This window comes from Arachis ipaensis, chromosome B4 (genome assembly GCF_059453495.1).
Source record: "Arachis ipaensis isolate K30076 ecotype BB chromosome B4, ASM5945349v1, whole genome shotgun sequence".
NCBI classification, from domain to species: domain Eukaryota; kingdom Viridiplantae; phylum Streptophyta; class Magnoliopsida; order Fabales; family Fabaceae; genus Arachis; species Arachis ipaensis.
Genome location: NC_142439.1, coordinates 37,830,215 through 37,902,303, shown reverse-complemented (window position 1 = coordinate 37,902,303; position 72,089 = coordinate 37,830,215). Strand labels below are relative to the sequence as shown.

Genomic DNA, 72,089 nt, shown 5'->3' with positions numbered 1-72,089 from the left:
TTTCAAAAATAATTTTTCTGTTAAATCCTGTGCCAAACTTTAAGTTTGGTGTTTTCAAAAATAACCTTTCTTAAAATTTTCGAAAATTTTCATAACTCATTTGGCTAGAGCGTTAATCTGTGTTCTTGGTAATTGGGTTAGAGTCTTTTATATTCTTTTCAAAACCTTCTTTTTCATAAATAATATTTTTTCTATTAAATCTTGTGCCAAACTTTAAGTTTGGTGTTTTCTTGTTGATTTCCCTTTGGTTTTCGAAAATTTTGGTTTGGTTTTCTAAAAATTTTAAGTTTGGTGTTCTTTCTTCATGTTCTTGTGTTCTTGTGAGTCTTCAAAGTGTTCTTGAGTTTTCCTTGTGTCTTGATCTTAAAATTTTTAAGTTTGGTGTTCCTTGGTGTTTTCCCTCCAAAATTTTCAAAAACAAGGAGCATTAGATCTAAAAATTTTAAATCTTGTACTATCTTATTGTTTTTCTCTCTCCTCACTAAATTCAAAATTATCTTTTCAAAATATCTCTTCTAACTTCCTAACTTCTTATCTTTTCAAAATTTGTTTCAACTAACCAACTAACTTTTTGTTTGTTTCTTAACTTTTTCAAAACTACCTAACTCACTCTCTCTCTCTAATTTTCGAAAATATCTTCCCTCTTTTTCAAAAATTTCTTTTTTTTTAACTAATTAATTTTTATTTTCTTTTACGAAAAATTTTTTTTTTTTAATTTCAAAATTCAAATTCTTTTTAGTTATTTTATTTTATTTAAGTATTTACTTCTTATAAAATAAAATAAATAAAAAGATAAATCAGTCCAAGTTTTATTCATATATCCATCATGGACATAAGTGGAAATGAACAGTCTAGGAGGACTCTGGGGTCATATTCTAACCCCTCTACTGCTTCATATGGGAGTAGCATATGCATACCCTCCATTGGAGTTAGTAGCTTTGAGTTGAATCCTCAGCTCATTATCATGGTGCAGCAAAGTTGCCAGTATTCCGGTCTTCCACAGGAAGAACCTACAGAGTTTCTGGCACAGTTTTTACAAATTGCTGACACAGTACATGATAAAGAAATAGATCAGGATGTCTACAGACTATTACTGTTTCCATTTGCTGTAAAAGATCAAGCTAAGAGGTGGTTGAATAACCAACCTAAGGCCAGCATAAGGACATGGAAACAGCTGACAGAAAAATTCCTGAATCAATATTTCCCTCCAAAAAGGATGACACAGCTAAGGCTGGACATCCAAGGCTTCAAGCAAGGAGATAATGAATCTCTTTATGATGCCTGGGAGAGATACAGAGAGATGCTACGAAAATGCCCCTCTGAAATGTTTTCAGAGTGGGTTCAGTTAGACATCTTCTACTATGGACTTGCAAAAGGAGCTCAGATGTCTCTAGATTACTCAGCTGGTGGATCTATCCATATGAGAAAGACAATTGAAGAGGCTCAAGAGCTCATTGATACAGTTGCCAGGAATCAGCATCTGTATCTAAGCAGCAACCCTTCCATGAATGAAGAGGTTAAAACAGTAACTGCTGAATTCAGTACTGTAAAACAAGCTGCTGAATTCAATCAGCAATTGGATTTTCTAACAAAGCAGCTAGCTGAATTCAAGGACAGGCTACAGGAGACAAGGATAGCTAATATACATATGGACGAACAGTTTAAGCAAACAAAGCAGCAGCTATCAAGGCAAATAGCAGAAGAATGCCAAGCAGTTCAATTAAGAAGTGGGAAAACATTAAATACCCCACCTCAAGGCATCAAAAATTCAAGAAATGAGCAACCCACCAAAGATTCACCTGAGGACAGTAAGAGCCCAGGGAAAAATAATTCTGGCACTAAAACGCCAGAAAATGGGTGGAAGGCTGGCGCTGAACGCCCAGACCATGCCCAAAACTGGCGTTCAGCGCCAGAAGCAAGGCAGGATTGGCGTTCAACGCCAGAAATGGGCAAGAATCTGGCGTTGAACGCCCAAATGGGGGCAGAATCCAGCGTTGAACGCCCAAAATGGGTACAATGCTGGCGTTCAGGCGCCAGGAACAGACAGTGAGTTGGCGTCTAACGTCACTCCAGCTTCTGACTCTGGTACTCAATTGCCAGTGAGGGATCAGACACACACAAGTGCTGATAACAACCCCTCTAAAAAGGCTTCTTTAACCACTAAGGTTGAGGAATATAAAGCTAAGATACCTTATCCTCAAAAACTCCGGAAAGAGGAGCAGGATAAGCAATTTGCTCGCTTTGCAGATTATCTAAGGACTCTTGAAATAAAGATTCCATTTGCAGAGGCACTTGAGCAAATACCTTCTTATGCCAAGTTCATGAAAGAGATCTTGAGTCATAAAAAGGAGTGGAGAGAAACAGAAAGAGTTCTCCTCACTGAAGAATGCAGTGCAGTCATTCTGAAAAGCTTTCCTGAAAAGCTTAAAGACCCTGGGAGTTTTCTGATACCATGCATATTAGAAGGTGATTGCACCAAGACAGCTTTATGTGATCTTGGGGCAAGCATCAACCTGATACCTGCATCCACTATCAGGAAGCTTGGCTTAACTGAAGAAGTTAAACCAACCCGGATATGTCTCCAACTTGCTGATGGTTCCACTAAATACCCATCAGGCGTGATTGAGGACATGATTGTCAGAGTTGTGCCATTCGCCTTTCCTACTGACTTTGTTGTGCTGGAAATGGAGGAGCACAAGAGTGCTCCTCTCATTCTAGGAAGACCCTTCCTAGCAACTGGACGATCCCTCATTGATGTCCAACAGGGGGAAATAACCCTGAGAGTCAATGATGATGAGTTCAAGTTGAACGCTGTCAAAGCCATGCAGCATCCAGACACATCAACAGACTGCATGAAAGTTGATCTCATTGACTCTTTAGTAGAAGAGATCAACATGGCTGAGAGTCTCGAATCAGAGTTGGAAGACATCTTTAAAGATGTTCAACCTGATTTGGAGAGAGGACATGAAAGAGCCTCTGAACTTTCTTCTGAAAGAGGAAAAACCTCCTAAACCCGAGCTCAAGCCACTACCACCTTCCTTGAAATATGCATTTCTGGGAGAAGGTGACACTTTTCCAGTGATCATAAGCTCTGCTTTAAATTCACAGGAAGAGGAAGCACTTATTCAAGTGCTAAGGACACACAAGACAGCTCTTGGGTGGTCCATAGGTGACCTTAAGGGCATAAGCCCAGCTAGATGCATGCACAAAATCCTATTAGAGGACAATGCCAAACCAGTGGTTCAACCACAGAGGCGGCTAAATCCAGCCATGAAGGAAGTGGTGCAGAAAGAGGTCACCAAATTACTAGAGGCTGGGATTATTTATCCCATTTCTGATAGCCCCTGGGTGAGCCCTGTTCAAGTCGTCCCAAAAAAGGGAGGCATGACAATGATTCATAATGAAAAAAATGAACTGGTTCCTACAAGAACAGTTACAGGGTGGCGCATGTGTATTGACTACAGAAGGCTCAATACAGCCACCAGAAAGGATCATTTTCCTTTACCATTCATAGACCAGATGCTAGAGAGACTAGCAGGTCATGATTATTACTGCTTTTTGGATGGCTACTCAAGCTATAACCAGATTGCAGTAGATCCCCAGGATCAAGAGAAAACAGCATTCACATGTCCATCCGGAGTGTTTGCTTATAGAAGGATGCCCTTTGGGCTATGCAATGCACCTGCAACCTTCCAGAGATGCATGCTCTCTATTTTCTCTGATATGGTGGAAAAATTTCTGGAAGTCTTCATGGATGACTTCTCAGTATATGGAGACTCATTCAGCTCCTGTCTTGATCACCTAAAACTTGTTCTGAAAAGATGCCAAGAAACTAACCTAGTTTTAAACTGGGAAAAGTGTCACTTCATGGTGACTGAAGGAATTGTTCTTGGGCATAAAATCTCAAACAAGGGAATAGAGGTGGATCAAGCAAAAATAGAGGTAATTGAAAAATTACCACCACCTGCCAATGTTAAGGCAATCAGAAGCTTTCTGGGGCATGCAGGATTCTATAGGAGGTTTATAAAGGATTTTTCAAAAATCGCAAAACCTCTAAGCAATCTGCTAGTTGCTGACACGCCATTTGTGTTTGACACAGCATGCCTGCAGGCGTTTGAAACGCTGAAAGCTAAGCTGGTCACAGCACCAGTCATTTCTGCACTAGACTGGACATTGCCATTTGAGTTAATGTGTGATGCCAGTAATCATGCCATTGGTGCAGTATTGGGACAGAGGCATGACAAGCTTCTGCATGTCATTTATTATGCCAATCGCGTTCTAAATGATGCCCAGAAAAATTACACAACCACAGAAAAAGAACTACTTGCAGTGGTTTACGCCATTGACAAGTTCAGATCATACTTAGTAGGATCAAAAGTGATTGTGTATACTGACCATGCTGCTCTTAAATATCTACTCACAAAGCAGGATTCAAAACCCAGGCTCATCAGATGGGTATTGCTTCTGCAAGAGTTTGATATAGAAATAAGAGACAGAAAAGGGACAGAGAACCAAGTAGCTGATCATCTGTCCCGGATAGAGCCAGTGGAAGGGACGTCCCTCCCCTTTCTTGAGATCTCTGAGACGTTCCCTGATGAGCATCTATTTGCCATTCAGGAAGCACCATGGTTTGCCGATATTGCAAACCATAAAGCTGCAAGGTTCATACCCAAGGAGTACAATAGAATACAAAAGAAGAAACTAATTACTGATGCAAAGTACTACTTGTGGGATGAACCCTATCTCTTTAAGAGATGTGCAGACGGAATTATCCGTAGGTGTGTCCCCAGAGAGGAAGCACAGAGAATCCTATGGCATTGCCATGGATCTCAATATGGAGGCCATTTCGGAGGTGAGCGAACAGCCACCAAGGTCCTCCAATGTGGCTTCTATTGGCCCACACTCTATAAAGATTCCCGAGAGTTTGTACGTAATTGTGACAGTTGCCAAAGAGCTGGTAATCTGCCTCATGGTTACGCCATGCCTCAACAAGGAATCTTGGAAATAGAGTTGTTTGATGTATGGGGAATTGACTTCATGGGACCTTTCCCACCATCATACTCAAACACTTATATTCTGGTGGCAGTTGACTATGTATCAAAATGGGTTGAGGCTATTGCCACACCCACCAATGATACTAAAACAGTGCTGAAGTTCCTCCAGAAACATATCTTTAGCAGGTTTGGTGTCCCTAGAGTGTTAATCAGTGATGGGGGCACTCACTTCTGCAATAAATAGCTTTACTCTGCCATGGTTCGGTGTGGAATTCGCCACAAAGTGGCCACTCCATATCATCCACAAACCAACGGGCAAGCTGAAGTCTCTAACAGAGATTTAAAGAGAATCCTGGAATGGACAGTAAATACCCGTAGAAAGGATTGGGCAAGGAGCTTGGATGATGCTCTGTGGGCTTACAGAACAGCATTCAAGACCCCCATAGGGACCTCTCCATACCAACTCGTGTATGGTAAGGCATGCCACTTGCCCGTGGAACTGGAACATAAGGCCTACTGGGCAACCAGATTCCTAAACTTAGATGCCAAATTAGCAGGAGAAAAACGATTGCTCCAGCTAAATGAGCTAGAGGAATTCAGATTCACAGCTTTCGAAAATGCCAAGCTTTATAAAGAAAAATAAAAAAATGGCATGACAGAAAGCTGTCATCTAGAATCTTTGAACCAGGACAGAAGGTCCTGTTGTTTAACTCTAGACTCAGGCTATTCCCCGGGAAACTGAAATCCCGGTGGAGGGGACCATACGTGATTACAAGTGTGTCACCATATGGTTACGTGGAGCTTCAAGATATTGATTCTGATAAGAAGTTCATTGTCAATGGACAAAGAATCAAGCATTATCTTGAAGGCAACATTGAGCAAGACTGCTCAAGGCTGAAGCTAGATTAAAAGCTCAGCAAGGTCCAGCTAAAGACAATAAAGAAGCGCTTGCTGGGAGGCAACCCAGCCATGGGGCATTAATCCTCTAAGCATTTTGCCCTATTTTTCTTTTTTTATTTTTTTATATAAAGTTTACTGACACTAAGGTAAAGGATCAATTGCATAAGTTTACAGGGTTACAGAAGGAATTTGCACACAAAACAGAGATTGGAAGCTCAATGGCAAGAAAACGCCAGTAATGGCAGCAATTGGGCGTTCAACGCCAGAAATGGCCACCCACTGGGCGTTGAACGCCAGGAATGGAAGCAACTGGGCGCTGAACGCCCAGGAGATCAGCATTTGGGCGCTGAACGCCCAAAACAGGCAGTGTTTGGGCGTTCAAACGCCAGGAGGACAGGGAGGAGCCAAATCCAGTAATCCCACACGTATTTCCATTTTAATTTCAAATTTTATGCTTCAATGCATGATTTTTACATGAACATATCAAGAACCCTGATTTCTAAAATCCTTAATTTCTAAAAAATCCATCTTTCCAAATTCAATCCAACTCTTTTCAAAATCTTTTCTGAAAACAAATCTATCTTTTTCACTCAAAAATCTTTTCAACTAATCCATATCTTTTTCAAATATCCATATTATCTTTTTCAAAATTCAGAGTTATCTTTTTCAAAAATCTATCATATCTTTTCAAAATTAATCTTCTATCTTATCTTTTTCAACTCAATCCTTTTATCTTATCTCCTCCAATTTTTCGAAAAAAACACCCCCCACCCCTTTAAATTGGGTTCGGCCCCCCCTCCTTCATCCACAAGTGCTACTCAATCTCCGTCTATCCCTCTCCTTTCTTTTCTTTTGCTTGAGGACAAGCAAACCTCTAAGTTTGGTGTGTTTATCCGAGATCACTACTAAGATTATGGCTCTCAAAGGAAAACAATCCACTCCAAGAGGCAAGAAAGAGAGCGTTCCAAAACCACTTTGGAATCAAGGGAAGTTCTTATCTAAAGAACATTCAGACCATTATCTTAAAGTAATGGGTCTGAGATCAGTGACCCCGGAAGTTAGATTCGATCTGAAAGAAGATGAATATCCGGAGATCCAGGAGCAAATTCGAATCAGGAACTGGGAAGTCCTAGCTAATCTTGAAACGAAAGTAGGAAGGAACATGGTCCAGGAGTTCTATGCTAATATGTGGCAGACTGACAAGCAAAGACTATCTGGAACAGCCTGCTACGAATTTCGGACCATGGTCAGGGGAAAGATTGTTCATACCACCCCTGACAAGATCAGAGAGATATTAAAGCTACCTCAGCTAAAGGATGATCCAGACTCCTTCAACAGGAGGATGATGAGAGTAGACATTGGCCTGGATAAGATCTTAGAGGACATATGTATCCCTGGAGCCAGGTGGACCACCAACACAAAGGGCATCCCAAATCAACTCAAGAGGGAGGATCTCAAACCAGTTGCCAGAGGATGGCTGGACTTCATTGGGCGTTCTCTGTTGCCCACTAGCAACCGTTCTGAAGTCACAGTTAAAAGAGCAGTGATGATTCATTGCATCATGATGGGAAAGGAAGTGGAGGTTCATCAGCTGATTTCAACTGAGCTCTATAAGATTGCTAACAAAAATTCAAAAGAGGCCAGGTTGGCTTATCCAAGCGTGATTTCTCTGCTCTGCAAGGACGCTGGAGTCAAGATGGGAATAACTGAATATATCCTAATTGAAAAGTCAATCACCAAAGCATCAATGGAGAGACAACAAGCACAGGAGGATCTTATCAAGAAGAGAGCACAGAAATTCCTTCCAGAGATACCTCAAGCTGAATACTGGGAATATATTGAGACATCCATCACCAAGATGCAGGAAGCTATGGAGCAAATAATAAAACAACAGAAGGAACACAGTCAAATGCTGACCCATATGCTTAAAGAACAAGAGGAGCAGAGACGTGACTTAAGGGAACTGAAGCGCCAAAAGTCTTCTGTAATACCAAGCCTCCCAAGGATCAGAGGAACCCCCATACCCCCAGAATAAAGGTTGTTAATTTCCAATTTCTGCCTTAACTCTGTGACAGTGTCCTTATAAAAAGTTTACCTTAGAAGTCATATAATAGTAATTAGTATCTATTTGATTTTATCTCCAATTAAGCTATAGTTTATTTTTCTCATCATCAGCAAATATGAATAAAATAGTAGATCTTTTGAATAAGAAGCAATAAAATTTAGAGTTTAATAAAAGAAATTCTAATTGGTTAAATGTGGTGGCAATGCTTTCTGTCTTCTGAATGAATGCTTGAACAGTGCATATGTCTTTTGAATTTGTTGTTTAAGACTGTTAAATATGTTGGCTCTTGAAAGAATGATGAACATGAGACATGTTATTGATAATCTGAAAATCATAAAAATGATTCTTGAAGCAAGAAAAAGCAGCAAAGAACAAAGCTTGCAGAAAAAAAAAAGAAGCAAGCAGAAAAAGCCAAAAGCTCTTAAAACCAAAAGGCAAGGGCAAATAAAAAGGATCCCAAGGCTTTGAGCATCAGTGGATAGGAGGGCCTAAGGGACTAAAATCCTGGTCTAAGCGGCTAAACCAAGCTGTCCCTAACCATGTGCTTGTGGCGTGCAGGTGTCAAGTGAAAACTTGAGACTGAGCGGTTAAAGTCAAGGTCCAAAGCAAAAAGAAGAGTGTGCTTAAGAACTCTGGACACCTCTAATTGGGGACTTTAGCAAAGCTGAGTCACAATCTGAAAAGGTTCACCCAGTTATGTGTCTGTGGCATTTATGTATCCGGTAGTAATACTGGAAAACAAAGTGCTTAGGGCCACGGCCAAGACTCATAAAGAAGCTGTGTTCAAGAATCATCACACTAAACTAAGAGAATCAATAACATTATCTGAATTCTAAGTTCCTATAGATGCCAATCACTCTGAGCTTCAATGGATAAAGTGAGATGCCAATACTGTTCAGAGGCAAAAAGCTACTAGTCCCGCTCATCTAAGTAGAATCTGAGCTTCATTCAAAAACTCTGAGATATTATTGCCTCTCAACCTATTAGTCTTCTATTTTATTTGTCTAGTTGCTTGAGGACAAGCAACAGTTTAAGTTTGGTGTTGTGATGCGCGGATATTTTATACGCTTTTTGGGGATAATTTCATATAGTTTAGAGTATGTTTTAGTTAGTTTTTAGTCTATTTTTATTAGTTTTTAGGAAAAATTCATATTTCTGGACTTTACTATGAGTTGTGTGTTTTTCTGTAATTTCAGGTATTTTTCTGGCTGAAATTGAAGGAGCTGAGCAAAAATCTGATTCAGGCTGAAAAAGGACTGCTGATGCTGTTGGATTCTGACCTCCCTGCACTCAAAGTGGATTTTTTGGAGCTACAGAACTCGAAATGGCATGCTTCCAATTGCGTTGGAAAGTAGACATCCAGGGCTTTCCAGCAATATATAATAGTCCATACTTTGCACAAGGATAGATAACGTAAACTGGCGTTCAACGCCAGTTCTCTGCCCAATTCTGGCGTCCAGCGCCAGAAAAGGATCAAAAACTGGAGTTGAACGCCCAAACTGGCATAAAAACTGGCGTTCAACTCCACAAATGGCCTCTGCACGTGACTCACTTAAATCTCAGCCCCAGCACACACCAAGTGGGCCCCAGAAGTGGATCTCTGCATCATCCATCATAGTCCACTCATATTTTGTAACCCTAGGCTACTAGTTTAGTATTTAAACAACTTTTAGAGACTTATTTTGTATCTCATGACATTTTCAGATCTAAACTTTGTATTCTCTGACGGCATGAGTCTCTAAACCCCATTGTTGGGGGTGAGGAGCTCTGCTGTGTCTCGATGAATTAATGCAAGTATTTCTGTTTTCCATTCAAACACGCTTGTTCCTAGCTAAGATGTTCATTCGCGCTTAACTGTGATGAAGGTGATGACCCGTGACATTCATCACCTTCCTCAACCCACGAACGTGTGCCTGACAACCACCTCCGTTCTATATCCGATTGAATGAATATCTCTTAGATTCCTTAATCAGAATCTCCGTGGTATAAGCTAGAACTGATGGCGGCATTCATGAGAATCCGAAAAGTCTAAACCTTGTCTGTGGTATTCCGAGTAGGATTCAAGGATTGAATGACTGTGGCGAGCTTCAAACTCCTGAAGGCTGGGCGTTAGTGACAGATGCAAAAGGATAGTAAATCCTATTCCAACCGGATCGAGAACCAACCGGTGATTAGCCGTGCTTTGACAGAGCGCGTGAGCGTAGTTTTCGCTGGAAGGATGGAAGGTAGCCATTGACAACGGTGATCCACCAACACACAGCTTGCCATAGGAGGATGTGCGCGCGTGAATCAGAAGACAGAGGAAAGCAGAGATTCAGAAGACAAAGCATCTCCAAAACTCCAACATATTCTCCATTACTGCACAACAAGTAACCTTTAATTTATGATCTCTTGGTTATTCACAATTCAACTGATAAACATAATTGACTTCCTAACTAAGATTTACAAAATAACCATAGATTGCTTCAATCCAACAATCTCTGTGGGATTCGACCCTTACTCACGTAAGGTATTACTTGGACGACCCAGTGCACTTGCTGGTTAGTGGTACGAGTTGTGAAAAGTGTGATTCATAATTCGTGCACCACTAAGCTTATTCTAATGCAATATTGTGATTTAGAAAATTTTTTAAAATTTTCCCATAGTTTACCCCCTTTTCAATTAAAACACAATTCTTATACAAAAAGGGTCAACTAGGTTTTAACAATTCACAATGTTTTTCCAATCACAATCAAAATCCAAAATGCAATATATACATATATAATCAAGGTGCACAACAACCAAAATAAGGATATCCACAATAGCAAATACGTACAATAATCCCAAAATGATCTCAAAGATAAAGTGCAAAATAAAATAAAGTAGCAGAACTAGAAGATAAATGTCTGAAAGTTCACTACACAAATGCTATCCACCGGTTACAAACGGTGACCTCCCCACACTTTAGGATGAAGCATCGTCCTCGATGCTAGTGTTGAAGCTCGGGATGGGGTCAACAGTCGCACCGGACTGTGGCTCGGGCTCAGGCTGTGGCTGTGGCTTAGGCTCAGGCTGTGGTGCTGGCTGTGAGTTCTCAGGGGGCTGCTGAACCTCTGTGGTGGCCTGTTTCTCTGGTGGTGCCTCCTGCTGAGTCAGCTCCTCAACATGCTCCTCCTCCTAATCCTGCTCGTCGGAGGCGGGAGAGTCTGGGAGAGGAGATAGCTCAATACCTTGTGATACAAACACCTGGTCTATACGATCGAGACGTCGCATGATGCGACGCTCGCTGTGCTCCATGAAGTGAAACAGGCACTGTACAACCAGATACGTCGGCTCAGGTGCTGGCGGTGGTGGCAAGGATGCTGCTGCTGAAGTAGAGGAGGGTCCTGCTGCTGCTGCTGATGATGAAGGCTGAGCTGCCTCCACCACTACTCTGGCTCGAGAACGGCGTTTGGGTGGGGGCTTCTCGTGCACCCACCCACGCCATGGAATAGTAACCTCCTTATCGTCGTCATCTGGGGGTGGTGGTGTCACATCATTGTCCTCCCATGGAACATCGGCTAGCTCAATCATGCTGGTGACCAATGTAGGGAATGGCAAGAGGCCACGGATATGCGCGCGCCACATGCTCTGCCTGATCAATCGGGAGAAGTCTACCTCTTTTCCCTCCATGACACAGCCAATAAGATCTAGCATATCCATCGGAATCTCTGAAAAGTGAGTGGTGGGAAAGACATAATGGGCGAATATATGCTGCCAAGTCTTAGCCTCTCTCGACGGATAAGTGAATAGCATCCCCTTGGGCTTCTTGTTTCCAGAATCCATCACCCAAGGGGCGTCTGGTGTGGCAATCACGCGCTTCAGCGCCTCATAATCAAAAGTCATGCAATGGATAGCTACCTCTGCCTGCTGACAGGCGCATGGGTCACCAGTACGAGGTTGGCAAAGCAATGCCTCCCCAATAGCTGCCTCGTTGATCAAGATCTCCCTACCCCGCAGATGGACTGAATCAAGAGTGGCACGAAAGAAGTTGCAGTAGAACTCCCTCACCCACGAAGTGTTTATCCTCCCCAAATCTCTATTAACAAAGTCCAAGCCCAATTCCAGAATACGGCTATTGATGGCGCGTCTCACATCATTGGGAAGGACCAGTTTCTTCTCAATGTTCAGATTCGTCTTCCGGTATTTGGGGAAGCGAAGCTCACAGTAGAGATTGGGAAACTTGATTGGATTGGTGGATGAGAGTAGCTGATTCTCTTTATCCACTTCATTCAGCAGATTCTTAGTATAATTAGCATAAGGAGAAGGGGTAGAGGCTTTAGAGCACTTCCTTTTCTTTGAGGTGGTAGCTATGGCTTTTCCTTTTTCCGACATCCTGAAAATAGATGTGATATGATATAAGCAGCTAGCCAAGTAAATGTAAAGCACTCAAGGTAAGACATATTCATGAAGTGAGTGAAGAAAAGAGAATTCTTGGAATGCAAGTAATAAAATTCAGAATTCAAATCAAGTCACAAACCAAGGATTTAAACCACAATTGCACAATGCTTATTCATTGAGCCTAAGAAATGCCATATTCAAAAGAATGATTAAAGGAGTTATGTTCAAAACAAAAGGAAGAAATCAGTTGGTTAATCAAGTTAGAGTTAGAAATTAGTTCAAAAATCAGTGATATGACGGTTATCGGCTCAATTAAAAGAAGTGTACCATATAGAGGTGCAAGCATACTCACAAGCATGAAATGCACATAGTCATTGAAGATGAAATATGATATTGCCAAAAAGCAACCAATATGAAAATAAGTCATCAATCAATGTAAAGATCACCATGGTTGTATCAATTGGTGTTGGTAAAATCAAAACTTTGAAAAACAAGTCAATCAAGAAACATTCAACACCAAATTCAATGAGGCATAAAAGTCATAAGTTGAAGCAAGAATGGAAAACCTCATGGTCCATGTGACCTAATGCAAATTAGGCATGAATATAATGAATCAAATAAGCCACATAGATTAAAAACCTTCAAACTTGTGAGTTTATGCAAAAGAGGCACAAAATCTCAAAAGAGTTTCAAGTTATGGTCAATCTGAAAATTTATTCAACTACTCAATGCATAGAAGTAAAGCAGCAATATAAACAAGCAAAGAATATGATAAGCATGACCAAAACTTGTAAACATGTTCTTGAGGATTTTCCAAAACCATTTAGCAAACAAAAGTCTATTGACACAGAATTTCGTCGAATAGAAGCTTGTTGCACCAAATAAAACAGTGTTATTTCATGAAACATGGTTAGGAAAAATCCGGCAGCATTTCAGCAGTAAATTGGCTGTTTTCCAATTTCAATCAGACAATGCAGATTCCATATGAATTCATTAATAATTAAAAACACAAAAACCATATGTGAGTTCATATGAATGGAACAAATAAGCCAATCTTTCAGTAGCAAAACATCAAAAAGCAATTTAAACTAAACCATCCAGCAACAAATAACATTCTTTCTTCGAACAATGAACAAAAATACTGGCTTAAAATACAGCACCAAATCTATCAAATGAACAAGGGTAATGGATTCAGGCAGCATGCTATTCATTGAATTCAACTTGCAAATACCATTCCAAGACAATAATCATTCCACTTGCAAGCAACGTGAATTCAAACAATTAAGCATAATTGAATCCAACAATAGAGTGCAAATTGCAGAAGAACTCAACCCACAGCACTCAGCAAGATCAAAGCAATAATGAACAGCCAGGCAACAACATCAAGCAAACTAAATCAGCACATGGTAAGTCATCTAGTAACAAACAAGCCAAGAAAAGTTAATGAAGCAGCAACACTTTCAATCATCATCATTATTCAAACAAACCTAAATCCACTATCCATCTCAGGTTCTCTAACCACCTAATCAACTAACATGCATTTCTAACTAAACTACACTAAATAAAATTAACTAGGTATAGCAACGAAATGAATAAAACAGGGAAAAGGTAGAGACCTGAGGAGCAGAGAAGAAGTAGAAATGGGGGAAGGGAGAAACGGATAGAGGAAGCAGCAAGGTAGCACTGCCAGCAGCGGTGCTCACGGCGGCACACTTGGTCGCGGTGGCGGGGCAGGTTGCTGGTGAGAGGGGGGCAGTGGGGAGACAGAGCAGGGGCGAAGTCAGAAACAGAGGAAGAGAGAAAGAAGGGGGGAAGAAAGGAGGAAGGGTTGCACGGCAGTTGACGGTGGATGAATGTAGTCGCCGGAGGTGGCTGGGTGGTTGGTGGTTGAAGAGCTCAAAGGTTGGAAATGGAGGGAGAAGAAGAGGGAGAGATGTTGGGGGGAAGGGTGAAGGGGTGCGCAACTGCGCTAGGGCTCTCGCGTCCCTGGGGTAAGTGGAATTTTGAATCCACGCGCGCGCGCACCATGCGCGTCCGCGTGGGTGGGAAAATAAGGAACTGGCGCGGGAGCGTCACATGCGCCTGCGCGTGGATGGGAGATATGGGAATGGGCACCGACGCGTACAATGCCCATCCGTACAGGTCGAGCTGGGCCAGAGGCACAAAAGTGGCCCAGAGTTGGCATAACTCTCGGGTCTTTGGCCTGGGTGACGAAAAACTGCATCGACACACGCGCGCACTATGTGTTTGCGCGTGGATGAGTTGAGTGACAAGCGGGGCGCGGGGGCGCCAGGTGCGCCTACGCGTTGTGAGGGAAACACAAAGGGGCGCGGACGCGCCATGTATGCATCCGCGTGGGTTCTCTCTCCCTCCCAAAAGTGGCACAACTCTCTGGTCCTTGGTCCAGAAAGCTCAAATGCACAGCTGACGCGCACGCGCACAGTGCGCTTGCGTGTGGGTTCTCTCTCTCTCTCTCTCTCTCTCTTTTAAGAGCACCAAGAAGAGCTCAAAATCCTCATAGCCTTCTCTAAGACTCAAAAACTAACTAAAATGCAAAACCAACCATTTTTTTTTAAATTTTTGGGAATTTTCAAACAAATCGAGGAAACTTGCAATCCAAGCAAAAACTCAAATTCAAAGAATCATCCCTAGTTAAGGCATAGAATTTATAAACACTTTATCAAGCAAAGCAAAATACACTAAGAAGTAAAGAAACTATATACAATGGAACTCAATTTATTCATTCATTATATCTACAAGAAAATAGAAAGAGTTTACCATGGTGGGGTGTCTCCCACAAAGCACTTTTGGTTTAAGTCCTTAAGTTAGACATTTGGAAGGTTCCTTGTCAAGGTGGTTTATACCAGTATTCATCATTGAACCTCCAAGAGTGGTTGTCCTTCAGTTGGTTGTCAGAAGTTCCAACCATTTTCACCAAGCTTTGGTGAGGTTCTCTCCAAGAAATGAGCTCCCAAAATTGGTTTCCATAGTGTGATCCAGGATCCCATATCTTATCTTCGCACCCATCTTCTAGTTGATCACCTTGATTCCGTCCGGGGGACAAGAAAGCTGAATTCTCATGAAGGCACCAAACTACCCTCCTAGACCCATTTAATTGAGCACGACACCAATCCATGCTCTTCAAATTTGAGCTTCCAACCATAATGATTCTAGATTTACAACGCCGACCACTAAACATCCTCCTCTTTTGCTTAATTCCACAAAGCGCCTTAAGTTGGCCATCCGTTTCAAGCAAACCGAATTCAAGTGGGATAATAAAGCTATGAGTTAGAAGTTTTACCCACTCAAATGAAAGATTGGATGATAACCTAGGTGGAAGAATTCCCAATGATCTTGACAAAGTACGCTCCACTCCCGTCCATCCTCTTCTAGAGGTTCCCACCACTTGGCAAGGTTCTTCAAGCTTTACCTCTCGCCAAGCTTCCTCAAGTTCACATTCTTCTTCACCAATTTCTTCTATTTCTTCCCCATCACTCTCATCATAGATAGAAGGTTTAGTGAAGTCTACCTTGTCATCAATTCCAAGCATAGTGGGGAAGGATTCTTCAAGCTCGAAAGGGTCATATGTTGATGCCGAATCATCATATATAGGGAGGCTTGTTGCTTGGGACACTTCTTCTAATTCTTCATTCACAATATGCCTTGGAGGTTGCACGTCCTCCCCAACATTGCTTTCTAATTCATTGGAAGAAGGCTCAATAAGATCATCGAGGGGATTGATCAATGTGGACAAAAAATCACTAATGATGGAATCAACTTCTTGATCAATTTCCTTCGACTCTCTATCCACTTCCTCAACATCACTCTCCTCTTTAACATCCCTTCCAAACTTTGTGGAAGAGGGCTCTTCAACTTGAGATTCTTTTATGTGCTCAACATATCCTAAACATCCAACCACTACTTCCTTTTGTTCACTAAGTTCTACCTCCTCCTCTTGTTGTACTTCTTGTTTTAACTCCTCCTCCTCTCCATGGAGCTTCAAGTTCACTCCCTCACTAAACTCTTTAGTTTCTTCTCCACATTCAACAATGGGAGCACCTTGATCACATAGGCTTAGGCGGGATGAGACTATATTACCATTGGCTTCTACCATGATAGCCATTTTTGCTCTTAACTCCGCAAACTTCTTTTCATCCTCTTCTTGTCGCCTTAAGATGTGAGATTCAAGATCTCTCAATTCCAACATGGGGGCTTCGTCGAAAGGTGATGGTGGAAAAGAAGGTTCATTGTTTGAGGGAATGTTGTTATAATTGGAAGGTGGTTCATATTGGTGAAATCCTTGAGGTGGTGTGTATGGACTTTGTGGTTCATGGGAGTATTGGTGTTGGAAAGGTGGTGGTTCTAGATACGGTTCATATGGTGGTTGGTATAGTGGGTATGGGTTGGGGTCATATGGTGGTAAATGGTGGTAGAAGGCTTGTGAGTAAGGTGGAGGGCTATGTTGAGGAGGGGGTTCATATGCATGTGGTGGTTGTGGTTGACAATCACAGTAAGGGTCATCACACACATTGGATTGTTATGCATTAGGATTAGGATTATACCCATAAGAGTTCGGAGGGGGTTGTTGCAAAGAAGGTTGTCCATAAGCTTGGGGCTCCTCCCATCTTTGATTTCCAAATCTTTGATGCACATCCTCATTAAAGCTTCCATTCCCTACAACATAGTTTGAACCACACTCATAGCCAAAGTGATGAGAATTCATGGTGATAAGAGAAGACAAAAATAAAACTAACAAGAAACAAAGAAAACAAAGTCCTATAACTAGCAAAAGCCAACAAACATACCAAAAATCAAGCTATTCACAATATATACAATAGCCAATAACATAGCACCGTTGCTATCCCCGGCAACGGCGCCATTTTGATAACGAGAAAATTGTCGTGTCGGTATAGAATTTCACATAAAATGAATTCTCGTTGCAAGTATAGTTCTACACCAACAAACAATCCTCCCAATCAAAAATTTTGGTTGTCACAAGTAACAAACCCCAAATAAGAATTAATCAAAGTATTTAAACTCTGGGTCATCTCACGAGGATTGCAATGAAGTGGTCAATTATTGGCTATGAGAATGCAATGGGGGTTTGATTAATAAGAGGGCAAGAAATTAAATGAGCAAGAATTTAAATGACAAAATGCGTAAATCAAGCAAGTAATTAAAGGAAGAAAGATAAAGGACTCTTAGCTAATACTTAGGTAATTGAGATCACTATCCTTGTCAACAATTCAATTATTGATAATTACGAGGAACCGAGCTCATTAGGTCTACTCACTAAAGCCTTAAGTACGTAATGTCTACTCCTAGGCTTGGAGTACGTCAAATGGCTTGATCAACATCAATCCATAAGTCCCAACCTAGCTACTAATTAACTTAGTAGTAGGCTAGAGTCAATGGTTATCAAATTGATCCCCAAGGGTTCTAGAATTACTAATTCAATGAAGCCGAAGGACTCAAGATCACTCAATCCCCTTAGCCTAGGCCAAGGGTCAAGAGAACTACTCAAAAACTATAGGAAGCATTATATCAAACACCTAATGTGCAAAAAAAAAATAAACATCACAAAATGCTAAAATTAAGGAAACCCATAACTATCATAAGCGAGAAATCAATAATATCAAGCAAGATCAACATAAAAGAAACATAGAAACATGAAATTGCATTAAAAGGAAATTAGATCTAACAATGTTCATCAACATACAAGAGAACAAAATGAGAAATTAACATTGCAACTAAGGAAATCAAGACGTAGAATTGAGAAATTGTAAAGGAAACAAGATGAAATCAAGTAATTAATTCAAGATCCTAGACAATTAACCTAATCCTAACCTAATTCTAGAGAGAAGATGGAGTTTCTCTCTCTAGAAAACTAACAAAAGGCTCATGTTGACTAACTAATTGCTCCCCCTTTGCTTGGACTTCAATTCTGCATGAAATACACTCAGAAACAAGTTGGATTTGGACCTGGGCAGCTCAGAAATTGCCCCCAGCATTTTGAATTTAAGTGAGTCACGTGCTAGTATCGGCGCGTACACGCCATGTGCTCGTGCGCGTCGATTGGCTGTTTCTTCACCCGTGCGTACACGGCATGTACGCGTGCGCGTCTCTTACGCGAAATCACTTCTGCGCGTGCGCGCCTTGTGCGCGTGCGCGACCATCGATGCATTCTCAATTCTTGTTTCTTCATGAATTCTCCACTTTGTATGCTTTTCTCCTCATTTCTTCCATCCAATACTTGCCTTTATGAACCTGAAATCACTAAACAAACACATCAAGGCATCGAATAGAATTATAGTGAGTTAAAATCACCAATTTAAGGGCCTAAAAAGCATGTTTTCATACTTAAGCACAATTCAATGGAGAATTATAAAACCATGCTATTTCATTGAATAAATGTGGGAAAAGGTGATAAAATCCCCTAAAATAAACACAAGATAAGCCACGAAATTGGGGTTTATCAGCCCTCGAATAAGTTATTCGGATGGCAAACTCGCGGAGTTCACCAAAATTATCCGAGAACCCAGAAAAATCGAAAAGGATAGATCGCAGAGCGAGAAGGACGAAATCCCAAGACGGGAAGGCAAGCGCAGCAAGAAAACCTCGAGACCGACCCCACAATCATAGTGAATATTATCACCGGAAAAGATGCACTGGAAAAATCAAGATCAGCCCTAAAAATGGATCTCCGAGTACTCGCCGTAAAAGATGAAAAAAGGACACCTCCCGTCCAGAAAACAATCACATTCACCCCTAATGATTGCCAGAGTGGTACTTCGGCAGAAGACCCCCTTTCGTTATATCCACTAGAGTCGGGACCTGTTTGGTAAAACGTATACTCGTAGACATCAGAGCCGACTCCAACATCCTTTTCAGGAGAGCCTTTGACAGGCTAGGTTTTCGAAATAAAAACTGATAAACCACTATTTTATGGTTTATCTTGTGTTTAATTGAGTGGTTTTTTATCAAGTCTTCACCCACTTATTCATATGATTTGCATGATTTTATAATCCCTTCCAAGAATTGTTTTATGATTGAAAACTTGCTTCCTAAAGAACTTTAATTAGTATATTTTAATTCTCCTTTATACCATTCAATGCCGTGATCCGTGTGTTAAGTGTTTCAGGCTTTATAGGGCAGGAATGACTTAGAAAATGGAGAAGAAGCTTGCAAAAATTGAAGGAACACAAGAAACTAAGGAGATGACCAGCAAACACCGACGCGCGCGAATGGCTCACGCGAGCGCGCGGAATGGAGAAAATTGCAGCGACGCGTGCGCGTGTCTGACGCGTACGCGTGACAAAGAAATTCGCCAAATGACGCGCACGCGTGACTGACGTGTACGCGTGACCTTCGCGATCTGCAGAATTAACAGAAAACGCTGGGGGCAATTTCGGGCCGCGTTTTGACCTAGTTTTCGGCTCAGAAACACAGAATAAAGCCAGAGAATATGCAGAGACTCAACACACACACACACACACACACACACAGATACATTCACATATTCTCATTAGGATAGTTTTTAGGTTTTTAGATCTGAATCTAGAGAGAGAATTACTCTCCCTCTAGTTTCTCTTTACATCCCTAGTTTATTACTTTTGCTTTCGGATACTGAAGAGTCATTACCTCCGTTGAAGATACTATTCTAGTTTGTTTCCTTACTCTTTTATTTATTCCATATTCTTAATTCTTGTTTAAAGTGGTAATTGGATTATTTTCATGGATTGTTAATGCAAATGATTACTTTTACTTTTAATTAATTTCCGATCGCTATTTTATTTGAATTATTATGTCTTCTTCTTATATTTTTATGAGCGTTTTATTCATGTCAATGGAGTAGACTCCATACTTGACATGTGGGTTGATTAAAAGGAGACACTTGAGTTGGAAGGCTTAAGTGCTGATTAAACTGGAAGTTGTTGGCTAGTTCTGTATTTACTAACGCTAGACCTTCCCAAGAGAGAGAACTAGGATTTGTGAATAAGAGTTAGTTCAATTACTTGACTTTTCTTTATTTAGTAAGGGTTAACTAAGTGAAAATAACAACCTCTTTGATACTACACTTAAGAGATCCCAACAAGGATAGAACTTCCAATTAATCATTCCCCTAGTCAAGGCTTTTTATCTAGAATATTAATAATCATTCTTAGTTTTTATTGCTTTAATTTACAATTATTTAATTGCTCATTATTCAACTCTCAAACTTTCTCGAAAACTCTTAATTAATAAATTAGTACCCTTTCTCGCAACTTGTTGGGAGACGACCTGGGACTCACACTCCCAGTATTTTTATTCTAATTTTTGTGACACCTTTCTAAATTGGTGAGGCAGATTTTAGCTGGTTAAGAGCTATACTTGCAACGCTGTTCTTAATTTACAATCTCTTAATTGGCCTAACTTCTGCCTCGCACCAAAAACCTACAAAGTCACCGCAATGGAGTAACCAGACTCGGAGACAACTTTCTCAAGCTGGACGGTTCCATCGTGCTACCGATCACCGTCAGAACTGAAAACTAAAAGAAAATCGTACTCTTTGAGTTTGTGGTCCTAAAAGACCCCACGACTAACAACATCATCTTAGGGAGGAAAATAATCAACGATCTCTCCACTGCTATATTTACTAAGTTCCTAATTATGAAATTCCAAGCTGACAATGGAACCATAGGAACGGTATACGACGACTGAGAAGTCGCAGTAGAATGTGACAACACCTGCCTAGCCCTCTAAAAGAGATCCTGGAATGTGGTGGGAATCTTCCTAGCTAACCTGGATGCACGGCAAAACGATCAACCGAGACCGAAACCAGAGAGAGATATGAAAAAGTTACAGATAAGGCAAACCAAGGATGAATTCACCTTCATTAACAAGAATCTACCCTTCAGCCTAAAAAGCGAACTCATGGAACTCCTGAAAAAAAAATAGGGATCTTTTCGCATTCGCCCCTGCTGACATGCCAAGAATAGATCCAACTCTAATGTCTCTCTGCCAAGCTGTAAACTCCAAAGTTAAGCTAATAGCTCAAAAGAGGAGGAAAATGTCCCCTGACCGAGCAACCAAAGTCAGTAAGCAAGTCAAAAGCCTGCTTGAAGCAGGCTTCATCCAAGAAATACCATACACGACCTGGTTGGGCAACGTTGTATTAGTTAAGAAGGCAAACGACAAATGGCGGATGTCTGTCGACTACACAGACTTGAACAAAGCCTGTCTAAAGGACACCTTTGCCGTGCCAAACATCGACGAACTATTTGACACTGCCTTGGGACACCAGTACCTCAACTTCATGGATGCCTACTCGGGATACAACCAAATACCAATGCACGAGTCGAATGAGGAGAAAATGGCATTTTTAACTCCTGAAGGCATGTATTGTTACATAATCATGCCCTTCAGATTAAAGAACCCCGGGGCTAACTACTATAGGCTCGTCACCAAGATCTTCAAAGATCTCTCTGGGACTAGAATGGAAGCTTATTAATGATATGCTAGCCAAAACGGAGACAGGAGACGAAATCATTGACGACCTCAATCTCATACTGAGCACTCTGAGAAAACACCGAATACACCTCAATCTGATGAAATGCACCATTCGAGATGGAGGTTGAAAAGTTCCTGGGTTTCATGATCACACAACGAGGAGTAGAGGCAAACCCGAAAAAGTGCAGGGTCATCCTTGAGATGAACAGTCTTGCAAACCTCGAAGACATCCAAAGGCTGACTGGGTGACTCGCCACACTCTCATGCTTCCTCGGAGCCTCAGCCTAGAAGGCCATCTCCTTCTTCAAACTCATGAAAAAGGGCATAAGCATCAAATGGCAACCCAAATGCAAAAAGGCTTTCTAACACTTGAAAAGAGTCTTATTGGAACCCCCCATACTCTCAAAACCCAAAACGGGAGAAGCACTATACCTCTACTTATCCATAATAGAGGAAGCACTGGCGGCGGCCCTAATTCAGGAAGACGAGCAAAAAACACAAAGTCCTGTATACTTCATAAGCAATGTCCTCCAAAAAGCAAAAACACACTACTCCAGGATTGAGAAGCTCCTCTACATACTACTCATGGCATCCCGACGACTATGATAGAATTTCTACAGCCACCCCATTACGGTAAGGACTCAGGACAAACTAGGCTGTTAGATAAGTACTGCAGAAGCCAGACCTGGCAGAACGGATGCTCGCCTGGTCGGTCAAATTATCACAATACGAGGTCCGGTTCAAGCCTCAAAAGGCAATCAAGTCTCAGGCCCAACAGACTTCATAGCTGAAATGACCCCAGGAAGTGAATCTGAAGAGCTATGGACGCTCCATGTTAACGGTTCGTCAAATAACATCTCTAGTGGAGCAGGAATAATACTAGAAAATGAGAACGGTATTGCCATCAAACAATCGATTCAGTATGAATTTCCAATTTCTAACAATCAGGCTGAATACGAAGCCCTCATAGCTGGACTGACTCTGGCTAGAGAAGTCGGCGCAAAGACACTAGAAGTTTGCAGCGACTCCCAGGTAGTTAGGTCCCAAATAACAAGGACTATTAGACATGGGATCTCCTACTACAATAATACATATCCAAAGTCAAGGAACTAACTACTGAGTTTGACGAAGTGACCATACGGCACATTCCCGAGGAATAGAACGTGAGGGCCAATTTACTCTTTAAATTAGCAAGCACCAAGTCACTCCCGGCAAACTGATCGCTAATCCATGAAGTCATTAAGACACCATCTGTCATGGCCATAACTTCAACGAATTTTACCATGTCAAATCAGCATTTCTGGACCTTCCCAATCCTCCAGTATCTCGCAAATGGGGACCTGCCCGAGGACCCAAAGGAAGCAGAGTGTATAAAGTAGGAAGCTGTGATGAATACCACAATAGCAAGGCAGCTATACAAACAAGGGCTATCCTAACCCCTCCTCAAGTGCATAGAACCTGGCGACACGGATTACATACTTTGTAAAATTCACGAAGGTTGTTGTGGCCATCACATCAGGGGAAAAACCCTAGCCCAAAAAGTCATCCGAGCAAGGTACTTTTGGCCCACCTTCATTAGAGACTCCCTCCAAATAGTCAAGAGATACAAACAATGCCAAGTTCATGTCGACCTTCACCAAGCTTCCCCCCACTCGCTCAGCATGATAACAGTAGATCGCCCTTTTAGGACTGATGAACCCCAATTTCGTGGTTTATCTTGTGCTTATTTTGTGGGATTTTATCAATATTTCTCACACTTATTCACAAGAAATGCATGGTTTTGTGTTCACTTCCCAATATTGCTCTATGATAAAAAACATGCTTATTTTACCTTAAAATTGCCATATTTTAATCCTCTTCTATTGTCATTCGATGTCGTGATATCTGTGTTGAGTAATTTCAGGAATTATAGGTTAGGAATGACTCAGAGGAGAGGGAGAAAGCATGTACAAAAAGGGAGGAACATGAAGAATTGAAGTCTTGGGAGCAGTAGCATCGGCGCGCCCGCGCACTCCACACGCTCGCGTGGATGGGACTGGATAGAAGCGGCGCGCAAGGATGGACGCATCCGCGCAGATTGGAAGATTTCTATCGACGCACACGCGCAACTGGCGCGCACGCGTGGATCACAAAAGTAATCGGCGCGCGCACGCGTGGGAAGCTGCACGTGACCTCATTAAGAGAAATCGTGCCTGGCGATTTCTGAGGCCAAGGAGGCCCAATTTCAAGCTGTTTCTGCATGAAAAAGAGGATGACTCATTTGGAGACCAAGACATAATTTTAGAGTTTTTTTTTTGGTTCTTTGGTGATTCTAGAGAGAGAAACCCTTGTTCCTCTCTAGATCTAGTTTCCATTTTGATTTTTCCTTGTTGATTTGTGAATTGGACTTGATGATTACAGTTTTAATTGTTCAAGTTAATTTCCTTGCTACAATCTTGCTTACATCTAGTGATAGTTTAATGATTCTTGTCAATTGTTATTTTACCCATTTCAAGAATGTTGTGAATCTTGTTTTGTTGATGTTACATTGATGATTTCTATATTTAATCTTGTTGATTGTTTGATTGTATGTTGATCATTGTTAGTGGGTATTTGTAGAATTCAATTTAATTACTATTTTGAACATGTCTTTTGTTAGCGCTTACCAAGTGTTTGATGAATTGTTTACTTTGATTATAGAGTAGTTCCTTCTCACTCTTGGCCAAGGTCAAGAGAATTGGGTAAACTTGAGTCATTGGGTCTAATGGATTTGATGATTTGGGAGTCCTAGGTGGTCAACTTGATACTCATTGACACCAACCCACTACTAATCTAATTAGTAGGTAGGTTGGGACTCATGGGTTGATGTGGCCAGTGCCATTTGACGTACTTCAAGTCTAGGAGTAGATATCACGTACTTAAGGCTTGGGAGTAGACTTAATGAGCTTGGTTCCTCATAATTGTCAAGATGAAGTGTTGGACAAGGATTGTGACCCCAATTCCCATGTCTAGCCAAGAGTTATTTTTATCATTCATATTTGAAAACCGATTTCCAATTTCAAGTGTCTTAGTCATAGTTATTCGTTTAGCTTAAGGTAGAATTAAGTAGAATATTGCTTGCTCATTGGAATTGCTTAGTTTTTGCTTACGTAGTTGAATTCGTTTATTGCAATTTAAGATTACCTGCTTGTTGAGTTTCCCATTTATTTTCATGCTCATAACTCTCAACCCCGGATTTCTAACCAATATCGAAGCACATGTTTGCCCATTCTTCGTGAGACGACCCGAGGTTTGAATACTTCGGTTATTTCTATTGGGGTTGAACTTGTGACAACCAAATCCCTCTTCTAAATTTGACCCCCGAGGATTGTTGTTGGTAGGCTATACTCACAACGAGGTGATATTAAAGAGAAAAATCTTACCAATATAACATCCCTTAGTTGAACACATTGTCAAATTTATGGCGCCGTTGCCGGGGAATGGTTGCAACATATGCCTTGATATTGGTTATGTGAATATGTGAATACTGTAGATATTTTGCCCTTTCAATACTTAGCTATAGTTTAAATTTCTTTTGCAATTGTACTATGACTTTCAAATTTGATGACTCGGTCTCAACCGAATTCTAGCTTAGCCAATTTTGATCCTGAAATTAAAAGAACTTTGTTGCACACTCGGCAAGCTAGAAGGCGATTGGACTACACGCCTAGTACTTCGGCCTCTCTTGAGGAAAACACCGAATCACTAGACGCCACCGAGGGTGACTTGGAGTCTGTTACTTCCTATTCTTCTGTTGACACTACTAATACATCTTTGCATCCTACAGGTGAGCCACACATGGCGGAGCCACGCCGGATCACTTTGCATGAGCAAGGAGCTCCGGATATCATACTTCAACCGTTACAAGCAAGGTATCCTAACCTTGATCCAAACTTTGAGTTGAAGAGTAGCTTGATAAATCAATTTCCTAAGTATCATGGGTTGCCGGGTCAAGACCCCATCCGACATTTGAAGGATTTTCATGTTGCTTGTTCTACGGCTCGAAGGCATGGAGCCGATGAGGTAGCCATCATGGTTTTTGCCTTTCCTTTTTCTCTTGAAGCACAAGCAAAAACATGGTTTTATTCGCTACCGGATGATATTGTAACTAATTGGGATTTCCTGAGAAGAGAGTTTCTTGACAAGTTCTTCCCACCGGAGAAGACCGAGTACATCCGGAAAGAGATTTCAGGCATAATACAAAGAGACCAAGAGAGCATGTATGAGTATTGGTCTCAGTTCAAGAGGCTATTGGAGTCATGTCCACATCACGGAATGACCACTCGCTTGCTCATTAGCTAATTTACCGGAGGTCTTTGTGCGGAAGATAGAAGATTGCTTATCGCCTCTAGCGGCGGATCCCTTTCGAAAAACAAGACGGAAGGAGAAGCTTGGGATTTGATAAAGGATGTCGCCGAATCTACGCAACACACAAGAGTGAGGAATAACCCCCTTAAGGGTGTGGTAGAACCGTCCCCCTCCGAAGCAAGTCTAACCAAGGCACTTGGGGATATGGCCACCATCCTTACACAAATTCAAAGAGATCAAAGGGAGTATTACTCCATCAAAGCCATCCAAGCCCCTCCTCCGGTTGCTCAACTTGAAGGCCCTCATAGGATTTGTGGATTGTGCTCTAGCACTACACATTATACCGACCAATGCCATCAAATTCAAGAGGAACATGCCCTTGTGGTAGCCAATGTGAATTACAACAACCGTCCACCATATCCTTCTCAAGGCCAAAACAACTACCACCAAGGTAGCAATCAACATCAAGGGTGGAGAGATAATGCACAAGGAAGCAATCAGAACCAAAGATGGAACAACCCTCCTTCTCATCACAATAACAACCAATCTTCATCCCAATACCACCACAATAACACTAACTACCAAGCCAACCAAAACCAAAACAACTACACCAAGTACCAAACACCACACCATAGACAACAAAACCAAACTCCTACATCTTCCAACAATCAAGTTGATGAGCTTAGAGCCACTATGGAAAAACGAGATGAGATCAACAAGGCTCAATTCGAGGCCTTGAACACTCAATTGGCCAACCTCACCAATATACTCTCAAAGATGAACATGTCAAACCAACCACCAACTCCCAATAACAACACCACCCAACCCTCAAGTTCATCCAACCTTCCATCCCAACTCCAACCAAACCCAAGAGGCGATCTCAATGCCATCACTCTACGGTCGGGAACTACATTGGAGGAGATACCTCCAAGAGTCATGGGAGAGATGCATGAGGAAGAGGTAGTTGTTGGAGCTCCACATGAAGAAGAGGTGGTAGACAAAAGGCATGAGGAAAAAGGAGTAAACCTCAAGGAACCCAAGAGGAAAGCCGTAGTTGATGAATCAATTCCTATTCCATTTTCCTCCATGGTGAAGAAAGCAAAGAAGACACCGGAATTTGATTTAGACATGCTCCAAGTGTTCAAAAAGGTCGAGGTAACCATACCACTCCTTGACGCTATTCAACAAATCCCCAAGTATGCAAAGTTTTTGAAAGACTTGTGTACACACAAGAGTAGAATAGGGGAATTGGAGACACTATCCTTGGGTAGTTCGATTTCTTCCTTGATGGAGCCTATTCCAAGAAAATGTGGTAACCCTGAACCGTGCTTAGTGTCTTGTTGTATTGGTGGATACACTTTTCATGTCTGTATGTGTGATTTGGGAGCTTGTGTTAGCATCATGCCGCTTTCCATCTATGTGCGGTTGAATTTAGCTCCATTGAAGAAGTCGGCGGCGAGGTTTGCCTTAGCCGATAAAAGTGTGATCACAGTAATGGGAATAGCTGAGGATGTACTTGTGGCAATTAAGGATTTGGTTTTTCCGGTTGACTTTTACATCCTTGAGATGCCCCCAACGGAAGGTAGAAGCTCATCCTCCGTCCTACTTGGTAGTCCTTTCCTCAAAACCTCCAAATTCAAGCTAGATGCTTTTACTGGTGTATATTCCTTTGGAGTTGGAGACAAGACTATCAAGTTCAATTTAGAGGAAGCCATGAAACATCCTCCCGAAGAACATTCTATGCTCCGATGTGATGTAATTGATGAATGGTAGCGAAAGTACAAGAAGAAGATCATGACAAGTCGTGCTACCCCACCGTTGAGGAGATAGATGACCAAGAGGATGAACTTAAAGAAGTTGTCAAGAATGAGTCCCATAAGCTTGATGAAATGGAACCTCATCTTGAGGTAGCAAGTGAACTGAAACCCCTTCCCTCCCATTTGAAATATGCATTCCTAGAAGACAACTGTGGGTTTCCAGTTATTATTGCTAGTGAACTCTCAAGTGAAGAAGAGAAAAAACTCCTAGACGTTCTAAGAAAGTACAAGAAAGCGATAGGATGGAGCCTTGCGGATATTGTGGGGATTGACCCGCATAAGTGCATGCATAGGATATTTCTCTAAGATGGAGCCAAGCCGGTTCGGCAACCGCAAAGGAGGCTCAACCCAACCATCCTTGACGTAGTGAAGAAAGAGGTCACCCGACTACTAGATGCGGATATCATATATCCTATTTCCGACAGTGAGTGGGTGAGCCCGGTTCAAGTTGTTCCTAAGAAGTCGGGCATCACAACGGTCAAGAAGGAAGACGGAGAAATGGTCACTAAAAGAGTGCAAAATGTGTGGCGAGTATGTATTGACTACAGAAGATTGAATGCCGCCACACGGAAGGACCATTACCCCTTACCCTTCATCGATCAGATGCTAGACCGCTTGGCAGGTAAATCTCACTACTGTTTTCTTGATGGATTTACTGGATATTTTTAGATACATATTGCTCCTGAAGATCAGGAGAAGACCACGTTTACATGTCCGTTTGGCACCTTTGCCTATAAAAGGATGCCATTTGGACTATGTAACGCACCCGCCACTTTTCAGAGGTGCATGATGAGTGTCTTCTCCGATCTAATGGAGAATTGTCTAGAAGTTTTTATGGACGATTTCAGCGTTTATGGTGTCTCATTTGATTGTTGTTTGGAGAGCTTGGCCAAGGTCCTAGCTAGATGTGTTGACACCAACCTTGTCTTAAATTTTGAAAAATGTCACTTTATGGTACGACAAGGCATAGTGTTGGGACATGTAGTATCTCATGAAGGCATTTCCGTGGACCCGGCCAAGGTCGATGTTATTACTACTTTGCCTCACCCCTCATTCGTGAGGGAGGTCCGCTCGTTTTTGGGACATGCAGGATTTTACAGGCGCTTTAGCAAGGACTTCAGCAAGATTGCCTTGCCATTGTCGTGCCTACTCCAAAAAGATGTGGATTTTGAGTTTAACAGTGAATGTGTAAAAGCTTTTGAAGAGTTGAGGAAAATTCTCACCATAGCACCGATTGTGCGAGGCCCCAACTGGACGTTGCTATTTGAGATAATGTGCGATGCGTCAAACTATGTTGTGGGTTCCGCGCTTGCACAGCGTGAGGGTAAACTTCCTTATGTCATTGCCTACTCTTCTAAGACACTAGATGCCGCACAATCCAACTATACCATTACCGAAAAAGAACTCTTAGCCATTGTTCATGCCTTAGATAAATTCAAATCTTATTTGCTAGGTTCAAAGATAGTGTTATACACGGATCATGCAGCTTTGAAGTATTTATTGACAAAGAATGAGTCAAAGCCTAGACTCATACGTTGGATCTTGCTTTTGCAAGAATTCGACATTGAGATTAGGGACCGGAGTGGATCTCAAAACCTGGTTGCGGATCACTTAAGCCGCATTGAGAATTTAAAAACTGATCCATTTCTGATCAATGATTCATTCCCATTGGAAAGTGGTATGCGAAATTGCTACTCAGGTTGTGAATTGTTGTTCGAAATTGATTCCCTGGCAATGGCACCAAAAACGGATGCACAGGACCATGGTCTAAACATATCTTCACAACTTCGCTTAACTAACCAGCAAGTGCACTGGGTCGTCCAAGTAATACCTTACGTGAGTAAGGGTCGAATCCCACGGAGATTGTCGGTATGAAGCAAGCTATGGTCACCTTGTAAATCTCAGTCAGGTGGATATCAAATGGTTATGGAGTTTTCGAAAATAATATAATAAAATAGGGATAGAAATACTTATGTAATTCAATGGTAAGAATTTCAGATAAGCGAATGGAGATGCTTTCGTTCCTCTGAACCTCTACTTTCCTGCTATCTTCATCCAATCAGTCTTACTCCTTTCCATGGCTGGCTTTATGTGATACATCACCATTGTCAATGGCTACTTTCGGTCTTCTCTCGGGAAAATGATCCAAATGCTCTGTCACGGCACGGCTAATCGTCTGGAGGCATCACCCTTGTCAATGGCTTCATCTTATCCTCTCAGTGAAAATGGTCAACGCACCCTATCACGGCACGGCTATTCATCTGTCGGTTCTCGATCATGCTGGAATAGGATTTACTATCCTTTTGCGTCTGTCACTAACGCCCCGCAATCGCGAGTTTGGAGCTCGTCACAGTCATCCAATCATTGAATCCTACTCGGAATACCACAGACAAGGTTTAGACCTTCCGGATTCTCTTGAATGCCACCATCATTCTAGCTTACACCACGAAGATTCCGATTAAGAGATCTAAGAGATACTCATTCAGTCGAAGGTAGAACAAAAGTGGTTGTCAGGCACGCGTTCATAGGGAATGATGATGATTGTCACGTTCATCACATTCAGGTTGAAGAGCGAATGAATATCTTAGAAGCAAAATAAGATGAATTGAATAGAAAATAGTAGTACGTTGCATTAATCTTTGAGGAACAGCAGAGCTCCACACCTTAATCAATGGAGTGTAGAAACTCTACCGTTAAAATTACATAAGTGAAAGGTCCAGGCATGGCCGAATGACCAGCCCCCTAAATCGTGATCACAGGATCAGAATACCACTGATCAAAGATGGTCAAAAAGATGTCTAATACAATAGTAAAAGGTCCTATTTATAATAAACTAGTCACTAGGGTTTACATGAGTAAGTAATTGATGCATAAATTCACTTCCGGGGCCCACTTGGTGTGTGCTTGGGCTGAGCTTTAACTTTTCACATGCAGAGGCCATTTTTGGAGTTGAACGCCAGGTTTTGATCCATTTCTGGCGTTCAACTCTGGTTTTGGATCCTTTTCTGGCGCTGGACGCCAGAATTGGGCTGAGAACTGGCGTTGAACGCCAGTTTGCGTCGTCTATTCTTGGCCAAAGTATGGACAATTATATATTTCTGGAAAGCCCTGGATGTCTGCTTTCCAACGCAATTAAAAGCGCGCCATTTCGAGTTTTGTAGCTCCAGAAAATCCACTTTGAGTGCAGGGAGGTCAGAATCCAACAGCATCAGCAGTCCTTCTTCAACCTCTGAATCTGATTTTTGCTCAAGTCCCTCAATTTCAGCCCGAAAATACCTGAAATCACAAAAAAACACACAAACTCATAGTAAAGTCCAGAAATGTAAATTTAACATAAAAATTAATGAAAACATCCCTAAAAGTAACTAGATCCTACTAAAAACATACTAAAAACAATGCCAAAAAGCATATAAATTATCCGCTCATCACAACACCAAACTTAAATTGTTGCTTGTCCCCAAGCAACTGAAAATCAAATGGGATAAAAAGAAGAGAATATACTATAAATTCCACACTATCAATGAAACATAGCTCCAATCAAATGAGCGGGACTTATAGCTTTTTGCCTCTTGAATAGTTTTGGCATCTCACTTTATCCATTGAAGTTCAGAATGATTGGTATCTATAGGAACTCAGAATTTAGATAGTGTTATTGACTCTTCTAGTTCAGTATGATGATTCTTGAATACAGCTTCTTTATGAGTCTTGGCCGTGGCCCTAAGCACTTTGTTTTCCAGTATTACCACCGGATACATAAATGCCACAGACACATATGAACCTTTTCAGATTGTGACTCAGCTTTGCTAAAGTCCCCAATTAGAGGTGTCCAGGGTTCTTAAGCACACTCTTCTTTTGCTTTGGACCTTGACTTTAACCGCTCAGTCTCAAGTTTTCACTTGACACCTACACGCCACAAGCACATGGTTAGGGACAGCTTGGTTTAGCCGCTTAGACCAGGATTTTATTCCTTTAGGCCTTCCTATCCACTGATGCTCAAAGCCTTGGGATCCTTTTTATTTGTCCTTGCCTTTTGGTTTTAAGGGTTATTGGCTTTTTTCTGCTTGCTTTTTCTTTTTCTTTCTATTTTTTTTTCTGCAAGCTTTGTTCTTTGCTGCTTTTTCTTGCTTCAAGAATCATTTTTATGATTTTTCAGATTATCAAATAACATGTCTCCTAGTCATCATTCTTTCAAGAGCCAACATATTTAACATTCTTAAACAACAACTTCAAAAGACATATGCACTGTTCAAGCATACATTCAGAAAACAAGAAGCATTGTCACCACATCAATATAATTAAACTAAGTTCAAGGATAAATTCGAAACTCATGTAATTCTTGCTCTTTTGAATTAAAACATTTTTCATTTAAGAGAGGTGATGGATTCATAGGACATTCATAACTTTAAGAAAAAGTTACTAACTACTAATGATCATGTAATGAAGACACAAACATGGACAAACACATAACATAGAAAACGAAAAACAGAGAAAGTAAGAACAAGGAATGAATCCACCTTAGTGATGGTGGCGTTTCCTTCTTGAGGAACCAATGATGTCCTTAAGCTCTTCTATGTCTCTTCCTTGTCTTTGTTGCTCCTCCCTCATTGCTTGTTGATCTTCTCTTATTTCATGGAGCATGATGGAGTGCTCTTGATGTTCCACCCTTAGTTGTCCCATATTGGAACTCAATTCTCCTAGGGAGGTGTTGATTTGCTCCCAATAGTTTTGTGGAGGAAAGTGAATTTTGAGGCATCCCCAGGATCTCATGGTGATGAGCTTCATATGCCTCTTGAGCTCCATGAATGGGCTCTCTTGCTTGCTCCATCTTTTTCTTAGTGATGGGCTTGTCTTCTTTGATGAGGATATCTCCCTCTATGTCAATCCCAGCCGAATTGCATAGGTGGCAAATGAGGTGAGGAAAGGCTAACCTTGCCATGGTGGAGGACTTGTCAGCCACCTTGTAGAGTTCTTGAGGTATAATCTCATGAACTTCCACCTCTTCTCCAATCATGATGCTATGGATCATGATGGCCCGGTCTATAGTAACTTCAGACCGGTTGCTAGTGGGAATGATTGAGCATTGAATGAACTCCAACCATCCTCTAGCTACAGGCTTGAGGTCCAATCTTCTTAGTTGAACCGGCTTGCCTTTGGAGTCAATCTTCCATTGAGCTCCTTCTACACATATGTCCATAAGGATTTGGTCCAACCTTTGATTAAAGTTGACCCTTCTAGTGTAGGGGTGTTCATCTCCTTGCATCATGGGCAAGTTAAACGCCAATCTCACATTCTCCAGACTAAAATCTAAGTATTTCCCCCGAACCATTGTAACATAGTTCTTTGGATCCGGGTTCTTACTTTGATCATGGTTCTTGGTGATCCATGCATTAGCATAGAACTCTTGAACCATTAGGATGCCGACTTGTTGGATGGGATTTGTTAGAACTTCCCAACCTCTTCTTTGAATTTCATGTCGGATCTCCGGATACTCATTTCTTTTGAGTTTGAAAGGGATCTCGGGGATCACCTTCTTCTTGGCCACAACATCATAGAAGTGGTCTTGATGGGCTTTGGAGATGAACCTTTCCATCTCCCATGACTCGGATGTGGAAGATTTTGTCTTCCCTTTCCCCTTTCTAGAGGATTCTCCGGTCTTAGGTGCCATCAATGGTAATGGAAAAACAAAAAGCTTATGCTTTTACCACACCAAACTTAAAATTTTGCTCGCCCTCGAGCAGTAAAAGAAAGAATAGATGAAGAAGAAGAAGAAATGGAGGAGAGGGAGAGTGGGAAGTGTTTCGGCCAATAAGGGTGTAGAGGGGTGTGTTGTGTGAATTTGATGAAGAATGGAGGGCTTTATATAGGGAAGGGAGGGGGGGTTAAGGTTCGGCCATATGGGTGGGTTTGGGTGGGAAATTGGTTTTGAATTTTGAAGGTAGGTGGAGTTTATGAGGTAGGTTTATTGGGAAGAGTGGGTGGATGTGAGTGGTGAAGGTTTAATGGGGAAGAGGGTTTATGGGATTGTGTGAAAGAGGGGTGAGAAGAAGTGAGTGGAGGTAGGTGGGGATCCTGTGAGGTCCACAGATCCTGAGATGATCCTGTGGGTCCACAGATCCTGAGGTGTTCAAGGATTTACAACCTTGCACCAAATTAGGCATGTAAAATGCCCTTGCACACAACTCTGGGCGTTCAGCGCCAGGTTGGTGCCCATTTTGGGCGTTCAACGCCCATTTGTTGCCATTTCTGGCGTTGAACGCCAGAACCATGCTCTGTTCTGGGGTTGAACGCCAGACATATGCTTCCTCCAGGGTGTGATTTTTCTTCTGCTGTTTTTGATTCCGTTTTCAATTTTTATATTTATTTTGTGACTCCACATGATCATGAACCTATAAAGACATATAACTAAGAAAAATATTGTTAGATAAATAAAAATTGGGTTGCCTGCCAACAAGCGCTTCTTTAATGTCAATAGCTTGACAGTGGGCTCTCATGGAGCCTCACAGATATTCAGAGCATTGTTGAGACTCTCCAACACCAAACTTAGAGTTTGGATATGGGAGTTCAACACCAAACTTAGAGTTTGGTTGTGGCCTCCCAACACCAAACTTAGAGTTTGACTGTGGGAGCTTTGTTTGACTCTGCTTTGAGAGAAGCTTTTTCTGCTTCCTCTCCATGGATGCAGAGGGAGATCCTTGAGTTGTGAACACAATGTTGTCCTCATTCAATTGAAGGATCACTTCTCCTCTGTCCACATCAATCACAGCTCTTGCTGTGGCTAGGAAAGGTCTTCCTAGGATGATGGACTCATCCTCTTCCTTTCCAGTATCCAGGACTATGAAATCAGCAGGGATGTAAAGGCCTTCAACCTTTACCAGCACGTCCTCTACTTGTCCATAAGCCTGTTTTCTTGAATTGTCTGCCATCTCTAATGAGATTTTAGCAGCTTGTACCCCATAGATTCCCAGTTTCTCTATTACAGAGAGAGGCATGAGGTTTATCCCTGAACCAAGGTCACACAGAGCCTTAAAGATCATGGTGCCTATGGTACAAGGTATTATGAACTTTCCAGGATCCTGTTTTTTCTGAGGCAATGTCAGTTGATCCAGATCACTTAGTTCATTGGTGAACAAGGGAGGTTCATCTTCCCAAGTTTCAATACCAAATAATTTGGCATTCAGCTTCATGATTGCACCAAGAAACTTGGCAGTTTGCTCTTCAATAACATCCTCATTCTCTTCAGAAGAGGAATACTCATCAGAGCTCATGAAGGGCATAAGGAGGTTTAATGGAATCTCTATGGTCTCTAGATGAGCCTCAGAGTCCTTTGGTTCCTCAGAGGGAAGCTCCTTATTGATCACTGGACGTCCCAGGAGGTCTTCCTCCTTGGGATTCACGTCCTCTCCTTTCCTCATAGGTTCGGCCATGATGCTTATGTCAATGGCCTTGCACTCTCCCTTTGGATTCTCTTCTGTATTGCTTGGGAGAGTACTAGAAGGGATTTCAGTGATCCTTTTACTCAGCTGGCCCACTTGTGCTTCCAGATTTCTAATGGAAGACCTTGTTTCATTCATGAAACTTACAGTGGCCTTAGATAGATCAGAGACTAAGTTTGCTAAATTAGAAGTATTTTGTTCAGAGTTCTCTGTCTGTTGCTGAGTGGATGATGGAAAAGGTTTATTATTGTTAAACCTGTTTCTTCCACCATTATTAAAGCCTTGTTGAGGCTTTTGATCCTTCCATGCGAAATTTGGATGATTTCTCCATGATGAGTTATAGGTGTTTCCATAAGGTTCACCTAAGTAATTTACCTCTGCTATTGCAGGGTTCTCAGGATCATAAGCTTCTTCTTCAGAAGATGCCTCTTGAGTACTGTTGGATGCAGCTTGCATTCCATTCAGACTCTGAGAAATCATATTGACTTGCTGAGTCAATATTTTGTTCTAAGCCAATATGGCATTCAGAGTATCAATCTCAAGAACTCCCTTCTTCATAGGCGTCCCATTATTCACAGGATTCCTTTCAGAAGTGTACATGAACTGGTTATTTGCAACCATGTCAATGAGTTCTTGAGCTTCTGCAGGCGTTTTCTTTAGGTGAATGGATCCACCTACAGAAGTATCCAATGACATCTTAGATAACTCAGACAGACCATCATAGAATATATCCAGGATGGTCCATTCTGAAAGCATGTTAGAAGGACACTTTTTGGTCAGTCCTTTGTATCTCTCCCAAGCTTCATAGAGGGATTCACCTTCTTTTTGTCTGAAGGTTTGAACATCCACTCTAAGCTTGCTCAGCTTTTGATGAGGAAAGAACTTGGCTAGGAAAGCCTTGACCAGCTTATCCCAAGAGTTCAGGCTATCTTTAGGTTGAGAGTCCAACCATACTCTAGCTCTGTCTCTTACAGCAAAAGGGAAAAACATGAGCCTGTAGACTTCAGGATCTACTCCATTAGTCTTAACAGTATCACATATCTGCAAGAATTCAGTTAAGAATTGAAAAGGATCTTCAGATGGAAGTCCATGAAACTTGCAGTTCTGCTGCATCAGAGAAACTAATTGAGGTTTCAACTCAAAGTTGTTTGCTCCACTGGCAGGAATGGAGATGCTTCTTCCATGTAAATTGGAATTAGGTGCAGTAAAGTCACCAAGCATTCTCCTTGCATTATTATTATTTTTGGCTGCCATCTCCTCTTCCTGTTCGAAAATTTCTGAAAGGTTCTCTCTGGAATGTTGTAATTTAGCTTCCCTTAATTTCCTCTTCAGAGTCCTTTCCGGTTCTGGATCTGCTTCAACAAGAATATTCTTGTCCTTGCTCCTGCTCATATGACAAAGAAGAGGGCACAGAAAAAATAATAATAATAATATCGATCCTTTATACCACAGTATAGAGGTCCTTGTGTTAGTAGAAGAAAAGAAGAAAATCTGAACTCAGAGAGAGAGAGGGTTCGGATTTTTGGTGATGTGAGGAAGAGATGTTAGTAGATGAATAAATAAATAGAAGGAGATGAGAGAGAAGGAATTTTCGAAAATAATTTTTGAAAAAGAGTTAGTGATTTTTGAAAATAGTTTTTGAAAAATGTTAGTAGTTTTCGAAAATTAAGATTTTAGAAATTGAAATAATTAATTAATTAAAAAGAAATTTTTGAAAAAGAGGGAGATATTTTCGAAAATTAGAGAGAGAGAGAGTTAGTTAGGTGGTTTTGAAAAAGATAAGAAACAAACAAAAAGTTAGTTAGTTAGTTGGAACAAATTTTGAAAAGATAAGAAGTTAGGAAGTTAGAAAAGATATTTTGAAATCAAATTTTTGAAAAAGGTGAGATAAGAAGATATTTTGAAAAGATATGGTTGAAATTAGTTTTTGAAAAAGATTTGAATTTTTAAAATCACAATTAATGACTTGATTCCCAAGAAATCACAAGATATGATTCTAAAACTTAAAGTTTGAATCTTTCTTAACAAGCAAGTAACAAACTTGAAATTTTTGAATCAAAACATTAATTGATTATGTTATTTTCGAAAATATGATGTAAAATTAAGAAAAAATTTTTGAAAAATATTTTTTTTGGAATTTTCGAAAATAACTGAGAAATTTGAAAAAGATTTGATTTTTTGAAAAAGATTTAATTTTTGAAAAAGATTTTGAAAAAGATAAGATTTTCAAATTGAAAATTTGATTTGACTCATAAGAAACAACTTGATTTTAAAAATTTTTGAAAAAGTCAATCCAAATTTTCGAATTTGATGAGAGAAAAAGGGAAAGATATTTTTTTGATTTTTGAATTTTTTTTTATTTTTGAATTTTTATGATGAGAGAGAAAAACAAGAAAAATGATGCAATGCATGAAAGTTATGGATCAAAACAATGAATGCATGCAAGAATGCTATGAATGTCAAGATGAACACCAAGAACACTATGAAGATCATGATGAACATCAAGAACACATTTTTGAAAAATTTTTAATGCAAAGAAAACATGCAAGACACCAAACTTAGAATTCTTTAATGCTTAGGCACTAAGAATTCAAGAATGCATATGAAAAACAAGAAAAGACACAAAACATGCAAATGCAAAGATCAAACAAGAAGACTTACCAAGAACAACTTGAAGATCATGAAGAACACTATAAATGCATGATTATTTTCGAAAAAATGCAAGATGCACATGCAATTGACACCAAACTTATAATATGACTCAAGACTCAAACAGGAAACACAAAAAATATTTCTGGTTTTTATGATTTTCTAATTTTTTTTGTATTTTTTTCAAAAATTATTATGAAAAAGAAAAATAAGGATTCCAAAATTTTTAATATGAATTCCAGGAATCTTATGCTCTTTAGTCTAAAGCTTCAGTCCAGGAATTAGACATGGCTCACTAGCCAGCCAAGCTTTCAGTGAAAGCTCCGGTCCAAAACACTAGACATGGCCAATGGCCAGCCAAGCTTCAGCATGTAATTCAGACATGACATGCCTGACATACCCTACAGTCGTATAACAGCTGATGGTTGGAAGCCTCAGTCCAAAAGAATTTAGACATGGCTTTACAGCCAGCCAGGCTTCACATGCTCCATGAAACACTAGAGTTCATTCTTAAAAATTTTGAATAAAAAATTTTTTTTTTCGAAAACAGGTGAGAAAATTTTAGAAATATTTTTGAAAAATTTTTGAAAATAAAATAAAAAAAAAATTACCTAATCTGAGCAACAGGATGAACCGTTAGTTGTCCATACTCGAACAATCCCCGGCAACGGCGCCAAAAACTTGGTATGCGAAATTGCTACTCAGGTTGTGAATTGTTGTTCGAAATTGATTCCCTGGCAATGGCACAAAAAACGGATGCACAGGACCATGGTCTAAACATATCTTCACAACTTCGCATAACTAACCAGCAAGTGCACTGGGTCGTCCAAGTAATACCTTACGTGAGTAAGGGTCGAATCCCACGGAGATTGTCGGTATGAAGCAAGCTATGGTCACCTTGTAAATCTCAGTCAGGTGGATATCAAATGGTTATGGAGTTTTCGAAAATAATATAATAAAATAGGGATAGAAATACTTATGTAATTCATTGGTGAGAATTTCAGATAAGCGAATGGAGATGCTTTCGTTCCTCTGAACCTCTGCTTTCCTGCTATCTTCATCCAGTCAGTCTTACTCCTTTCCATGGCTGGCTTTATGTGATACATCACCATTGTCAATGGCTACTTTCGGTCTTCTCTCGGGAAAATGATCCAAATGCCCTGTCACGGCACGACTAATCGTCTGGAGGCATCACCCTTGTCAATGGCTTCATCTTATCCTCTCAGTGAAAATGGTCAACGCACCCTGTCATGGCACGGCTATTCATCTGTCGATTCTCGATCATGCTGGAATAGGATTTACTATCCTTTTGCGTCTGTCACTAACGCCCCGCAATCGCGAGTTTGGAGCTCGTCACAGTCATCCAATCATTGAATCTTACTCGGAATACCACAGACAAGGTTTAGACCTTCCGGATTCTCTTGAATGCCGCCATCATTCTAGCTTACACCACGAAGATTCCGATTAAGAGATCTAAGAGATACTCATTCAGTCGAAGGTAGAACGGAAGTGGTTGTCAGGCACGCGTTCATAGGGAATGATGATGATTGTCACGTTCATCACATTCAGGTTGAAGAGCGAATGAATATCTTAGAAGCGAAATAAGATGAATTGAATAGAAAATAGTAGTACTTTGCATTAATCTTTGAGGAACAGCAGAGCTCCACACCTTAATCTATGGAGTGTAGAAACTCTACCGTTAAAATTACATAAGTGAAAGGTCCAGGTATGGCCGAATGACCAGCCCCCTAAAACGTGATCACAGGATCAGAATACCACTAATCAAAGATGGTCAAAAAGATGTCTAATACAATAGTAAAAGGTCCTATTTATAATAAACTAGTCACTAGGGTTTACATGAGTAAGTAATTGATGCATAAATTCACTTCCGGGGCCCACTTGGTGTGTGCTTGGGCTGAGCTTTAACTTTCCACGTGCAGAGGCCATTTGTGGAGTTGAACGCCAGGTTTTGATCCATTTTTGGCGTTCAACTCTGGTTTTGGATCCTTTTCTGGCGCTGGACGCCAGAATTGGGTTGAGAACTGGCGTTGAACGCCAGTTTGCGTCATCTATTCTTGGCCAAAGTATGGACTATTATATATTGCTGGAAAGCCTTGGATGTCTACTTTCCAACGCAATTAGAAGCGCGCCATTTTGAGTTCTGTAGCTCTAGAAAATCTACTTTGAGTGCAGAGAGATCAGAATCCAACAGCATCAGCAGTCCTTCTTCAACCTCTGAATCTGATTTTTGCTCAAGTCCCTCAATTTCAGCCAGAAAATACCTGAAATCACAGAAAAACATACAAACTCATAGTAAAGTCCAGAAATGTGAATTTAACATAAAAACTAATGAAAACATCCCTAAAAGTAACTAGATCCTACTAAAAACATACTAAAAACAATGCCAAAAAGCGTATAAATTATCCGCTCATCACAAAGTTTGCATGCTGTGTCAGCTAGTTTTCCTTGGTTTGCCCCAATGGCGAACTACTTGGTTGCAAGAATCTTCCCTCCCAACTTTTCAAAAAATCAAAAGGACAAGTTGAGGAGTGATTCCAAATATTACATTTGGGATGACCCTCACTTGTGGAAGAGAGGTGTAGACCAAGTAATCCGAAGGTGTGTCCCAGAATCCGAATTTCAACCAATTCTGGAAACTTGTCATTCGTCCGACTGTGGTGGCCACTTTGGCCCACAAAGGACCGCTAAAAAGGTGTTGGATTGCGGATTCTGGTGGCCAACCTTATTCAAGGATGCTAACCGGCTATGTGTGTCTTGTCATCAGTGTCAAAAGTCAGGAAACACATCCCAAAGGGATGAAATGCCTTAGCAACCTATGTTGTTCTGTGAGATATTTGATGTGTGGGGCATTGACTTTATGGGACCGTTTCCTAACTCTGGTGGGTATCTGTACATTCTGTTAGCGGTTGACTACGTGTCAAAGTGGGTGGAGGCCGTACCTACCCGCCTTGACGACGCCAACACCGTTGTTTCTTTCATTAGGAATCACATTGTATGCCGTTATGGGTCGCCACGAGCAATCGTGAGCGACCAAGGATCCCACTTTTATAACAGGAAGGTAGAAGCATTGCTCAAGCGCTATGGAGTACCGCATAAGGTTGCTACTGCTTATCATCCGCAAACAAATGGGCAAGCGGAAGTTTCCAACTGGGAAATCAAGAGAATCTTGGAAAAAGTGGTCAATCCACAAAGAAAGGATTGGAGCCTCCGGCTAGGAGATGCACTATGGGCATACAGAACGGCTTACAAGACTCCGATAGGGATGAGTCCCTTTCGGATCGTCTATGGTAAGGCATGCCACCTTTCGGTGGAGATTGAGCATCGAGCATACTGGGCGGTAAAGCAGTGCAACATAGATTTGGCCAAGGCAGGTGAAGCTAGGAAGTTACAATTAGAAGAGCTTGAGTGTTTGAGGAACGAGTCATATGAGAATGCCCGAATTTACAAGGAAAAGACTAAAGCATTCCATGACCATCACATTCGGAAGAAGGACTTTAAAGAAGGAGATAAAGTCCTCCTCTACAACTCAAGGCTCCGATTTATGCCTGGAAAGCTCTGTTCTAGGTGGGAAGGACCTTTTAAGGTGAAAGAAATGAAGCCCTACGGAGTGGTGGAATTATTTGATCCCAAAAGTGAAGCAACTTTCAAGGTGAATGGGCATAGAGTGAAGAAATATCATGGTTGCAAACCTCCAAGGGAGCTAGAGGTGTACATATTGGAGGATGCACCAAGTAGAGATGAAGCTTGAGAAGAGGACCGTCCAACTTAAGGACGTTAAAAAAAAGTGCTTGGTGGGAGGCACCCCACCGTGGTAAGCTCTTCCTTGTTTATACCATCTTGTAGTATCTTTAATTCCTTGAATTTTATGATCTTTTGATGATTGATTGAGTGCTTAGGGATGCTAGCTTTGTTGATTCTGTTAGATAGGTAGAATGTTCATTTAGAAAGGTTGTGAAAGAGATAAAGAAAACACAAAATTTTTCTTTGAAAAAGAGCACTGACGCGCAAGCGCATAGTGCGCGCGCGGGCCGGTTGCGAATTTCCATTTTCAGGCCAAAAACCCGAGAGTCAGGCCAACTTTGTGCCCAACTCGCGCTAGGCACCCACGCGTTCGCGTACATGCCGCCTGCGCGCACCATTGCCAGTTGACCATCGACGCGTAAGCGCACTATGCGCGCGCGCGCCGATAGAGCTATATGGAGTCTCTGGTACAGAAACCAGAGAGTTGTGCCACGATTGGGCCAACTTTGTGCCAAAACGGACGCGTCCGCGAGTAGTGCGCGCCCGCACCATCTGTAGAATACCACAAGCACGCGCCCGCGCATGGTGCGCGTCCGCGCGCATGCCTCCCTGGGTCACCTTGGTACAAAAACCAGAGACTTGAGCCAGGTTTATGCCACTTTTGTGCCTGGGGCCCAGCTCCTTTCGCGTGCACGCGCTACTGACGCGCACGCGCCCTCAGTTAGCACCTTCACGACGCGTCAGCGCATCTTGCGCGCGCGCGCCATCTGCGTGAATCAGTTTAATACTTCGCGCCGTTTCACTCCTTTCTCACTCACATTCTCTTCTTTTTCTTTCTTAGTTCACTCTTCCTCTCTCTTCATCATTTCTCTTCTCTTCTTCTTCTTCCACAACCCACCACCATTGTCTCCGGTCACTCACCGGTGACAACCACTTTTTCCGGTGGCGCTACACTTCTCCTATTTTCTCTCTCATCTTCACAAAAGAAGATTCAACCTTGCTTTTTCATACTCTTCAAGGTTTAACTTCTCCCTTCCCTTTACCTTTGCTTTTTCTTATGCTATTTCTTCTAATTAAATGCTTCTTATTGTCTTACTTAGTTTTTCTTTTGCTTGATAGTGATATTTCTTGTTTTTGTTTGCTTATTTGCCCTATCTTTTCTTTGTTTATCCATGGATGTTGAACTTGAACTTAATTTGCATTACTAGATCTTTTGTCACTCTTTTACCATTGTGTGATGCTTATGTGGTGATTGATGTTCCATTTTGGGCTTTGAAATTGGTTTAGTATCTCATAATTGCTCATTGCTTGATTATTGCACGCTAAGTGTTCGAGGAAATGCACACATACCAGTTTGGCTCCATTTAGCCATGTATTTTCAATTTGGTGCTCCCTCCTCATTCACTTGTTTCTTCTTAAATACATTGAGTGTAATTTATGTGCTTAAGGTTCATACTTGCCAATCCCAAATTAATTGAACATGACTTGCTTTTACTAAGGATGCTTGAGACTACTCTTCTCATGCCTTTGCATGCCTTACCTTCTCTTGCATCACATGCCAAGTGATATAACCCCTGCATTCATATTCATCATGGGCATGACAAATTACTTGCATGTTGTCATCAATTTGTTTCTTGGGTTTAATGTTTTCCTTCCTCCCCTTTCCTTTTAGGATGGCCACCAAAAAGGGCAAGGAGGTAGCTTCGAGGAAACCGGCCACAAAAAGGGTGCCCCAAGGATCAAATTCTAAGGCGCGTTCTTCAATAGGAGCCAAACCTTTATCAAAGAACAGAAAGACACCCGCTCCTATTGATGAGGATAACAAGGGCAAACCGGCACGAAACTCTTCAAGGTTCCCCAACCGCTTTTGTGAACTCAAGTTCCCTTCCATAGCCGTAAGGAACTATCATCCTGAGCATTTGCTCGCTCCGTCGGACAAGATTGCTCCTTATATTCTACCCCGTATCGAAAAGCGAGGATGGGGGTTTCTTTTGAGGAAACCAAGGGAAATCAACCTCTCTTGGGTGGAAGAATTTTACACCAACTACCACCTTCCCACTCTTCAATCGGTATACATGCGCCGTAAGCAAGTCTCAGTTTCAGAAGAGGCTATTCAGCAAGTACTTAATGTTTTACCAGTGCCAAGTGCCATGGATGGCTACCAAAAAATTCTACGTCAGCGTGAAGAGTATGGATTCGATTGGGACTCGATACTCCGAGTCGTTGCTGAGCCAGAAACTTTTTGGATCCAAGGTCGACAGCGAATGAGGCCCAAGAGTATCAACGCTCGCTTCCTCACTGTGGAAGCTAGAGCCTGGGCCCAGATCCTTTCTCACTATGTGCTACCTACCACTCACAGGTCGTCCATCACGGCAGACCTTGCCTTGCTTGTTTGGTGTATTCTCACGGAAAAGCCGGTGAACATCCCACCTCTTGTCAAGCAAGCAATGAGTCAAGTTCATGACCAGGGTAACCTGCCATTTCCAGCCTTGGTATCTGACTTAGTTGCTGCTGCGGATGTTTCTTGGGAAGCCAAGGATAAGAAGATCATGGTTCCGGCTAAGGGCGATGTGGTCCTAAGCGGAAAATACCTATATCTTCCCATGAACAAACCAAGCCTTGACATAGCCCCGCCGCTTCTTCTTCCCTCGAGCTCATCACCACCACCACTGAGATCCACAGATCAAAGGATAGAAGATCTTCACCGGAAGTTGGATAGGTATGAGCGGCGCAACCACTGCCGATACACCCACCTCAAGAAGCTTCTGAGTCATGTTGCCCCAAGCATGGAGGAGCCTGAGATATTCACATCCACCTCGAACCCAAGCGATGAAAGTTCTGATGGAGGGGATAGTGAAGGCTCCAGTCCCGACCGTCCCTTGAGTATTATTCGTAGCACGGAGGACCGTGCTAATTTCTAAAGTGTGGGGAGGTCGTTCGACCGATCTCCATGGGTAATACTCTCTTCTCTTCAATAACCATGGATTTATCTTTTGCGTAGATGTTAGCATATTGCATGCGTAGTTAGTTTTTCTTGTAAATACCCTTGCATGGTAGTTAGTTTTAATTAGGATTACTTGGTCAAAGCAATAACTTTCTCTCCAAGAAACTGTGTTCTGGGTGACCTATCCTACCAAATTTTTGAAAATTTTGCAGTAAACTTGCCTTAAAAATGTATTTTAGAACATAGTGATTGAGTTAAGAACACAAGCATGAAAGTTTTGAGCCTATTACATGGTTACATCTTTTAACCATTATTTCCATTCTTGTGTGCATATCTTTCTCTCCAGGAATGTGATCCTTGATTTGTCTAATTCTATATATCCATTGCTTTGTGTATGAATGCATTTGCGTGATTGAGGCCATCATTTCAACAGTCACTTTTCCCAAATAGCCTTAACCCTTATATCCACCATTGCTAACCAATTTTGAGCCTTTGATAAACCCTCTTGTTCTTAAATGGAGCACGTCAACAACCCTAAGTGAAAAACCATGAATGTCCCTGAATTTGAATCCTTGATTAGCTTAGGTAAGTTAGGTTGTGTATCATTCATACAGGAGGGGTATACTTTGGAAATTTAGGTAGATATATAGGCATGTAATTGTAGTGTAATTGAAAACTCTAGGATTTTGGGAACATACTCATGTGCTAAATGATTACACCGTATGCATTGACACTTTGGTTCACTAAGAAACCCCAAGAAAAAGGGGATGTTGATAATGTCATATATTATAAAAAAAAAAAGGGAAGAGAAAGAAATGAAAGGGGACAAAAATGCCCCAAGATAAAGTAATAAAAACAATGCATATAGTAGGTGGACTGAAAAGAGGCATAAGTATGCAAAAGGGTAGAAATTCAAGGGTAGCTAGGAATATATTATAGTTGTATAGGTTGTTTTAGGTGTCTAGTGGGATCCGAGGTTGATCAATGACTCAAATTTTAAGCCCACTTAGCCATATACATCCTTACCTTCACCTTAGCCCCATTACAACCCATGAATAAGACCTCATGATACTTGTAAGCATGCATTAAGTAATTGTCGATTGATTAGATGAAAGACAAATCTTGGAAAGCATGATTAGGAGGAGATTGAGTGACGAACCCTAGACACTTGAGCAAATAGAGCAGATACACTTCCGGTGAGGGTTCAATGCTCAATGCTTGTTCCCGGCTTTCACAAGCGTTCGCTTAGCAAGTCATATGCACTCTTTAGTAATGTTCAGTTTGGTAGGATTCGTGAATTGCATACTATCTTCACCCTATATGCTCACATGTATTCTTGAAGGATGGATTCACTTTTGACCAAGTAGGTAGATGACTTTACATTAGTTACATGCATCCGTTTAGATACTTAGCATTTCATAAACCCTTTCCCATCATAATCTTTGGTCTTTTTATTTTAAACATGAGGGCATGCTTGGTTTAAGTGTGGGGAGATTTGATAAACCCCGATTTCGTGGTTTATCTTGTGCTTATTTTGGGGGATTTTATCAATATTTCTCACACTTATTCACAAGAAATGCATGGTTTTGTGTTCACTTCCCAATATTGCTCTATGATGAAAAACATGCTTATTTTACCTAAAAATTGCCATATTTTAATCCTCTTCTATTGTCATTTGATGCCATGATATCTGTGTTGAGTAATTTCAGGAATTATAGGTTAGGAATGACTCAGAAGAGAGGTAGAAAGCATGTACAAAAAGGGAGGAACATGAAGAATTGAAGTCTTGGGAGCAGCAGCATTGGCGCGCCCGTGCACTCCACGCGCTCGCGTGGATGGGACTGGATAGAAGCGGCACGCAAGGATGGACGCATCTGCGCAGATTGGAAGATTTCTATTGCTGCACACGCGCAACTGGCGCGCACGCGTGGATCACAAAAGTAATCGGCGCGCGCACGCATGGCGCGCACGCGTGGGAAGCTGCACGTGACCTCATTAAGAGAAATCGTGCCTGGCGATTTCTGAGGCCAAGGAGGCCCAATTTCAAGCTGTTTCTGCATGGAAAAGACCCAAGGATGATTAGGGGGAAAAAGAGGATGACTCATTTGGAGACCAGGACATAATTTTAGAGTTTTTTTTGGTTCTTTGGTGATTCTAGAGAGAGAAACCCTTGTTCCTCTCTAGATCTAGTTTCCATTTTGATTTTTCCTTGTTGATTTGTGAATTGGACTTGTTGATTACAGTTTTAATTGTTCAATTTAATTTCCTTGCTACAATCTTGCTTACATCTAGTGATAGTTTAATGATTCTTGTCAATTGTTATTTTACCCATTTCAAGAATGTTGTGAATCTTGTTTTGTTGATGTTACATTGATGATTTCTATGTTTAATCTTGTTGATTGTTTGATTGTATGTTGATCATTGTTAGTGGGTATTTGTAGAATTCAATTTAATTACTATTTTGAACATGTCTTTTGTTAGCGCTTACCAAGTGTTTGATGAATTGTTTACTTTGATTATGGAGTAGTTCCTTCTCACTCTTGGCCTAGGTCAAGGGAATTGGGTAAACTTGAGTCATTGGGTCTAATGGATTTGATGATTTGGGAGCCCTAGGTGGTCAATTTGATACTCATTGACACCAACCCACTACTAATCTAATTAGTAAGTAAGTTGGGGCTTATGGGTTGATGTGGCTAGGGCCATTTGACGTACTTCAAGTCTAGGAGTAGATATCACGTACTTAAGACTTGGGAGTAGACTTAATGAGCTTGGTTCCTCATAATTGTCAAGATGAAGTGTTTGACAAGGATTGTGACCCCAATTCCCATGTCTAGCCAAGAGTTATTTTTATCATTCATATTTGAAAACCGATTTCCAATTTCAAGTGTCTTAGTCATAGTTATTCGTTTAGCTTAAGGTAGAATTAAGTAGAATATTGCTTGCTCATTGGAATTGCTTAGTTTTTGCTTACGTAGTTGAATTCGTTTATTGCAATTTAAGATTACCTGCTTGTTGAATTTCCCATTTATTTTCATGCTCATAACTCTCAACCCCGGATTTCTAACCAATGTCGAAGCACATGTTTGCCCATTCTTCGTGAGACGACCCGAGGTTTGAATACTTGGTTATTTCTATTGGGGTTGAACTTGTGACAACCAAATCCCTCTTCTAAATTTGACCCTCGAGGATTGTTGTTGGTAGGCTTTACTCACAACGAGGTGATATTAAAGAGAAAAATCTTACCAATATAACATCCCTTGGTTGAACACACTGTCAAGGACCTGGGGAATCGACCTCATGGGACCATTCCCCATGACTCTGGGGCAGTTTCGATTCCTTGTAGTCACCATTGACTATTACACGAAGTGGATTGAAGCCAAGGCTTTGGCCAATATCACGGCCATCCAGTGCTAAAAATTCTTCTAGAGACAAGTCATAAACCGATTTGGAATTCCTAAAATTGTAATATCGGATATTAGAACCCAATTTGCAGACAAACGTTTCAAAGAGTTCCTAGAAGGACTCGGCATCTCTCAGAAGTTCAGCTCGGTAGAACATCTAGAACCGACGGCCAAGTAGAAGTGGTGAACAAGATCATCGTTAAGGGGCTCAAGAGACGACTAGACGAAGAGAAAGGTTTGTGAGCCGACGAGCTCAAATCCATCCTCTATTAATACCGAACGTCGCTTCAAACATCAACTGGGGAAACTTCCTTTCGGTTAACTTATGGGCTAGAGGTCATTATTCTCGTAGAAATCGGGGAACCCAGCCCACACAGGACTGTCGGAGGACACGAGAGGGCGCAAAGCGGGACCTTGCAGACGAAGTCAGAAACATGGCGCACTTACGGGAGCTAGCCCTGAATCAAAGAATAATCCTAAGGTACAACCAAGGTGTGGTAAAACAGGACTTCAAAAAATGGGGCCTAGTTTTGCAACGCAACGACATCAGTCCTCCCACCCCAGGCGAAGGAAACTTCACCCCCAACTGGGAAGGGCCCTACTGAATCAAGTTTGTAATTGGAAAAGGAGCCTACAAACTGGAACGACTCAACGGGATCGAGTTACCAAGATCATGGAACACTGCGAACATATGGCGCTACTATGCGTAAGGGAGTCCCACCGGGCTGGTACCTTTGTCAAAATCTAAGATTTATTTGTTGCTTTGTTATTTTTTCATCCTTTTGTTATAGTTACCGTTTCTTTTTACATCGTTCTCTCGAGAACTCTTTCCTACCTAAACAGAAGGTTTTAACGCGGCCCAATCTTTAATAAAAACATCATTACATTCAAATACACTCACCCGAGGTATTACTTGGATGATCCGGTGCACTTGCCGGTAAAGTTGTGCGAGTTCTAATTTCGCGCACCAAATTTTTGGCGCCGTTGCTGGAGATTGTTCGTGATTGACAACTACCGGTTGTGTTGTTTTGGTTAGGTATTTTTATTAATTTATTTAATTATTTTTCTTTTTAATTTTCGAATTTTATCTTGTTTATTTTTCCTAATTTTCGATTATTATCTTATTCATCTTTTCCTTATTTTCGAATTTCTTTGTTTTAGTTATCTTATTTTTATTTAATTTTAAATTTTACGTTTGGTGTCCCGTTAGTAATTTTCTTTTTTCTTTTTAATTTTCGAGTCCTATTTTGTTTATCTTTCTTGATTTTTGATCTTTATCTTATTTATCTTTTCCTTGATTTTTGAATTTTATTTTAGTTATTTTATTTTTCAGTTAATTTCAAATTTTATGTTTAATGTTTCTTTAATTTTTCTTTTTTTCTTTTTGAAATTTGAAAAAATTTGATCCCCTTTCTTTCTAATTTTCGAAAATTTTTAAACTAAATCTTCCGTCTTTACTTTCGAATTTTTTTTGTTAAATACTTACTTTATCTTACTTTATTTCTTTTTGGCTATCTCAGTGGGAGTTCTCTATACTCTGACATAGAGACTCCCATCTTTTCTTTGTTTCTTGTTTATGAGCAGGAACAGGAACAAAGAACCCCTTCTCGATTTTGATCCTGAACCTGAGAGGACCTCAAGGTGGCGTTTGCAACAAACCAGAGCTTACAAGGCCGGAGAAAATCTCACAGAATTTTTTGAGAAGGAAGCTGATGAGACTACTATGACAGCTAATGAAGGATAGCTAAACGCTGAAGAGCACGCAAGGAAGGTGCTTGGCTCATGCACTGCACCCACTGCTGACTTCTATGGGCGCAGCATATCAATACTTGCCATTGGTGCCAACAATTTCGAGCTCAAGCCTCAACTGGTCACTCTGATGCAACAGAATTGTTAGTTTCATGGACTCCCACAAGAGGACCCCAACAAGTTCATATCTAATTTTCTGTAGATCTGTGATACTGTTAAGACGAATGGAGTGAACCTGAGATTTACAAACTCATACTCTTCCCTTTTGCTATAAGGGACAAAGAAAAACTATGGCTGAATTCTCAGCCCAAGGAGAGCCTGGACACATGGGATAAGGTGGTCACTGGATTTCTGGCCAAGTTCTTTCCACCCCAGAAGTTGAGTAAGCTTAGAGTGGAAGTCCAGACCTTCAAACAGAAAGAGGGAGAATCCCTCTATGAGGCTTGAGAGAGATACAAGCAGCTGATAAGGAGATACCCTCCCGACATGATCTTAGATTGGAGCATGCTAGATATCTTTTATGATGGCCTCTCTGAGATGGCCAAGATGTCACTGGATCACTCTGCAGGCGGATCACTGCACATGAAAAAGACGTCTGAGGAAGCATACGAGCTCATTGAGATGGTTGCTAACAACCAATACATGTACCCTTCTGAGAAGAACCATGTGAACATTGGGACTAGTCAGAAGAGAGGAGTCATGGGAGTGGACACACTGGACGCCATTCTAGCTAAAAACAAGCTTATGTCCCATCAAAATAACATAATCTCCCAACACTTAAGTGGGATACAAGTTTTAGCTGTCAACACTCAAGATGCACCCTATGAAGGAGACGTTGGTGACACTGCTCAAACCAACATGGAGGAAGTGAATTACATGAAAAATTTCTCCAGAAATTCCAACAATAATCCCTATGCAAATACTTTTAATCAGAGATGGAGGAATCACCCTAACTTTGGGTGGAGAGAGCAGCGGAGGCCGCATCAAGGCTTCAATAATCAGGATGGAACCAATCAAAATAGATTAAACAACAGATAGTTCCAACCCTCTCAATAGCAGATGGAGACGCCTCAGCAAAGTCTTTCTGACTTAGCCACAGTAGTTTCTAACCTCTCCAAGACCATGATGAGTGGATATTTTATATCCTTTTTAGTATCATTTTCTTAGTATTTTCAGTTATATTTTATCAAGTTTTAGTAGTTTTTAGTGCAAAATTCACCTTTTGGATGCAACTTTGAGTTTTTATATTTTTATTATGATTTTAGGAGATTTTTGGGTAAAAATAGCAAGTTTTGGCAAAGTCTGATTTAAAGGCAAAGAAAGGATAGTAAATGCTGTCAAATCCTGACCTCCATGTATTCCAATGAGCATATCTTGAGCTTTAGATATCCAATTGGCACGCTCTTAACGGTGTTGGAAAGGTAACTTCCAAAACTTTCCAGCAATATATAATAATTTATACTTTTCTTTGGAAATGACTGTCCAAAACGGGCGTTGAACGCCCAACTTACCCCCTTTCTAGCGTTCAACGCCCAAGAAGGACCAAGGCCAGTGTTGAACACCCAAAACTAGCGTTCAATGCCTACTCATCCAAGTTGGACGCCAAGCTCAGCCCAAACACTCACCAAGTGGGCCCAGAAGTTGATTTTCACACCTTTTGCTTAGTATATCTCATTTTTGTAATTTTTAATTATTAGATTAGTATATGTAGGAGAAGATCACCCATGTTGAGGATCTTCAGCCTCTCAGAACTTATCACACACTTTTTCTGTAAAGTATGAGCAACTAAACCTTCTGAGTTAAGGATAGGAGCTCTGCTCATTCTTATGGATTAATATTATTACTTTTCTAATTTGATACATGTTTGATTCCATTCTATGATGTATTTTCGTTCTTTATTTTTATGAATTTGGGGTAGAATGAGAGTATGACCCCTTAGTCTACATGAGCTCTTGTGAAGCCTTAGCCGGATAGTATTGAGCTACAACTTGAGAATAAATCACAGGTTCCAAGAGAGTATCTGGGATAATTAGGATACGTGACATAAAATCTCGTTAGTCATGGGTAATTGAGGTCTCTGTGGTGTTAAGGCTAGAATACAGAGCATCATTCTCCGATCTAGAAGATCAGACTTTGTCTGTGGCATTTTGAGTAGGATCACCAGAGATTGAATTGCGCAAGCTTCACCCTCGTTCAGATTGGATGACCATTAGCTCCGGCGTGTGATCTGGATCAGAGGAGATTAATGACCCTCGTTCATTACCCTTCATACACTTCTCTTCTTCCCTATTTTCCCCCACTTGGCTGAAACCTTCTTCTCCCTCTCCTTTATATTTTTTCTTTCTTCTTCTACTATATCCCTTTTTTTTTGTAACTTTGGCTCAAGGACAAGCAAAGTTCTTAAGTTTGGTGTTAGAAAAGCTGCACTTTTTGCATCTACTCTTTTTCTATGGCACTAAAAGCAGGCGAATATTCAAGGAAGAGAAAGGGAAAAGCTCCCGCTTCTACCTCTGAACCCTGGGAATTATGGAGATTCCTCACCAAGGTTCATCAAGACCACTTCTATGATGTGATGAGGCATAAAAAGGTGATATTCGAGGTCACCGTTAAGCTCATAGAAGAGGAATATCCGGAGATCCAACACGAAATTTGGAAAAGGGATTGGAAAACTCTTACCAATCCTATTTCTGTAGTTGGAATGCTCATGGTGCAAGAATTTTATGCCAATACTTGGGTCACCAAAAAGCATGACACGAGTGTGAACCCAAAGCCTAAAAATTGGCGCACCACGGTAAGAGAGTAACTCTTGGAGTTTAGCCCAGAAAGTGTAAGGGTGGCACTATAATTGCCTCAGATGCTAGGAGACCCACACTCTTATACTCAAAGGGTCAACTCTGACCAACGACTGGAGCAAGTGCTTGTAGATATCTGTGTAGAAGGAGCTCAGTGGAGGAGGGACGCACAAGGCAAGTCCTACCAACTGGGTAGGCTTGACCTCAAGCCTGTGGCTAGAGGATGGTTGGAGTTTATTCAACGCTCCTTCCTCCCCACAAGTAACCGATATGAGGTTACCATTAAAAGAGCAATAATGATTCACTGCATTATGCTCGGAAATGAGGTGGAAGTGCACGAGGTAATACCTCAAGAGGTCTACAAGGTAGCTGACAAAGCCTCCACCCAAGCTAGGCTAGCGTTCCCTCACCTCATCTATCGCCTATGCCATTCTGCTGGAATAGGCGTAGCAGGAGACAGCCTGATTGAGGAGGACAAGCCCATCACCAAGAGAAGGATGGAGCATGCTAGGGAGCCTGCACACGGACCACAGCATGAGCCTGTGCGGCCATGAAAGAACTGAAGATTGATGGTTTAGAAGTTATAATAAATACTCGTTGTAAGTATAGTTACTAAACCAAGCAATCAACCTTTCTTACAAAAGTTCTGGTTGTCACAAGTAACAAACCCCTTTTTAAAATTGATAACCGAGTATTTAAACCTCGGGTCGTCTTCTCAAGGAATTGCAGGGATGTATGTTCTTATTATTGGTTATGAGTCTTGTAAATTGGAGGTTTTGAAAGTAAGGAAGCAGTATGTTGAATGATAATAAGAATAAAATAAATAACTATAAAATAGACTCTTGGCAAGGTATGAAAACTGGAAGTCCTATCCTGGTTATCCTTATCAATTGTAATGAGAATTAGATTTTTCTCCCACTTTGTTAACCTTTAACTATGAAGGTAAGTTAAATGGATGAATTAATTCTGATTCCTCAAGTCCTAGTCTTTCCTTGGGAAAAGTTAGAGTTATTGGAACCCGAATTAATTCTGGAAGAATTCCAATTTTCAATCAACCATGAGTTTGATAACTCAAGCGTCTCCAATGACTCAACCAAAGCCAAAAAGAGAAAAATCTAAATTATTTATATAAATAAAAGAAAGCAATCATAATTCTGAAATACCTCAAATTATATTAAATAAAGAAATCAATTCTAACATGGAGTTCATAAGCCAATTAGGCAACATAACTAATACAAGCATTAAAGCATCTGAAAGTAAAAGAGAAATATAAAATAAAAGGAATATTGAACCTGTGACTGAAGAGAGTTGAACTAAACTAATAGAAATCCTAAAATCCTAAATCCTAAGAGAGAGGAGAAAACCTCTCTCTCTAAAAACTACATCTAAAACTAAAAATTATGAATTATGAAAGCATGATTATAAATGGATGTATTCCCCCACTTTATAGCCTCTAATCTGTGTGTTATGGGCTGAAAACTAGGTCAAAAACAGTCCAAAAATCACTCCCAGCAGTTTTGTTACGTTCAGGTCGCGGGAAAGTGACGCGGAGGCGTCGTCCACGCGTTCGCGCGGATTGTAATTTGCAAATACGATGTGGGCACGTCATTCACGCGTTCACATCACCTAACTTCAGGGCAGCTATGTCAAAGTATATATCAAATCGAAGCCCCGGACGTTAGCTTTTTAACGCAACTAAAACCGCATCATTTGAACCTCTATAGCTCAAGTTATGACTGTTTGAGTGCAGAGAGGTCAGGTTGGACAGCTTTAGCAGTTCCTTCAGTTTCTTGTATTCCTTCCACTTTTGCATGCTTCCTTTCCATCCTCTAAGCCATTCCTGTCCTGTAATCTCTGAAAACACTTAACACACATATCAAGGCATCTAATGGTGATAAGAGAGGATTAATATTAGCAATATAAAGGCCAAAGAAGCATGTTTTCAATCATAGCACAAAATCAGGAAGGAAAACATAAAGCATGCGATTAGTATGAATAATGGGTAAAGAGTTGATAAAAACCACTCAATTAAGCATAAGATAAACCATAAAATAGTGGTTTATCAACCTCCCCACACTTAAACATTAGCATGTCCTCATGCTAAGCTCAAGAGAAGCTATAAAAGAAGTGAAGAGAAATAGTAGAATGTATGAAATGCAACCTATCTTATATGAATGCAACTACATGCAAAATGTTTCTACCTACTTGGTTAAAAGTAAATAAATCTTCCAAGAGCAAATATGAATTGGATTTCACTAATTCAAATCATGAAAATGAAGTACAAATAGACTTGCAAGAAGAAAATAGCTCATGAAAGCAGGGAACAAGGGACTGAGCATCGAACCCTCACTGGTAGTGTATACACTCTAATCACTCAAGTGTTTAAGGTTTGATTCTCTCAATTCTCTACTAACCTTGCTTTCTAAGGCTTGCTCTTCATCTAACAATCAACATAAATTTAATGCACAGATACACATATCAAGAGGTCTTTTAAGGGTTGTAATGGGATTAGGGTCAAGGTAGGATTGTATTTGGTCAAGTGGACTAAAATCTGAATCCTTAATTAACTTAAACTTTCCACCTAACTTAGACAATCCATGTAATCATAATACACCATCTAACTATCCATTAACCATGTTTTCCACATATTCATGCATTCTAATTTCAAGTACAGTACATATGCATTGCTTTCACTACTTACTTTGGGGAATTTTGTCCCCTTTTTGCTTAATTGCTCTTTTATATATATATATATATATTTTTTTTTTCTTTTCTTTTATTTTTCTCAATGCATATGATTAAATTATTAGATGCATGAATCATGTCCTAAACATTTCTTTCACATTTTTAGAAAATTCTAACATACTCCATTCTCAAACCAAATGTTTCCAAATTCAACTTTCCCCATACTTAATGCATGAGCACTCTCACTAGTCTAAGCTAACCAAGGATTCAAATTAAGGACATTATTGTTTTCTGCTTAGAGTTAATGATGTGCTAAAGTAAAGAACAAAGGGGTATAATAGGCTCAACATTGGTTTGCAAAGAATAATGAAAGGGTAAGGTCATATGGGTATGTAAGCTCAGTGAAACAAAGGCCTCAATCATGTAAGTGTATGCATACATCAAACCATGGAAATATAGAATTAAGCAAGAAAAAGATCACAATTTTAGAGAGAAAAACACACACCAAAAATAAAATATTGGTTGGTAAAATGCAACCAATTCACATAGGCTAAAAAATCTCACAGGTTTTGTGTGTTCGAGCTCTAAACCATGTTCCAGTATAATATTTCTTCAAACAAGTGTAACATTAAATTTTTATTCAAATTAGTGAAATACTCTAAAAAGTTTCTTGAAAAAGAAAATATTACTTCAACCAAGTGGTAAAATATGCACAAAATCAAATAATCATGCAATCAAACATGCAAATGCAACAACTAACAAGGAAAATAAACCATTGGTGTTTGAGAAGGAAATACTAACCCACGAAAGTCGGTATCGACCTCCCCACACTTAAAGATTGCACCATCCTCGGTGCATGCTAAGATGTGCAAGTGGATGGGTTGCTTCAACTGACGCTTTTCTCATCAAGGAATGTGCGTAGGAACTTGTTTGTCTCTCCCATGTAAACGTCTTCCGGTTCTCTTCCTGGTGGCCATCCTGAAAGAAAAAGGGAAGAAAAGTAACCCAAAACAAAGATAAAAAATAATTAAAACATGGGTTGGTTAATGCCAAATAATGAGGGTCTCAATTACATGGTAGCTACAACATGCAAGTGAGAAAACAGTAGAAGTATGTGGCAAATCAAGAGTGCAAAAAGTTGCAACAATAGGGAAGAGAGTGTGGAAGGAAATATAAATTCTTGTCAATGCAGAATTAATACAAATATCATAAAAGATTAGCATTGACTTAAATAATATTACCTAACAGTGTAAAACAAGTCACTGAGCACCAAAATAATACCAGAAAAGACATAACAGTTGAATAAGAACATTTGAACACCAAAGGAAAAATAATAAATTTAGAAAAGAAAATAAAAATATGCACAAAATTAAGATGCAATGAATGAAATATGCAAATAAATTAAGTAAAATAAAGTGAAAGATAAGAAGAATGAGAAGGGAAAGGAGGGAAGAAGAAGTAAGTAAGAAAGGAAGGAGGAAAAATTAGGATTAGAGAAGAAAAGATAAGATATATGGAAAATTAGGATAAGCTGTGTGGCGCAAGCGACACGGACGCGTGAGTGACGCGGTCGCGTGACTTGCGCTTAAATTAATCGACGCGGTCGCGTCGGTCAGGCGGACGTGTGACGCGTTTTGTGCTACTGGCGCGAGGGCAGCCTCGTGCTTGCAGAACTCTCTGTTCAAAACTTAGTATTGCCAAAACCCAGGGTTACGCGGCCGTGTGGTTGACGTGATCGCGTGAGTGGCCATCATTGGGATATGACGTAGACGTGTGAGCCATGTGTCCGCGTGGTAAGAATTGTGCGTTCAGGACCAGTCCAGTACCACTCTAGCACAACTTTCGGTCGTGCACCCTTTCTTACGTCGATTTCCAGGTCACGCGGCCGCGTGAGTGACGCGGATGCATCGGCGACACGGTCGCGTGAGGTGATTTGTGCCAGGGGCACGCCTCCAGCCACGCTCTCGCATGACTCTCTGTTCAATTCTCTTTTCTTCACAACGCACTGGTGATGCAGACGCGTCAGCAACGCTGCCGCGTCGCGTGTGTGTGTTTTTTTTTATGCAGGTATGCAATTATGCAGTATGCAATGCGAATGAATAATATTCAGGTTCAATTGAAAAGGAAAAAAAAATAAATAACACGAAATAAAACTGAAAAAGAAACGACCATACCATGGTGGGTTGTCTCCCACCTAGCACTTTTAGTTAAAGTCCTTAAGTTGGACATTAGATGAGCTTCTTGTTATGGCGGCTTGCGCTTAAATTCGTCCAGAAATCTCCACCAATGTTTGGAATGCCAACAGCCTCCGGGGTCCCAAACTAGGCACGTAAAGCTTCTGAGTATCTTCAAGCAGATTGTCAGGCTCTCGGGGTGACAAATGTCAGAATGGATTCTAGGATCCCAAACTTTTCTTTTAAATCCGCCTTCGTCTTGATCTATATATTTCTATCCGGGCGGTTTAGAAAGTAGATTTTCACCATGGTAACCAAACGTTTTCCTAGATCCATTCGATTGATCATGATGCCAATCCGTGTACTTCGAGTTGAAGCGTGGAACCTTATTGAACCTTGTGTACCAGCTCTAAGTACGAGCCATTTCCCTCTTACTCTTAAAGCCGCAGAGAGCTCTAAGCTGGCTATCTGTTTCAAGCAAACCATATTCAAGTGGGAAAATAAAGCTAAAGGTTAAAGATTGTACCCACTTGAAGCTTGTATTAGGTGGTAATGGCCTTGGGATAGGTGTTTCCAGTGGTTCTGTAAGTTCTACTCCCTTGTGCCCTTCGGTGAATTTCTTCACTTCCTTGCAGACTTTTTCAATTGCATCCATGTCTTGATCAAAGCCTTCTATGTCTTCATCGTCACTTAAGTCATAAACGGGAGGTTGAGAGAAATCTACCTCCGCATCATCTTCGTATTCACTTGGGAAAGATTCTTCGATCTCAGAGAATTCACTTGCTGATGCAAGTTCATTACTGGGAGAACTTGACTTGAGATTATCATCATCAAGGAAACTTACTTCTTGGATTATCCCGTCTAGTTCTTCATAAGAGACTTGCTTTGGGAGTTGTGCACTATCCTCCTTAGCATCAATTGTAATGTTTTCGACAGAATTCTCCATAACTCTGGACTTCCATAGAAGTTCAGCGTCTCCTAAGTCTTCAACCAACTCTTCTTCTTTTACAATGACAGCTTCCTCTACTTGTTCCAGTACGAAGTCATGCCCTGTTCTGTCCACTGGAGTTTCTAGTATCTCCTTCATACTACGCTCTTCGTTAGATTGCCCACATGGGGCTGTGGAAGGTTCTTGAATGTTCGAATGTCTAGAAGATAATTGACTTACAGCTTGCTCCAGTTGATGAATGGTTGTTTGAAGTTGTATTACTGTTTCCTTGAGGCGAACCTCTGATTCTCGGGGTGATGAATTTGGACGTGGTACATGGGGAAGTGGTGGTGTTTGGGAGTAATAGGATTGGAATTGGGGTAAATGAGGATCATATGGTGGTGAATGGTGAAAATGAGCTTGTGAGTGTGGTGGTTCGAAGTTATGTTGAGAGGATGGTCTATAAGCACAGTGTGGTTGTCCACCATGTCTATTGGCTTGGTATGCATTGTAGAATGGTCTTTGTCCATGATATCTTGGAGGGTGTTGTTGCCTAAAGGGTTGATCAGATTCTTTTGGCTCCATCCATCCTTGATTGCTCTGACCTTGATGCATGTTCCTGTTATAACTTTCACTCCTTTCAACAATATTAGAACCAAACTGAAAGCGAGGGGGGTGAGAATTCATAGTATCTAATGGAAATAAAAAGGGGAAAATAAAGACAAATAAACAAGTAAAAGAAAAATATTTACAATAACCAATAATAAGGCACATGATTGCAGCTCCCCGGCAATGGCGCCATTTTGACGTTAGGATTTTTGCTAGTAAAGAATTTTATAAAAATAGTCGCGTTGTAGATATAGTTTCTAAACAACCAGAAATCCCTTTGTACAAACGTTTTGGTTGTCACAAGTAACAAACCCCTTAAAAATTGATAACCGAAGTATTTAAACCTCGGGTCGTCTTCTCAAGGAACTGCAGGGAAGTATGTTCTTATTATTGGTCATGAAGATTGTAAATCGGGATTTTGAAGATGAGGAACAAGTGATTTGAATTGCAATTAAAATAAGTAAAAGACTGTAAAATAAATAAATAACTGTAAAATAAACTTTTAGCAAGGTATGAGAAATTGGAAGTCCTATCCTAGTTATCCTTATCAATGATGATGAAGATTGAATCTTAATTCCACTTAGTTAGGCTCTACTTAAAGTAAAGAAGGGTCAAGTGACTAATTATGTTGATCTTCAAATCCTAGTTAATCCCTAAGGAAAGATTGGGATTATTGAAGTTCAATTCAATTAGCAAAGATAACAATTATCAATCATGTTGAGTTTGATAACTCCTGAGTTGCTGATTTCTTAACCAAGACCAAAGGGGAAAAGTAAATCTACTGGAATAAAAATGTCTTCAGATTGGAAGCAACAGTAACTTAAATAAAAGAGAGCAATAATAATTTGAAATACCTCAAATAACATTAATTCAAAGAATAATCTGCAACATAGAAGAATTCATAAACTAAGTTGAGAAGCTAAATAAAAAAAAGGAATGTTGAACCTGATAAAAAGAGATAATCCTGAAAGCAAAAGAAATCCTAATTCTAAATCCTAAAAGAGAGAGGAGAGAACCTCTCCCTCAAAACTACATCTAATTCATCAAAAAGTAACTAATTGGAGACTCTTCTTGAATGGATGCATTTCCTCACTTCATAACCTCTGATCTGTGCCTTCTGGACTTGGATTTGGGCCTAAAAGGGCTTCAGAAATCGTTGGGAGTGTTTCTGTACTTTCTGGTGCGTGGCCTCTGTCACGCGTCCGCGTGGGTCACGCGGTCGCTTAAGTCATGCGTCCGCGTCATATGCGTTTCGCTTAAGGCGCGCGATCGCATCAATGACGCGGTCGCGTCAATGACGCGGTCGCGTCATTACCATTTCCGCTGGCATGCGGCCGCGTCGTCCATGCGATCGCGTCACTGCCAGTTTCTTCAAAAACTCCGTTTTATGATTTCCTTCCAATTTTGTATGTTTCCTTTCCATCCTTTAATTCATTCCTGCCTTAGAAGATCTGAAACTACTCAACACACGAATCACGGCATCGAATGGAAGTAAAGGGTAATTAAAATAATTATTTTTAAAGCATAGGAAACACGTTTTTCACATACATCACATAATAAGGAAGGGAAAGTAAAACCATGCAATTAACATGAATAAGTGGGTGAAGGATTGAATAAATTATTTAAATTAGGCACAAAATATATCATAAGATATGGGTTTATCAGGCCACCTGCACCTGAGATCCCGGAGATGTCTCAGGGGATGTATTTCCCTCCCCGGGACTATTGGGATCAACTGAATACATCAATAGGGGAGCTGACTTCATCCGTGGACCAGCTGAGGGTGGAACATAAGGAGCACGCCACTATCCTTCATGAGATGAAAGAAGATAAAAAAAGATTGATGGAGGAAGAGCTAAGACAGAGGCAAGATATTGAGGAGCTGAAAACCTCCATTGGATTCTCCGGAGGAAGCAGCAGTCGCCGTTACTGAGGTTGTTGAGTCCCATTATCCCTCTATTTGTTTTATTTCTGTTTTTATTGTACTTTAATTTATTGTCTGTTTTCTATTCTAGTGCATGATTACATCCAGTATTTTGTTCCTTTTTAGTGTCATTTTCTTTTCTTTTGTTCTGGTTATGAGATATCCTTTGTATCCCTCACCATACTTAAAGAAAAATTTAATTGAAAAGGAATAGTGAGATACATAAGTTTTGAGTATATCATGAGCTATTTCAATTAATTAAATGTTGTGGCCTTGCATTTACTTTTTGAATATATGAATTAATCGCACATAATTGATATTGAAGTTGAGCATATTGACTGTTGAAGAACAGTGAATTTAGAGAAGTATTATTGATTCTCTAAAAAATAAAAAATATTGATTCTTGAAGTAAGAAAAAAAACAGCAAAAAGAAAAAAATTAAAAAGAAAAATAGAAGAAGAAGAAAAATAAAGAAAAAAGACAAGGGCAAGGATCTAAGGCTTTAAGCATCAATGGTTAGGAGGGTCAAAAATTGGCCTAAAAAGCTCAAATGAGTTGCTATCCCTAACTAAATTCTTGTGGTGTGAAAGTGTCACGTAAAAAGTTTGAGACTGAGCAGTTAAAGTCATGATCCAAAGCAATAAAAGAGTACGCTTAAGAACTATGGGCACCACTGTCTGGGAATTTAAGCAAAACTAAATTCGAATCCAAAGGGTTCCCCCAGTTAAGTGCCTGTGGCGTTTATGTATCCGGTGGCAATACTTGAAAACTAATGAATGGATTTTTGATGGTATAGAATTTCACAAATGAAGTCTCGTTGCAAGCATAGTTTCTAAACTAACAAATAATCCTCTCAAGCAAAAATTTGTTTGTCACAAGTACAAACCCCAATAAAAATAAACAAAGTATTCAAACCTCAGGTCGTCTCTCAAAGGAATTGCAGGAAAGTGTTCTTGCTATTGGTTACGGATTGTATATCTTTGGGATTTTGAATAAGAAAAAAGAGAGATAAATGGCAAGAGAAGTAAACTAATAGCTAAGAAAGCTCTTGGCAAGGCATGAGAATTAGAAGTCCTATCCTCATTATCATCATCAATTGTGATGAAAATTGTCCATTGCTCCCACTTAGTCAACCTCTAACTATGAAGGAAAGTCAAGTGGATAAATCAACTTGAGTCCACAAGTCCTAGTCAAATCCTAAGGAAAAACTAGCTTTAGTGGCATTCAAGTCAATTAGCAACTTCCAATTATCAATCAACAAAAGAGTTTGATAACTTAAGAGTCTCCAATTACTCAACTCAAGCCAAGAGGAGAATAATCTACTCTAACATCCTTCCAAGCATTTTCTTAAATACTTGGAAGGCACAATAGGAAAGGAAGATAAAATTGCAAGAATTGTAAATCTACGACTACTAATTGCAAGGAAATTAACAACAATTCAAATCAACAATAGAAGAAATCAAACATAAATTGTATTAAAAGAAAAATAGAAGAAACAAGAGTGCATCAACAACAAAGTAAAGAGTTACAAGAATTAAATTCTAAACTAGAGAGAGCAAAGTTAGAAGAACAAGAAATTGAAAAGGAAAAGTACATCAAAGCATGAATTAAACCTAGATCTAAGAAATCTTAATCTACATCTAACCTAATTCTAGAGAGAAGAGAGAGCTTCTCTCTCTAGAAACTAACTAAAACATTATGTAAACTAAACTATGTGTTCTCCCCCTTCACTCCTCTTGATTTCTGCATGTAATAGGCTTATAAATGAGTTGGATTTGGGTCTGGAAAGTCCAGAAATCGCCCCCAGCGTTTTCACTTTAATGAGGTCACATGCGAACTACGATGCGTACGTGTGGGTCACGCGTACGCATCGCCATGCAACTTCATATTCCACGCGTGCACGTCTGCTGCGCGTGCGCGTCGATGAATACATCCCAAATCCTTGATTTTCCATGATTTCTCTACTTTTCATGCTTTTCTCTTCATTTCTTTGATCCATTCCTAGCCTTTTGAACCTGAAATCTCTAATACACACATCAAGGCATCTAATGGAATCAAAGGTGAATTAAAATTAACCAATTAAGGGCCTAAAAAGCATGTTTTTACTTTTAAGTTCAAATTAGGAGAAATACATGAAACCATGCCATTTCATGGAATAAATATGGGAAATGGGTGATAAAATCCCCTAAATTCAGCATAGAATGCACCACGAAATAGTAGTGCATCAAATCTCCCCACACTTAAACCAAGCATGTCCTCATACTTAATCAAGAGAGAAATAAAGGGTATCATCATTTATTAAAATGTAAACTAACTAAATGCAATCTATCTATATGCAACTATCTAAATGAATGCAATTGCTTGGTCAAGATAAATCAACTTCCAAGAAAGCATATATAAGCATGAGGGCTAAAGGTATGAACAACCAAGCCAAACCACAATTGAATTGAGTTATTAAAGATTTTACAAACTTGCAAGAAAAGTGATGATCATGGTGGAAACATGTAATTGAGCAATCGAACCCTCACTGGATGTGTATCCGCTCTAATCACTCAAGTGTATGGGGTTGATTCACTCAATTCTCTCCTAATCATTCTTTCCAAGATTTGTTTTTCATCTAACAATCAACAATTATTTTATGCATGCATACATCTATCATGAGGTCTTTCCATAGGTTGTAATGGGGCTAGGGTCATGGTAGAATGCATATGGTCAAGTGGACTTGAAATTTGAATCTTTGATAAGCTTAAACTTCACACCTAACCTATATAACAACCTATACAAATTCAAAGCTAACCTAACTACCCATTCTTCACTTTTTCACACACTCATGCATTCTTTTCTTGATCACAACTCATATGCATCGATTATTATTGAGCTTCACTTTGGGGCATTTTGACCCCTTTTTATTACTTTTCTTTTTCTTTCTTTTCCTATTTTTTTCTTTTTTTTATTGATATATATTTTTTTCTTTTTTTCTTTTCTCATTTTTTTCTTTTCAAACTAACATATATATACAAGAGCATCAATGCATATGGTTTTACATTTTAATTAACACATGAGTATGTACCCAATTCCCAATGTTTTCAATAGAAATACAAAATACCATTTTCTCTCAACCAATGTCCCAAGTTTCCCCACACTTGAATGATACACACTCACTAGCCTAAGCTAATCAAAGATCCAAATAAAGGACATTTATTGTTTTTCGCTTTAAGACTTGTAATGTGCTAAAATTAAGAACAAGTGGGTTAATCATAGGCTCAAAGTTGGCTAACAATGGAAGATAAAAGGTAAGGCTATTTGGGTAAGTGAGCTGAATGAAATGATGTCCTCAATCATATAAATACATGTATACACAAGCTAATGGAGATAAAGAATCAAACAAATCAAAGATTACAATCATAGAAAGAGAATAATGCACACAAGAAGGAAAAAAAGTGGTTATAAGATGTAACCACACAATTAGGCTCAAAACTCACAAGCTTGTGTTCTTAGCTCAAAACATGTTCCACAATATATAGTTCAAGCAAGTTCGATGAAATATTTTTACTCAAATCAATTGGAGTGCCCTATAGATAAATTCTTGAAAAATTTCATTATTTTGATTAAGCTTATTATATATATATATATATATATGCAAAATATGAAAATGCAAAAAAATCCTAAAAGACCTAAATGTGGAATGCAAAAGTGTTGGAATTAGAAATTTGTTACCCAAAAACGTCGATTCGTCGGACGACCTCCCCACACTTAAAAGTTTGCACCATCTTCGGTGCATTCAAAGATGAGCAAGGGGGTATGGCGACTTGCCGGATTGCCACCTTCAGTTGGTGGATCAACCAGGTGCTGCATGTTCTTTGTCCTGCTTCCATTGTTGCTTATGGCACTCATCCTGAAAATAGAGGACATGATAGTAAGAAAAGTAAATGCAAAAGCAAGGAAGCATAAATTGTTGGAATGAGGTAATAATCACTAGAATGGAGTGAGTGACCCAATGTGTGACATTAATGAAACAAGTGTGTGAGTCTAGAACACACACTAGCATAAAAAGAACTATGTCACGGTTACACAAAAAAATATGCACTTCACTCATTCTAGTGTGCTTGAGATGCTCAAAACTCGTAGTTTAAAACAACCAAACAAGCAATAAAGAAGCATGAAAGCATTCAAGCCAAAAACATATGGATGCATATGATCAAGAAACACAATGCATTAAAATAAATGCACAACATCCGTCAAGAAATTGCCTAATCAAAGAAAAGAATTCAAATCACATGGTGGCCAAATCATGAAATTCAAAAAGATTAAGAAGCTTGAAGGCAATGTCATTCACTTGGTATTCACAAAGGTTAAGCATTAAAAACTCCAACCAAGTAACAATTTGTAACCTCAACAAGAGAATCCAACAACGACAATTAACAACAATGATGTTAAACTAACATCTCATCAATAATCAGCAGCAATAAACAGTAAACAAAATTAATAATCCAACACTTATTATGAAAAACAGAAAATTAATAAAAATTAAACTAACTAAACAAATAACTATCTAAAAAGAATGGTTATAAATAGTGTTTGGTAGTGTTGGATGATGGGTAAGAGAAGGAAAGAAGAAGGAAGAAGGAAAGAAATGGAAAGAAGAGAAGAAAAGAAGTGTAGCGAAAGAAGGTTATCCACGCGTGCGCGTGTAACGACGCGTACATGTGGTGATGGTGAAATGGGAGCAATGCGTACGCGTGGGTCACACGTACGCGTGGGTCATGCGTACGCGTGGTGACTTATTCAGAGAGGTGCCCACGCGTACGCGTGAGTGGAGGCACAAAGTTGGCACACTTCATGCACAACTCTCGAGTTTTTGGCTGGGAGGTGGAATTTTTGAATCCACGCGTACGCGTGGGTGACACGTGCGCGTGGATGGTCGAAAAAACTTGGGTCACACGTACGCGTGGGGCACGCGTGGGTTGGTACTCTATTTTTCAAAATTTTTCCATGTTCTTGCACCAAGCCAAGCATTTCAAACCTCCAAACAACTACCAAAACACCATAAGACCTTATTTAACATACCAAACTACCAACTAAACTCAACAAACTAAGCAAAACATGAAATTAAACAAATTTTACCAATATTTACAAAAGAGAAAAATGAAAAAATTTTACCATAGTGGGGTGTCTCCCACCTAGCACTTTTATTTATTGTCCTTAAGTTGGACTTATGAGGAGCTCTTCATCAAGGTGGCTTGTGCTTGAAGCTATCCTTGAACATCCACCAATGCTTGGATTTCCAATAAGCTCCATTCTTTAAAATTAATGCCTCCAAGCCTTGATGGAGTTCTTCACAAACCATGGGCTCCCAAAAGTGATCCTCATGTATTCCCGGATCTCATATCTTGTTCCTACACCCGTCTTTAAATTGATCATCATTTGTCCATCCGGGTGGTAAGCACGATGAATTCTCACTAAAGCGACCAAACGTCCTTCTAGACCCAAGCGATCTAGTTCTACACCAACCCTTGCAATTAAGCCTTGAACATGCAACCATCGTGAGCTTTGATTTACAATGCCAACCATTAACCATCTCCCTTTTGCTCTTAAAGCCGCAAAGAACTCTAAGTTGCCCATCCGTCTCAAGCAAACCATATTCAAGTGGGCTAATTAAGCTTAGAGATGAAAGATTTATCCACTTGAATGTAAGAATGGATGGTGATGGCTTGGGGAGAGGTGCTTCTAATGTCATTTCAAGCTTCACTCCCTTATGTTCTTCTTTGATTACCTCTACCTCTTCACAAACTTCTTCAATTTCAACCTCTTCCTCTTGGTAGCCTTCTTCTAATTCAATCTCTTCTTCATTGCTTACCAAAGGCATGGGAGATTGTGCCTCTTCTTCTTTAATCTCCATGTCGAGTCCAATGGGAGAGGATTCTATGATTCTACATTCCCATGGACTTTCCACATCTCTTAAATCTTCAACCACTTCTTTCTTTACTTCAACAAGCATAGGTTCCTCCAATTGTTCCAATACAAAATAACATTCCTCATTTTCTACCGGAGTTTCCAATCTCTCCTTCATGCTATGCTCTTAATTTTATTCTCCACATGTGCCATGGGAGTTCCTTGAGTGCTCAAGCATTAGGAGGCTAATCGGTTTACCACTTCTATCAAGGCGGCCGTCGATTCTAGTACCTCCCTTTGTATTTCTCTCTGTCCTTGAAGTAGCAAGGTGAGAGAATCATCATCCATTGGGGCTTGCGATGGATAGGAGGTTTTATCATTTTGGAGAAAGGGTTCATGATAGGAGGGTGGTTCTTCTTGGTAAAAATATAGAGGTGGTGTATATGAAATTTGTGGTTCTTGGGAGTATTGATGTTGGAATTGTGGTGGCTCTATGGATTTTCTTACATAATGGTCACAAGGATGAGGTAAGGGTGATTGGTTATATGAGGGTGAGGGTCATAGGAAGGTGTTTGGTGAAAAGAGGCTTGTGAGTGTAGTTGAGGGCTATGTTGAGGATGAGGTTCATAGGCATGTGGTGGTTGTTGACAAGTACAATAAGGACTACCACATCCATTAGATTGATATGCATAAGGAATGGAATTATACCTATACGGAACCAGAGGAGGTTGTTGCCAAGAAGATTGAGCATATGCTTGAGGCTCCTCCCACCTTTGATTGTTCCATCCTGGATGCACATTCTCATTGAAATTCCCATTTTCTACAACATAGTTGTAACCAAACTCATAGCCAAAAGAGTGAGAATTCATGATAGCAAGAGCAAATGAAAACAAAATCAAATAAGAAACAAAGAAAACTAAATCCTAAAACTAACAAAAACTAACAAAGAGATAAAAGGCAAATATATTCACATATACACATATATATAATAACCAATAACAAGCGCACATTTGCAAGTCCCCGGCAACGGCGCCATTTTGATGAATGGATTTTTGATGGTATAGAATTTCACAAATGAAGTCTCGTTGCAAGCATAGTTCCTAAACCAACAAATAATCCTCTCATGCGAAAATTTGTTTGTCACAAGTACAAACCCCAATAAAAATAACCGAAGTATTCAAACCTCGGGTCGTTTCTCAAAGGAATTGCAGGGAAGTATTCTTGCTATTGGTTATGGAATGTATATCTTTGGGGTTTTGAATAAGAAAAAAGAGAGATAAATGGCAAGAGAAGTAAACTAATAGCTAAGAAAGCTCTTGGCAAGGCATGAGAATTAGAAGTCCTATCCTCATTATCATCATCAATTGTGATGAGAATTGCCCATTGCTCCCACTTAGTCAACCTCTAACTATGAAGGAAAGTCAAGTGGATAAATCAACTTGAGTCCCCAAGTCCTAGCCAAATCCCAAGGAAAGACTAGCTTTAGTGGCATTCAAGTCAATTAGCAACTTCCAATTATCAATCAACAAAAGAGTTTGATAACTCAAGAGTCTCCAATTACTCAACTCAACCCAAGAGGAGAAGAATCTACTCTAACATCCTTCCAAGCATTTTCTCAAACACTTGGAACGCACAATAGGAAAGGAAGATAAAATTGCTAGAATTGTAAATCTACAACTACTAATTGCAAGGAAATTAACAACAACAATTCAAATCAACAATAGAAGAAATCAAACATAAATTGCATTAAAAGGAAAATAGAAGAAACAAGAGTGCATCAACAACAAAGTAAAGAATTACAAGAATTAAATGCTAAACTAGAGAGAGCAAAGGTAGAAGAACAAGAAATTGAAAAGAAAAAGTACATCAAAGCATGAATTAAACCTAGATCTAAGAAATCTTAATCTACATCTAACCTAATTCTAGAGAGAAGAGCGAGCTTTTCTCTCTAGAAACTAACTAAAATATTATGTAAACTAAACTATGTGTTCTCCCCCTTCACTCCTCTTGATTTCTACATGTAATAGGTTCAGAAATGAGTTGGATTTGGGCTTGGAAAGCCCAGAAACTGCCCCCAACGTTTTCACTTTAATGAGGTCACGTGTGAGCTACGACGCGTACGCATGGGTCACGCATACGCGTCGCTTGGCAATTTTGCTTCCCACGTGTAGTCGTCATGTACGCATACGCGTCACCATGTGACTTCATATTCCATGCGTGCACGTCTGATGCGCGTGCGCGTCGATGAATGCATCCTAAATCCTTGATTTTCCATGATTCCTCCACTTTGCATATTTTTCTCTTCATTCCTTTGATCCATTCCTAGCCTTTTGAACCTGAAATCGCTAACACACACATCAAGGCATCTAGTGGAATCAAAGGTGAATTAAAATTAACCAATTAAAGGCCTAAAAAGCATGTTTTCACTTTTAAGCATAAATTAGGAGAAATACATGAAACAATGCCATTTCATGAAATAAATGTGGGAAATGGGTGATAAAATCCCCTAAATTTAGCATAGAATGCACCACGAAATAGTGGTGCATCAAAAACAAAATGCTTAGAGTCACGACTTGGCTAAAAAAGGTGCAAAGCACCAAAAGAAAAATCTGTGTTCAAGAATAAAGAAAAGCTAAAAGAAGAGAATCAATAATATCATCCGGATTCTAGTTCTAAGGGATGTCAATATTTCTAAGCTTCAAAGGAAAGTGAGATGCCAAAACTATTCAGAAGTTAAGAGCTAATAGTCCCATTCAATATTTGGAACTGAGCTTCATTGACAACTCAGAGACCTATTGTATTTTTCTCCTCCGATTGTCCTATCTTGTTTTTGGTTGCTTGAGGACAAGCAACAGTTTAAGTTTGGTATTATGATGAGCAGATATTTTATACCCTTTTAGTATCATTTTCTTAGTGTTTTCAGTTACATTTTATCAAGTTTTAGTAGGTTTTAGTGTAAAATTCACCTTTTGGATGCTACTTTGAGTTTTTGTGTTTTTATTATGATTTCAGGTGATTTTTGGGTGAAAATGGCAAGTTTTGGCAAAGTCTGATTCAGAGACAAAGAAAGGATAGTAGATGCTATAAAATGCTGACCTCTGTGTATTCCAATAAGCATATCTTGAGCTATAGAGATCCAATTGACGCGCTCTGAACGGAGTTGGAAAGCTAACTTCCAAAGTTTTCCAGCAATATATGATAATTTATACTTCTCTTTGGAAAAGACTGCCCAAAACGGGTGTTGAACGCCCAACTTACCCCCTTTCTAGCGTTTAACGCCCAAGAAGGACCAAGGCCTGGGTTGAACGCCCAAAACTGGCATTCAACACCACCAAGGGAGCACAAGGCAGCGTGGACACCCCCTAGTGGGCGTTCAACACCCACTCATCCAAGTTGGACGCCAAGCTCAGCCCAAACATTCACCAAGTGGGCCTAGAAGTAGATTTTCGCACCTTTTGCTTAGTTTATCTCATTTTTATAATTTTTAATTATTAGATTAGTATATATAGGAGAAGATCACCCATATTTAGGATCTTCAGCCTCTCAAAACTTATCACACACTTGTTCTATAAAGTATGAGCAACTAAACCTCCTGAGTTAAGGATAGGAGCTCTGCTCATTCCTATGGATTAGTATTATTACTTTTCTACTTTTATACATGTTTGATTCCATTCTATGATGTATTTTCATTCTTCATCTTTATAAATCTTGGGTGGAACAAGAGTATGACCCCTTATTCTACATGAGCTCTTTTGAAGCCTTAGCTGGATAGTATTGAGGTACAGCTTGAGAATACATTACAGGCTCCAAGAGAGTATTTGGGCTAATTCGGATACGTGACATGAAATCTCGTTAGTCATGGGTAATTGAGGTCTCTGTGGCATTAAGGCTATAATATAGAGCATCATTCTACGATCCGAAAGATCTGACCTTGTCTGTGGCATTTTGAGTAGGATCACCAGAGATTGAATTGCGCAAGCTTCACCCTCGTTTAGATTATATGACCATTAGCATCGGCGTGTGATATGGATAAGAGAAGATTAATGACCATCAGCCCCGGCTTTAATCACTTACAACCTTGCTATTGAATGAATCACTCATTGTTAAAGTAGTCAATAAGAAGTATTAACCCGGAAGAACAAGCATCTCTAAGGCCTTAATTGATGTCCCATCATTGTTTCTATATCAGTTCTTTATTGTTTTCCTTATTGTTTTGTTTTATGCACCTACAATAACAACAAATATCTTTCTGTTTGCCTGACTAAGATCTGCATGATAATCACAACTTGCTCAATCCAACAATCCTCGTGGGATCGACCCTCACTCACCTGAGGTATTACTTGGACGACCCGGTGCACTTGCCAGTTCAGTTGTGCGATTTCTAATTTCGCGCACTAGACCACTCATAGATTTATACAAGAGACTCGGTCTTCAATTCAGAACTTGGAGATACAAGTGGGTCAGTTGAGTAGTAGGATACTTGAGAGACCTCCCAACACTCTTCCTAGCAATACAGAGGTAAACCCAAGGGAAGAGTGCAAGGCTCTCACTATGGACAAGGAGGCCGAACCTAAGGAAGAGCAAGCTGTTGAGGAATTTAAAGTGAACAAGACTCAAGATGATACTAGGAGTGCACTTGTAGACGCCCCTATGGAGATGAAGGAGCCTGAAGCAAAATACCCCCTGAACGTGCAAGAGGTGACCAAGGATGAGCAGCTTACTCAATTCTTGGCAGTCTTCAAGAAGTTACAAGTCAATATTCTTTTTACTGAGGTGTTGAAAAAGAAACCCCCTATATGGCCTGTTTAAAAAGTGTAATTTCTGAGAAGACGGCCCTAAAAGGAGTTGAAACTGTGGTACTGACCTAGGAGTGCAGTGCATTAGTGCAAAAGAAGCTACCCTAGAAAATGCCAGATCTCAGAAGCTTCCTGATTCCCTGCACTATAGGGACCATTACATTTGAGAAGGCACTATGTGACCTTAGATCAAGCATAAATCTGATGCCTCTCTCTGTGAGTAAGAAGCTAGAGATCCAAGAGGTGCAACTCGCAAGGATCTCACTGGAGATGGCAGATAAGTCCCTGAAGTAGGCATTTGAAATAGTGGAGAACGTCCTTGTAAAGGTTGAAGACCTTTACCTCCCTACAGAATTCGTGATACTTGACACTGGAGAGGACAAGAATGACTCCATCATCCT

The 72,089-nt window shown here is 40.2% G+C and overlaps 1 non-coding gene and 1 pseudogene across 1 annotated transcript; one reads left to right on the top strand and one right to left on the bottom strand.

Moving 5' to 3' along the window:
* Positions 1-10,902: 10,902 nt before the first annotated feature.
* On the bottom strand, positions 10,903-11,425 carry LOC148567226 (uncharacterized; annotated as a pseudogene).
* A 24,708-nt stretch (positions 11,426-36,133) lies between these two features.
* On the top strand, positions 36,134-36,241 carry LOC148567225 (small nucleolar RNA R71). The gene has a single exon (XR_015882912.1). It is a non-coding gene; the product is annotated as a small nucleolar RNA R71 (small nucleolar RNA).
* The last annotated feature ends 35,848 nt before the right edge of the window (positions 36,242-72,089 follow it).